Consider the following 72,089-nt stretch of genomic DNA (forward strand, 5'->3'; position numbering starts at 1 on the left):
GACCACAGTGAAGTTGCTGAGAGCCATAGCCAAGTAGTAATGATGCATGGCATTTTTGGTTGAAAGGTGACGCCAGCAAACCATTGAGATGATATGATTATGTTAAGATCTGCATTCAAATGGATATTAGACCCCTGCTGTCCCACTAGGCCTGCTACTTTGGAGCTCTAGCGGGACTCCCGGAGAGTTCCCATTGGTTGGGGAAGTGCGGTAGGAGGGATTTCCGGAGGAGGGATTTGTCTGTTGGTGTAGTGTGGCCCGGGAGAACGCCGAGGGTGTGGTTTGGCATATTTCCCAGGAGGGAGAGTGCGTGGCATTGGCGGGAGTTTCAGAAATAAAGTTTGTTCCTGCTTGAGTGGCTCGTGATTTTGTGCCCAGCCAGACTGCGGCATGAAGTAAAACCTGTGATTTCACCCAAGGTGACCATCATCTGAAATCATAAACCAAAAGGAATCTTTCCTCTTCATAAGTTGATTTTTCTTAAGTAGTTTATCACAGCAACAGAAAACTAGCAAACCCAGGACCCATGTCTGTTTGTTCATCAGAGGACTCAGCACCTGGTGAGGTGTCAGAAACATAAGAAGCCATCCATAATACATAAATAAGACGTGCTTGTAAACAACTGTGGTCGCACATGCATGTGACAGAGAAAGCCCCATCTTCAGATGAAAAAAATACAAAAAAAAAAATAATAATAATATAAGCCCTATTTCATTTGAACATCTAAATAATTTTGTAGAATTTTTAAAGAAAGATTTCAGATAGAATTCAAACTTAACACTCTCTCTCGTTCCTCCAAGAAGTCAGCTATCCTGTGCTTTACCTGGCTCCTTCTTGTTCTTGTCTTTTCGGGGTTTTTGGGGTTTTTTTGGTTCTATTTATTTATGTATGTATTTATTTTTAGTTATAGATGGACACAATACCTTTATTTTATTTATTTATTTTTACGTGGTGCCGAGGACTGAACCCAGTGCCTCACCTGTGGTAGGCAAGTGCTCTACCACTGAGCTACAACCCTGGACCTTATTTGTTTGTTTGTTTGTTTTTATAGTGGGGACTGAACCCAGGGGCACTCTACCACTAAGTTACATCCCAGCCCTTTTTAGTTTTTAGTGTGAGACAAGGTCTCACTAAGTTGCTGAGGCTGGTTTCAAACTTGTGATCCTCCTGTCTCAGGCACTGCGTCACTGGGATTACAGGCCTGCACCATCACACCCAACTCACCCTGTCTTCCTCCATTTATGACAGATACACACATTGAGCAGGTAGGTAGCAGTGTTATTTAGTGGTTTTAAATGTTGTGACTGGCATCATCAATGCCTTTCATAATGTGCTTATTCTTTTCACTTAAAAATCATGGTTTCTCATTGTAGTGAAATACACACAACATGACATTCATCATTGTCTGGGTACAATCTGGTGGCATCATGCACATTCCTGTTACTGTGCAACCATCACCACCATCCATCTCCAGAACATATTTTTAATCTACCTGACACAAAACTCTGAAGTCATCAAACAACTTCCTTAACACTTAACCTTCATACATTACAGTTGCTTTATCTTTCTACTGTTGTATCATATTCCATATTATGAATATGCAAATTTTATTTTTCCTTTCCCTTTTTGATGGAAATTTACTGGCCATTTTTATCTATTTAAAACATCCTCATATGCACCTCTTTGTGAACACATCACTCAAGAGTTGGAGGATGTAGCATCTTCCCTTTACTGGAGATCCTCTGGTTGTAACCAAGAGCTCCGTCCCAGTAGTACCCAATGCCAATCAATGCCAGTTTAATAATGAGGAAAAGGTCTTGAGAAGTTTCCTTTGCTAGCAAAGAAGAAACACAAAGGACTCCTATCCCAAAGGCTCTGACTCTCCCACCAGGAGGGACAGGGGGGTTTTAAAGAAACTCTTCAAGGGTTACATTCCAGGCATGCTCTGGTAGGGGGTCCTTGGGCACCCTGATGGCCAGTTAGGATTCACTTGTTAATTTGGAAGATATCCACTTCGAAGATCCTCGGCAGGCATCCTCCTTCCTGGAGTGGGTGTGTTCAAGGGCCTTTAACTAGGGGAAGAAAAGATAACTCTGTCTCCCTAATCTTATCAGGGAGCAGAGAGGGGAGAACAGAGAAAAAATATATTAAAAAAAATAAATAAATAAGCCTTAGTCAGGCACAGTGGTAGACACCTGTAATCCCAGTGGCTCAGGAGACTGAAACAGGAGAATCAAGTTCAAAGCCAGCCTCAGCAACAGCAAGGCACTAAGCAGCTCAGTGAGTCCCTGTCTCTAAATAAAATACAAAATCCGGATGGGGATGTGGCTCAGTGGTAGAGTGCCCCTGAGTTCAATCCCCGGTACCCTTCAGAAAGTGAGGGGACCACTGTTACAAGGTCGCTCTACAAATGGCTTTACTTGTTTGCACCTTGCCATCAGCATGAAAGAATTCCACATTCCCCCCCATTTTCTTGGCAACCTTGGGGCAGTAGTGGTCAAGGGGTGGATTAAAATGGTATCTCACTTTAATTCACATTCTTCTGATTACTGATGAGGTTGAGCACCTTCTGGGCATTTATTAGCAACGCAGATGACCTCTTTGGTGAACTCTGTGCTCCTAGTGTCATTTTTTTTTCTACTAGATTTTCTTTTCTTTTTTCTTTTTGGGGTTGGTGGGCAAGTTCCAGGGATTGAATCCAGGGGTGCTAAACCACTGAGCCACATCACCAGCCCTTTTGTTGTTGTTGTTCTAATTAGTTATACCTAATAATAGAATGCATTTTGACACATTGTACACAAACGGAGCATAACTTCTCATTCCTCCATCCCTAGCCCTTTCTTATATTTTATTTAGAAATAGGGTCTCGATAAATTGCTAAGGCTGGCTTTGAACTCACAATTCTCCTGCCTAGGCCTACTGAGCCGCTGGGATTATAGGCATGTACCACCTGCCTGGCTCTACTCGATTTTCTTTTCATCCATCTGTAGAAGTTTGTAACATGTTGTGGAGAGTGTTCTCTATTGATTATATGTGGTTCAAATGCCTACTCTGTGACTTGTCTTTATCTGGTTTGAGTATCTTTTTATTGTGTAGGAACTTTGAGTTTTAATATTGTCAAATTTATCAATATTTTCCTTTCTAAAGTTGTGCTTGTTATACCTTGTTTAAGAAATCCCTCTCACTTGGAGGTGAGCCACTTAAATATCAGAACTGCAAAGATAGACTTTCTTTTCATAAAACCCCTAATTATCTTGTTATTAACACAATTATATTGCATTGATTTTTTTTGGGGGGGAGGAATGTGTCTGCCAATAGCATTATATTATTAACTATATATGTTTTAATTATACCACTTTTTAATTTTTGTTTTTGTTGATACATAGTAATCATATATGTGGAGTACAGTGTAATAATTTGATATATGTATACAATGTATGATCATCAAATAGAGGTAATTAGCATTTCTCTGTGATAAGAAATTTCAAACTCCTCTCTTATTATTTATTTAATTTTTATTCATTCAATTTTTTTTCCATTTTCTTTCTTTCTTTTTTTCTTTTTCTTTTGGTACTGGGGATTGAGCCCAGGGGCACTTTACCACTGAGCTCTATCCTGCACTTTTTATTTTTATTTTTTATGTTGAAGCAGGGTCTCACTAAGTTGCTTAAGTCCTTGCTAATTGCTAGGCTGGCCTCAAACTTGCAATCCTCCTTCCCCAGGCTCCCAAGTGTTTGGGATTATAGACATTATTGTTAGAGAGAACTTGACTCAGGCAATGCCATTTTGAAACATATCCTCCACCTTAGAACAACTGTCACCCCACAGTCACTCTGACCCATGACAACAGTCAGCCTGACCTAAACCTCAGACAGCATCCTGTCAGGAGAATTGTTACAAGGGACTGAAATCTTGAGAAACACCCTATTCAACATGGAACCGCACCACCATGAAGAACCATGAGAACCAGTGACCATGAGAACCCTTCCCCTGGCAACCCCTAGCAACATGCAAGCTGCAAAAATTCCCCCGCCCCTTCACTCCGCTATAAAACATCCCTTAAGCAGAGGACAGGACTCAGGCCCACTGGGACCTGCCTCTGCAGCTTTATCAACCTGTGTTACTGCTGAGCCTCCTCATCCCTCTCAATGTCCTTCATTTTGCTCTTTCTTTAGAGCTACAGGCCTGCATCACTGTGCACTGTCTCCTGCTGGTATGGGGCTGCCATCTCCCAATCCCACCTGCACCCTTCTCCTCCTGGCCTCTGTAACCACGCTACTCTACTCGGAGGAGATCAACGTTTTGTTTTGCAGGACTGGGGATGGAATCCAGGATTACCGCAAAGGCTAGGCAAATGCCTTACCCCAGCCCTATGCGAACTTGTTAGCCTCCCTGTATAAGTGAGGGTGTGAGGTACCTGTCTTTCTTTATCTGGCTTATTTCACTTAATGTGTAATGTCCTCTAGTTCCATTCATGCTGCTGAAAATGACAGGATTTTGGATTTCTTCCTTTTTTTTTTTTTTTCTCCTCAGTGCTGGGGAATGGAACCCATGGCCTCATGCACTGAGCTATGTCCCAAGTCGTAGATTTCATTCTTTTTTTATGGCTGAATAGTATTCCATGATGCACCTGAATACTACATTTTTAAAAATGTATTCATACATCCATGAATACACCACGTCTATTTGTAATTTCTGGTATTTCAAATGTTTTACATTAAAGCATAAAAGTTAAAAAAATGGAAGAGGTGCAGGTGAAGGGGACAGACTTGAATGAGAGAGTCTGTGCTCCTGAGCAAAAGAACAGCCCAGCCTTGCTTTGAGTGGCTGGGCAGGAAGCTTCTGGTATTTTTATGCTAATTCCTCTAAGGAGATTCTTTCTTATGGAAGAGACTCTTGACAGCAGCAGGGCCCCTACACCCGGTGTTTTTGGTTGATTTGTTTAAGAAAGGGAGGATAAGAAAAGGCACATTTCATACATTGTAAGAGTGGGGGAGGGGGAAGGGGAATGTGGCTAGCTACATATTATGAATTAAGGTCTGAGAGTTTATCCACCATTTTGTCTTCTGTTTTGGTCTCTGCCTCAAAACTACCTTGGGCATTTCCAGGAATTTCAGAGAGGGAGGCATTGCGAAAGGCAGGACTTGCCCAGCAGCTCAGGAGGCTGAGGCAGGAGGATCTCGAGTATAAAGCCAGCCTCAGCAATGGTGAGGTGCTAAGCAACTCAGTGAGACCCTGACTCTAACTAAAAGATAAAGTAAGGCTGGGGAGGTGGCTCAGTGGTGGAGTGCCCCTGAGTTCAATCCCCAGCACCCCCCCCCCCCCAAAAAAAAAGCGGGACTTTGTTTCTTAACCAGCTAGGATCTTGGAATCTTGACTTGGGCTGTGAATAACAACGGGCCTCCTGTGCACCTCACAGAGGTGCTGGGTTGAGGACGGGACCTTGATTCCCTTGCCCAGGGGCCACCAGGGTGTTAGGCTTGGGTGTGGCATTATGAGAGGCTGGGAAGAGGATGGAAGCAAGAGAGGATCAGGTGGGAGACCACTGCAAATGCAAGTGAGTTGAAGAACTGATGGAGAAGGCCGAAAGTGGAGAGATTTGAGGAAAAACTCAGAAAAGTAGAGCCAAGGAGATCACCACCGAGGAACTGTCAGGGACGCACCTCCCCCACAGGAATCACAGCATCTCCAGGCTGAAAGGATCCTAATGCTCATCCAGGACAACCAGCCATCTGTCACTTGGATCCTCTGCCAAGCGTGGAAATGGAAACACTCTCCCTGGCTCTCTTTGAACACAACAGAGTACTACCAAGGCTCGTGGAGAAGGCCCGCAGAGGAGGATGGGCTCTGCTCATAGAGATTCCAATGAGGGAGCTCAAACTTAAATGACATCCAAGATCAGAATCGGTCGCTATGTCCCAGATGTGAATTGTTCTGAGAGTGTTAAAACAGAACCTGAGTCTGCTCCAGCCACTATTTTTTATCATCCTCACCTTGCATTCTATGTGTACAATTTCAGTGCTGGGGTGTAAGCCAGCTCTAACCCTGAACCATCCTCAGCATGAGGCCTAGCGCACTGCTGGCAGATGGTAAGAGGCACCCGGGGACCACTAACACCAGGGAGGGATGAACTCAGTTTGTCATTCTTTTCCCAAGTGCCCTCAGACCAGAGGAGGAGATATCAAAGAAGATGGTGTATCTTGGGGCAAAGGGTAGAGTCTGTCACAGATTAAACACTGGAAACAGAGATTGTGAATACATCCTTCTCCGTTCCTTGGGGAACAGTGGACTGTTAATTCTGGAGTCCATTTTTATTTAATAATTTCTAGAGCTGTCAATAGACAGCTTGAAACATGTATCTGCACATACAAGTCTTCTTGGCCCCTCTTATCTACATCTTTCTCTCTTTCTCCCTTTTCTTTCCCTCCCCTGACTGCGGGAGGGGGATGTTGGGATGTGATTATCAGCAATTGTCATTCATTCCAATATGACTACCTATGTAGTGTAGATGGTCCTCAACACTAGGAAGCAAAGAAAAGCCACTTACATTTAATTCAGAAAAATGTGAAGGAATACACCTGAACCGGGTCAGTAAAACTACTTGTTGTATTGCACACTCCCCAGAGAAGAGGAGGCTGGAAATGATGGTGGTTGGCTGAGATGGGATATCTGCCTGAGAGTGAAGAGCAACTGTCTGCTATGGTTTGGATGTGATTTGAGTGTCTCCTAAGGGTCCCTGATGATTGGGGGATTGGTCCTCAAGATGGCACTACAGTAGGTGCTATGGGTTTTAAGAATGTTCTTAGGTCAATTGGAGAGTGCCCTCAAAAGTTAGGTGGAACCTGTTTCTCTCTCTGTTCCTGGTTCAAGATGTAATCACTTATTTATTCTAACACATGCTTCCAATATTGCTACCTATACCACAAGGTAATACAGCTAAGGAGCAGCCCTCTTCAAACCTGTGTTATGTAGTTGGATTTTTAGCTTCCAGAACTGTGAGCTAAAGAAACCTTTTTTCTTCAAAAGTATCCCATGTCAGGTATTTTGTCATAGTGACACAAAGCTGACTAATACAGCAGCTTTCCTTAAAACAAGAGGGAATGAAATATTTGAGTGAAGGACTTGGATAGCAGAAGTGGATATATATCAAGTTCTCAGAATTTGTGAGGGTGAAATTAGGCATTTTTTTTTAAATGATGTGCAAAACTTCACTCATTTTAATTAGCAGAGGTGGAGGAGGGGTTTAAAAAGGCAATTAAAAAAAAGAAACCATTTCTTTTCCAATGTTATCTTTCATGAATAAAAAAAACAATGGGAAATATAATTCTGTACTCTCTGGGTACAAAGAAATCCTCATTTTGCAGCATCAAACTAATGGAATTCACTGGACAAACCCTGTGGCAAGTGTGGTGTGGTTTTTCAGCCAGAGTTTTAGAAAGCATCTTATTATCAACCATGTTCAACGGAGAGTAGCTCCTCATCTTATCACACTTGAGGTGTAATGCTGTCCATCTTTATCAACATAGATGACTCTCATATTGATGCTTAGACTGAGTTTGATTCTTGTGTCCTGCTGCCATGATTCGTGGCTTAATGACCTTTCAAATGCCCAAGCACAGAGCCTGACACAGTGCTAAACACTGGGAGTGGGAACAGGGATGCCACCAGAGACCCTGAGGGAGTCCAGGGTGGGGAGGGGGCTTTTAACTATGGTCAACTCCATGGCATGTTCTCCATTTAGAGATCTTTAATTTGATCATTCCAAAATCAAACAACAAAGTGCCAAGATCATAATTTGAATTTCTTGTAACCTTTTTTTTTCCTTGACAAAATGTTATGGTTTATTAACAATCATTAAAGGCCTTTGATGTAAAAGAAAGAACATTATTGAAATCATGGAAGTCTTAATGAATTCACAGAATAGTAATGTACTTCCTAACACTTCAAATTCCTCCCTGAAATTCAAATTCTGTTCTCCCACTACACTAGCCACCAAATGACTCAGTCTTGAAGTCACAGACCCCTCTGAGCAGTAGGCGAAAGCCAGGAACTCTCCTCCCATAAATGCATAGGAGACATAAGATTGCACACCATTTCAGCTGGCCCATAGGTTCCCTACCTCTTTTCCAAACAGCAACAACAACAAACAAACAAGAAAAGGCCTGAGAGCTTAACTTAGCCCTTCACATTCCAGCTGTTCGCTTTCATCAGTTGGGCTGGAAAGTTAGCAAGTACTCAATGGTAGAGTTTATTGTTAACCTGACTTTTCAGGAAAGAGTGGTAGAATGAAAGGAATGATATTTAGAAGTAGGGGAAAATTATGTATGTTATTCTAGGGAAAAACAATTACTGATCTTTCAGCTGTTTCCACTTTTATTGAGATTTCAATCAGAAATTTCATAGCATGAAAAAAACAGGGTTTCTTAAATAGGAATCTGAAACTTTTGCCCTCTGAGGAGTGCAATTGGTCTAGAAAGATGGGAAATTACAAGAATAACTGGAGTCAGGGGCCTAGAGGAAAACAGAGAAGGCCTCTCAATGATCAAGATAAAGCTTAGAATTTGCCTTGACAGTCTAGGGTATTTTTTATAGAATTAAATTAACCCGGTGTTTCCCCCCAATCAGGAAAACACTGGCTTTAAGGATTCACAGTGAAAGCTCTAGGCCTACTTTTGATATAGTCCAGAGCCTGTCATTCTCCCCGCTGAGCCACCAAAGCCCCATCTTTCCTTCCCAGTTTCCATGACCCTAAACCTATTATTTCTGAACCTCCTGATTCTGGATCTGAATTTCTCCCTTCCCTTACACACCCGCCTTCAGTAAGGTTCTGACACTTGGCCCTCAGCCCAGCTTGCAGACAACCCTAGGGTTACAAAGGCAGATGTACAGGGAGAAGGGATGTTGGTAGTGTGGAAGGACCTCTTCAATCCAATCATTCGTTTTCACTCCTCATCTTACTTTACTATAGCGTTTAACTCTTCCTGCCTTCTTAAAGTTCTCTTTGTCCCTAAATTCCAGAATGCCATTCCCCTGCCTTTCTTATCATATTACAGGCAATGAGTGAGGCAGGGAGGTGGGAGTGGGCAAAGAGAGTTAAGAGGTCCACTCTACAGGGGGTGCCCGTGGTTTGTTGCAGAGCATGGAGTAAAGAGACGAGGTATATGGAACGTGATTGTGGATCAGCAGGATGGCTTCCGTGGCGAGGACAGTACCACATGCAGAGGCATGAATTCACAGGCGTGAATTACCTGTCACTGCTATGATTTTTTTCGTTTTTGGTCATACCGGGGACTGAAACCAGGGGCACTCTACCACTAAGCTGTCACATCCTCAGATCCTCAGCCCTTTTTCTTTTTTCTTTGGAGACAGGGTCTTGCTAAGTTGCTCAGACTGGCCTTGAATTTGTAATCCTCCTGCTTCAGCCTCCTAGTTATTTAAAGGCATTTACCATGGCACCTGGCTTACAGTTTGGACCTTAAGTGTTCCCCAGAGGTCTGTGTTAAGGGCTTGGTCCCCAGACTGTGGTGCTACTGGGAGGTGGTGGAACCTGTAAGAGGTGGGGCCTCATGGAGGTCTAGGTCCTTGGGGGCGTGCCTTTAAAAGCAATAGTGGGAACTCAGTCTCTTTTTCTTTGCCTCTCTTCTTCCCTGGCCATGAGGTGAGAAGTTTTGCTCTGCCACATACTGCCCACTATGGTGTGCCCAAAAAGCAAGAAGGTCCACAATTCATGGACTGAAACCTTCAAAACTGTAAGCCAAAATAAAACTTTTCACTTTATAGATTGATTATTTCAGGTATCTATTGTAGTAACATGATACTGACTAATACAGATAGAATATGAGTTTCCTATGGCTGCTGTAACAACCAAAACCCTAGTGGCTTAAAACAACACAAATTGATTATCTTGTGATTCTGAAGGTCAGAAATTCAAAATGGGTTGGCAATTTAGTATTCCTTCTGGAGGCTTCTGGGGAGAATTTATTTCTTATTAGAATATCCTGCCTCCTTTTTCCCATGTGAGGCTCTTTGTAATGACATTGTACTCACCTGGGAATCCAAGATAGTCTTCCCATCTCAAGAAATTTAATTTATTCACATCTGCATAGCACCTTTTACCGCATAAGGTAACATACTCATAAATTCTGGGGATTATGATGAGGATATCTTAAGCAAAGATAAGATGCTTGTACTTAGAATATCCACAGAACTCTTCTGAGAGAAGAATCTTGGAGCCAAATCCTTTTTTCTTTTGGTGACAATCATTGAGAAATATTTAAAAGAAAACATGCTTACAAACATCAAATTACATCCATAAAACTGAAATCCTTTGCTTATTTCCTATAGAAAGGTAGACAACTGAAGATCAGGGAGTCAATTCACCCAGCTCTGATGGAAAGTCACACTCAGAGCCAGAAATGCCAATATTCTGTTGCTGTGCTTGTTTTAGTCAGCTTTTTCCATGCTGTGACCAACACCTGACAAGAACAATTAGAGTAGGAAAAGTTTATTTGGGGGCTCACAGCTTCAGAGATCTTAGCCAATAGATGGCCAACTTCATTCTTTGGAACTCTGAGGTGGGGCTGGAATCATGGTGAAAGGAGTTTGGTGAAGGAAAGTGGCTTAGGACCTGACCACAGGAAGGAGAGAGAGAGAGAGAGAGAGAGAGAGAGAGAGAGAGAGAGAGAGAGAGAGAGAGAGAGAGAGCCTACTGCACTCAGAGGAACAAAATACACACCCCAAGGCTGCTCCCAATGACTCACCTCCACACCCTACCTGCCTTCAGTTGCCACCCAGTTAATTCCTATCAGTGGGTTAATGCACTAACTAGGTTAAGGTTCTTATAACCCAATCATTTCATCTCTAAACCTTCTTGCATTGTCTCATACATGAGCTTCTGGGGGACACCTAATATCTAAACCATAACAGTGCCCTTTGGCTGACTTTCCTCTCTCCACTGCTTTTTAATTCCAAGGGATCTGATCTCCTTAGTCGGGCATCCAGAGAGCAATGCTCTAATTTAGATCACAGGATCTGCAGGGATCCTGACAGTGTCCACATTGAATAAAGTAACAGCTTTAGGCTGGGCACCAAGGACTTTCTCCTTCTTGTTCTTTACTAAACTTGAAGACTTCAGGACCCTAATTGAACTCTTGGCGCTGATATTTACAGGTTTGCTTCTCATTCTTAATTGCCAGAGGGGGTAGGTAGACAAGGAGTGACAACAGAGAAACAGTACCTGCTGGGACACAGAATTAAGAAAGAAAAGGAAGCCCAGAGATCTGGAAGAAGCTGAAGAACAGGCAGAGGGTACCATCTGGAGACTAAATAGGAAGGACAAGCATGGTTGGGTGCAGTGGTGCAGGACTATGATTCTAGCACCTCATGAAGTGGAGGCAGGAGAATTACAAGTTTGAGGCCGACCTCAACAACTTAGTAAGACCCTGTCTCAAAATAAAAAATAAAAGGGATTCCTGATGTGGCTTAGGGATGAAGCACCCTGAGTTCAATCCTTAGTACCATTTTTTTTTTTTAAAGGAAAAGTAGAAGCTAGATCCTGAAGGGATTTTTTTTTGGTGTGTGTGTGTGTTTGTTTTTATAGTACTGGGGATTGAACCTAGGAATGCTCTACCACTGAGCTACAAACCCAGCTCTTTCCTGTTTATTTTGAGATAGGGTCTCATTAAATTGCCCAGAATGACCTGGAACTTGTGATCCTCTGCCTTAGCCTCCTAAGTAACTAGGATTATAGGAGGTGCCACTATACCTGGCTGATTTTTTGGTTTCATCTGGATTTTCATTTTTATCATATGAAGGATTTCAAATATATCCTATAGCTATTAGTTATTGAGCCAGGGCTTCTACTTTAAACTGTGCTGTTTCCTTATACTTTTCTTTCAACCAGATTACTTTTTAATAATTTTTGTTTGCTTGGTTGAGCTTGTTTTTGTTTTGTGCTAGGGATTTGAATCCAGGGCCTTGAGTACTCTACCACTGAGTTACATCCAACATCTAAACTGAATCATTTTCATCCTGAACCTTACTGTCTGTGAAACCACAGATTTTATATATTAGTTACATCTTTTCGATAGACATTATATATGAATATTCAACCATAAAAAGAAAATGTTCTGGGCTGGGGTTATGGCTTAATGCTACACAGTGCTTGCCCAGTACATGTGAGGCACTGGGTTCGATCCTCAGCACCACATAAAAATAAATAAATAAAATTAAGGTTAAAAGAAAGAAAGAAAATGTTCCTTCATGGAACATTGGAACTCATCTACACATATTCACAAATGAGTACCAGACGTTGAGAAATAAAGTCATAAGCAACAGAAGCCTCTTCAAGGTTGTATGCAGGGAAAGAACATGACCCAGTTTGCCTTTGATACATTATTGTTCAACAGCATGAGTCACTGTGGGCTGATAGGAATAAGAGAACAGCAAAAACATGGCTCAATGGGATCCCTGGACAAGAGTGGAGGTAAGAGATGAAGAAATGGCAGGCCGGAATGGCAGAAGTAGAGGGGAGGGTCCAGATGTCAAAACTATCAAGGAGACAGAATTGATGGATAGTAGGGGGCAGACTGGAAAGAGAGGAAAATAATGGCTTAGTGGTATAGCACTTTCCTAGTATGTGCAAGGTCCTGAGTTTGATCCCCAACACACACACACACACACACACACACACACACACACACTCAACATAAAATGTATTGAGACAGTTTCCACCCCTTTTTACTTAAGCCTTCAAAATGCAATGAGTATTTTACACTTATGACACCTTTAATTTGGACACTTGGAATGCCCCTGAGCCACATGTGGGTATGCCTACCACATCGGAGAGCCACTGTTCTAGAAACCACAGGCAAAGTAAATAGTGCTCTGGAAGAAAGTCAAAGACAAACCTGACACACATTACTGCTCCAGGTGTATGAATGGGCATGATGGCTAGTGAAGGAGGGGGCAGCAACATGAGGCAGACGCAGTCAAAGAGCTGGGAGAGTGAAGGAATAGAATAGCAAGGAATAGCTAACCATGGAACCCAGGTCAGTTTTTAAAAAGAAAAGTGTGAATACTGAATGCCTTCAAATGCTGGAGGGAGGCTCTCAGGGCAAGGCTGAGGGCTCCAGACTTAAAACTGCTCAAGTTCAAATCCTGGCCTCACTGCTGACAGCTAGGCACTGTGGTAGACCTGCCCACACCATAGATGCCTGGCTCATCTCTGCCTATCCGAAGCTGCAGGGGACAGTGTGCAGCCCCCTGACAACACCCATCTTGATTGTCTGCCTGGTTCTCCAGGCTGCTCTGTGACTCCAAAGTTCCAAGTCTTTTCCAGTCCAGTGAAGGGGCAGGATGGGAGCTAATGTCCCAGGGCAACCTTAACCAAGGGAGGATGGAAGTGAGCTCATAAATGCTTTAGCCTCTCTGCCTGCCAGCGGCACAAATTTAAGGGAGTGGGTTAGTTTTCTGTTGTTGCTGTGACAAATTAGCACTAAGTCCCTGGCTTGAATTGTTAGCTGACAGTCCTGTAAATCATAGATCTGACATGGATTTCACTGGGCTAAGGTCAGAGTCCCTCCTGGGGACAGGGGAGGAGAATCGGTTCCCTTGCCCTCCACTGCTTCTAAAGGCTACTTGCTTTCCTAGATGCTTAGTCCCTTCTTCCATCTTCACAGCTGGCAATGATGGTCAAGCCTTCTCATGCTGCCATCTCTCAGGTCCTCTCTTTCGATCCCCTCTTCCATTCTTAAGGAGGTGTGGATTACGCTTGGGTTCACCAAGATAATTCAGGATAATTGCCCTCGTTTAAACTCAACTGATTAACACGTTTCATTCCATCTGGGAATGACATAATATATCCGCAGTTCAGGGGACTAGGACATAGACATCCTTGAGTGGGTCTTTATTCCCCCTCCTTGCCCCCTGATATGGGGAGTTGCTCCCTATAGTTTTTCAAGGAGCACAACAGGGCTGAGTCCCAGTTGCTCCCGGTGATAAGAGACACATTAACATTCTTTTTGGTTTTGTTCCTTCCTGGTTTCCTGGGATCACTTCCCAAATTAACTCCCTTCCTCCTAATTCTTATTCAAAGATCTGCCTTGGGGGAACCCAAACTAAGTTAGTGACCTTGGGCAAGTTATACAATCAACTGAGTACTAGTTTCTTCCCCCAGGAAACAAATGTATAATGGAACCTTCTTCCAGGATAATTCTGAGGACACCTGTAAAACCTCTGGAACAGGGAGTACTGAGTAGGTCCTCAAAAAAGGTGAGCAACTGATGGAGAGGTAGAAGCTGGGGTACAGACAGGCGCTGCCCTTGGACAGACAGACAGCTATCCACCTGTTCTTGAAGGCACTGGAATGTGGAACAGGCCTCAGGGAAAATAATGAACTTTGGGAATGACCGTCTTGAGGACTTTTTGTTGTTATTGTTGCTGTTCTGGGGGTTGAATCTAGGGCCTAGTACATGCTAGGCACTCTACCACTGAGCCACATCATCAGCCCTCCAGAAAAAGGGAAAAAGGGAGGGAGTGGCTCCTCTCAGAGGTCCCTATCCCCTCGTTCCCCAGTTATATTGGGGACCCCAGGGAAGTTTCCAGAGTATCACCAGGTCCACCCCCTGACTTGTGACTTGACAGTAGGATTGCATCAGACCCCTGAACTGGGTGTGTAACAATGTAAGATCAGCAAGTGGTGGGAAAGCCCATAGCAAGAGTCATGAATGAATGAAAAAGGCAGACCAATAGAGAAGTCAAATAACCAGAGCTGTTTTGAGGACTCCAGAATACAGGGTTCAAAAGCACAACCATCGTGTAATATGAATAGTAATACATTCTGATGTCATACATATATAAAAATTTAATTAATTAATTAAGAAAGAAAGAACGAAAGAAAGAAACAAACAGCCAGTCTGGGAGTGTTCCTCAGAGCTGCTGGATTTGGGTCCTGGGGCTGCTACAACAAAGTACCACAACTGGGGACCTTAGAGCAATAGACATTTGTTCTCTCATCCTTCTAGAGGCTGGAAACCTGAAGTCAAGGTGTCAGTGGAGCTGCATTCCTTCTGCAGACTCAAGGGAAGAATCCTTCTGTGCCTCTTCCAGCTTCTGGTATTTTCTGGCAATCCTTGAGGTGCCTTGCCTCCTGGCTATACCACTTCATCCTCTGCCAGTGTCTTCACATGCCTTCCTGTGTCAACATCTTCAATTCTCCCTTTTCTTGCCATGCTCTCTTTTTTTTAAAACTGAGGATTCTATAGGTGTTCTACCACTAAGTTATATCCCCAGCTCTTTTTATTTTTTGAGATAGGGTATCACTAAGTTGCGCGTGCCAGCCTGGAATTTGATTCTCCTGCTTCAACCTCTTAAGTACAAAGGATTACAGGTGTGATTGTATTAGGATAGAGTAGATTTAGGATCCACTCTAATTCAGCTTTCATTTCATTTTAACTTGATTACATCTACAAAGACTTCTATTTGTAAATAAGGCCACATTCATAGGCTTGGTGGGTCTTCAACATATCTTTTGAGGGACATAATTCAACTCATTACAGATGCTAGATGTAACTTTTCAAATGCAGCTGGTAAACTGGTATTTCAAATAAGCCTCAGTAGGATAATGCCACCCATGGGAACTAGAGAGCCAGCAGAACCTGAGAACCCAAAGGAGTTGGCTCCCTGAAATAAAGTTCTGGTGAGCCCTCCGGACAGAGAACTCTTTGACAGGTTGGCAGGAGAAAGGCTGACTTCAAGCAAAGCCATACATGTGGGAGGAGCTCCATCTAGTTAGAAAGGAAAAGGGACAAGAAGTCTGCTAGATTATCTGGGCCCCAGATGAATCATGGTTTCTATGACTCAATCAAGAATCTGCAGCCTGGGTTCAAGAGAACCATTTCAGGACCAAGGTGTAGCTCACGGATACAGCGCTTGTCTGGCATATGTGAGGCTCTGGATTTCATCTCCAGAACTATTTGAGAGCTGCTTATGAGTTCCAACCCTGGTGGCTGCAATAAGGGCTGGTTCTAGGGATACTTGCTCTCTCCAGTCTTGGCAAAACTCAGACTCTGGCTTGCCCAGCCATTGTTTCCAAGTTCTGCAGAGCTCAGTCCAGTGTCTTCCTCCTTTTTTTTCCTGAACCCTTCCTCTGGGTTAATCCCACCTCTCCCAGAGGCATCAGACACCATTTACATGGAACTCAAATTTGCTTCTCAAACTGAGAGTCTGTTTTCCAATTACTTTGAATACCCTGTGAGCTTGGAATCTAACATTTCCAAAGCTGAACTCACCCCAAATCTTGCTTGCCCTCTAAGAGTTTCAATATCAGAAACATTGCTACCCATTCTGTCCCAAGCTAGAAACTTGGGGTCTTCTTCCTCTTCTTCGCACACATTAAGTCACATCAGCTCCTTTCCCTATCTGCATCCCCCCTACTTTCAGTTCAAGTACATCTGCAGGCTTAACTAGTACAAAGACCTCTCAACCAGGAACATCGCTCTGGTTTCTCCTCTGGGAGAGGGCATCCTCCAACACTGTTACAGAGCTAAAAACTACTCCTTGGCATGACACACAAATCTTCGCATAGGGTCCTATGTCACTTTCACCTAACCCCTACCCCACCAAATTTTCTCTAATCATGAAATTTTCACTTTCAAAAAAAAAAAAAAAATCACATTGCCAAAAACACAATCAATTTTAAAAAGATGTGGAGGGATAAAACTATTTTTATCCTTTTCCCCTGATTCTGGACTCCGGAAAGTGGTACCTGGTGATTGTGTGCAGGTGTCATCTTTCCAGGAAGTTCCCAGACAAATCCGGGTTTGTCAACCGCGGGAGTCCTATGATCTTACAAAAGTCTAATTGCACGTTAAAGAACCGAAAATTCTACCATGCTCTTCTGAAACCTTACAGGTCAAGGAGAAAAAGACAAAAACAGGAGGAGCTTGCATCCACCCAGTCTTGGAAGTGGCATCACTTCTGCATCCACACCTAGATTAAAACCTTAGGTAGCTCCCAAGCATTTCAAGAAGAAAAAGGACAACTCTGTAATGTGAAAACCTGAAAGCACCCATAAAGCCTTGTTCCATTGCTCCAAAATAATTCGGAAAATGCTGACCGACTCCCAAAACTTTGGTATGGCATTGCTCTACCCTGCAAAGTTTTAAGGGAAGCCCTAAAAGACATTGCACCGACAAATTTTACTTTGTTTACATCCACAATGCATTAGAAAGTCGAAAACCTGAAAAGTTTTTTTCAATTTCATGAGGTGAAGCTGCCTCACTGATGTCACTTCAAGCACATACAGGAGTAGGCTGCCATGTTTCCAGGGACATGTGAATAACAAAATGATGTACCTGGGGAACCTTAAGCTTTCCCCCCAAACTTCCTACCAAGCATATTAAAATGTTCAAGAAACTTTGCAGGGAATTTGCATATTTCACTGAGGCTCCAATGAACTCCGGGGTAAACAATAGGTGGAGGAGATGATGGGAGTCAATGAGACTCAAACGCGCCGTTTATGTTTTCAAATCTTTCACTGGAGCAGAGGCGGCTTTTCCTCGGCTCCTACACTCTGCAAATTGTTTCCATGGTCATTGTCTTCCAGCACACTTCAACCGCAGCGTTTGAGGAGCAGGTATTGCGTCCCGCTGGTGCAGCGCGGTCGAGCCCGGCCAGGTTGAGGAAATCACTCCTGGCTTTTCCAGCGGGTCGGGAAAAGGAGGTGGACACGACGCCCCAGGCTGCTGCCAATGCAACTCGCAACTTTTGAAATCAATCCTTTTTGCATCATGCAACGGATGCCACCGCTCCCCGGGTTTGCAACCCCCCACCCCTCCCCCGAGACCAATCATTGCCGCGCTCGGGCCTGCACAGCGCCCCCGCCCCCTTCCAGGGCCGCACGCAGCCACCGAGCCGCTCCGGCCGCGGCCCGCCGCCTCTTAAAAAGAGGTGGCCGGCCTCAAGGAACCTTTGCGGCCCAGCCGGCGGGAGCGCGGCGGCCCGGTTCCCGCAGGGCCGCGCGCAGTCAGGCCGACCCCCGCGGCGCCCAGGCGCGGGCCGGGCCTCCGCCGCCGGGAGCAGCATTTTTATTCAGGCGACGCTTAAGGGAGCCCGGCGCGCCCGGTGCATTGTGGGAGCGGCCGCGGCCCGTTTTCGGGAGGAGGCGGAGGGCGCAAAGCGAGCCGGTAAGCGGCGGGCCTGGCGAGGGGGGGCGAGACACCAGGCTTAAAGGGGAATATCGGTCCGCAGGCCCGGGGCGGCCGTTGCAAATCCCCCTCCGGGCCGCCCGGGACCGCCGGGGAGCCGTGCACGGCGGGCCCTTCCAGCCCTGCCTGGAGAGGGGCAGAGCCAGGGCTTGGTGGGGCCGCTTTAAAAAAGAAGCACCGCCCGCGCCGCCGCCGCCGCCGCGCGGGGCCGGGGAAGGAGGGAGGGAGGAGGCGGGGAGGAGTGGAGGGGGAGGGCGGCCACGCAGGGGTTAATTTTTTCGCCCGCCGACATTTTTGTGCTGCGGCGGTGGGGACCCGCGCGCGCGCGGCGGGAGAGCCAGCTCGGTGTCCCGGGCGCCGCGCCTCCGGCCCTCCCCGCCCCCACCCGGCCCGCGCCTGCAGGCCCCGCGGGCGCAGCCGGACCTGGGCGCCGGGCCGGGCCTGTGGGCCGCGCGCGCCTCGCGCCCTTTCAGCGCCGTGGGCCGCGCGCTCTTCCCGCCGCCCTCGACGCCGCGGGACTGCCTGAGTGAGCATGGCCCAGTCGGCAGCTCCGCGCAGTCCCCGCCCGGCCGCCAGCCCGCAGCGCGGCGCGGCACAAAGAGCGGGGCCCGGGCCTGCTGTGCCTTTAAAGGCGGCAGCCTGAGACTTAAGGTGTTCCCGAGTGCCGTCCTTAGCGCCCGGGCCGCCTGCGCCACGGGCCTCATGGAGAGCGCCCGGGCCCTGCGCGCACGCCGCGGTGTCCACCCCTCTGCACGTGCGGGGCCTGGGGGTAGGTAGGTACCCGCCGGGCTGCTCGCCCTGCCCACCGCGCTGACCGCGCTCCCCGGCCCTGCATCCCGCGCTCGGGTCAAAAATGAAAACGTGCCCAGGAAGCAAAGGGTTAAACGTTATCTTTAAATATTCATGTCATTGTTTTAAAGGTGTAAACACGTGGCTCCCTGGTTGCGGTCGACTCTCTTATTAGGCAAATTTACCCCCCCTTTCTACTCTTTACTTCACTCGCCGCCCCGCCGTCCCTCCTCTTTTCTCCTCCCCTGCAAAAATATAAGTTTAGCTGTTTTTTAAGGTTGGAATGTGATTGTGGTGGCTTGTATTTCTCATTCCACTTGGAATTTTAAAACTACTGAGCCCCTTCTTGGTGTAAGGTGTTTCTAACTTTTTTCCCCTTCTAAAAGTGTGGGAAAATGGAAATTAAAAAGGAATCCCCAAATTCTCCTCCCCATCTTTCGGAGGTGGGGCCGGGTATAGGGATGGGAGGTAGGAAAATAATTGGATGCTTCGGGGAGTTGGATTTTCTTTTTTTTCCCCCCTGTGGGGATCAGGTGGTGTTAAATGTAAGGCATTTTGCGGAGGGCTAGAACTTTGCAGTTTTTGTTCAAACCCTTCTTAGTCGAAGTGGTATTAAGACTTTTCAAACTCTAAAATGGCTTCAAAATTCCCATCACTGTAACTTGCTTGGCTCGCTTTCTCTTTGGGGGCAGGTTGGTTTCTTGGAATGGTGTTGGAAGGTTTGTCCCGGTACAGTTGTAGCTTTCCCACTAAAGTCATTGCTCATCCCAAACATGTTTTTGTAAGGATGCTTTGGATTACTGCCCAGACTCGGGCTTTGTAAATTTATTTTAAATGAACGATGTGCTTCCCAGGGGATGCAAAACTCTATAAATGGGAATTATGTTCTTAATCATAGATTTTATAGGGGAAACTGACCCTAAAATTTGGGGTGTCTGTAATTCATTCTATGCCCAATAAAGTATCAATCTGGAGGTTTTTAACCTTGGGAGCACAGAAGGCTTCTAACTTAGAAGACTTGTTCCAGAAACTTATGATGGTACTGGGTACTGTAAATGCTAGTGATTAGGTAGGTTTTAATTTATTGTTTTAGTTCTGTAATGAAATGGTAATGAGCAGTAGCATATTTTGTCAATGATGTGTGTTCTAGTTTGTTGGGCGGGATGTTTGCTTTCTAGGAAATAGCACTGCATTAAAACATCAGAGAACTTTCCAAGTGCTCTTGAAGAACACCGACTTTACTGTGTTAAACAGCCATTCAAGTTTTTAAAGTTAAAGTCCATTAGGGAGGCCTCCTGTTAGGGAGGCCTCCTCATTAGTTTTGTATTGTGTTGTATTCTTATGGCTGGGAAGGAAACATGGTTTTCTAAAATTAGAATTTAGTATCTTGAAGAATTTCATCAAATGCATTTGTATAAATGTCCTTTTCCAGTTTCCAGTAGGTGTTTTGTTTTTCTATCAGATACCAAAAGATCAAAAGGTTTTCTAGAAAAGTCACCATAGCGGCTTTCAGGTCTACAAATGAAGTGGCTGGCAGTTTGGTTCCCATACTATTGCACCCTAGAAGAAACTTTTGGGGTTATTGTTCAAGGTGGCTCAGTGACATATGAGCTTGCTGGCCAGACTGCCTTCTTCAGGGAAGATCTTCCTTACTATTTTCAGAGCCAACATTATAACCACACTTCAGATCTTGCATAGATATCTGGGATGGCATGGGTCCTTTTCTTGTTTGTTCTGGAAATTGAACCCAGGGCCTTGCCCTTGCCAAGCATTGACTCTACCACTGAGCTACATCCCTAACCCACATATAGGCTCTTTTTTAAAAAGATGTATTCCAGCTTATGCATTACCATTTTAAAGAAGGTATTGTGGCTGTTTCCTTATGGTCTTAGTGGTTTCAGCCCCTGTCACATATACTGAATTTCCCTAATGTGTTCACTTGATGGTTGGCAAGTACATGTCTGAATTCTTTTAATGATGGTTTTTGTGTTTTGGTGATACCTAGGTGGATCAGAAGTAAAAAACCCAGCCAAACAAGAGAGAGGGAGGGGAGGGGCTAACCTGTGAGGAGTGTGGGCCCCAGAACCATGTCTACGCGGGAGTCCTTTAACCCGGAAAGTTATGAATTGGATAAGAGCTTCCGGTTAACCAGGTTTACTGAACTGAAGGGCACAGGCTGCAAAGTGCCCCAAGATGTCCTGCAGAAGTTACTGGAGTCTTTGCAAGAGAACCACTTCCAAGAAGATGAACAGTTTCTGGGAGCCGTTATGCCAAGACTTGGTATGTAAACCATTGTTCTTCCATACTTTACAGTCCAGTCAATGAGTCCAAAACCAAACTTCTGTCCTCCCATGTTGCCTTTTTAAAAAAAAAATGTCTGTAGAATTCAAAGAGCAATCCAGTGGTGACAGTGTTATGTTATTGTCCCTAGTTTAGAGGAAGTACTTGAAAAGCATCAAGACACAGATCTATAACAGTTATTAAACTATGGAATATGCGATTGACACCTTATAGTACAGTAAAAGCATTTTTTATGTTAAATTAAATTTTTTGGTTAGCCGAGGATTAAGCAGAAATTCATTTATGCTTTTTTCTTAAAATGATCCCTGAAATTCATGCATCCTCTTGACTGCCCTAGGGAAGGTTATACTGTAAGCATAATGTATAATACTTTGAGAGTAATGACTGGGCCTGGGAGGAACTTGGGATCCTATACAGTAGGCAACGATTGAAAAGCTGAGAGTAGGACACAAAGGACTGCTCCAAACTCAGAAGACAGGATGAAATCCTACTTGACCTCAGGGTGCCATCTGGAGTTGAGGGCAGTGGTTTTTTCTTTTCTAAATTCCTGGTGCTTATGGTTTCCTTTTTCCCAAACACAGAGTTCTAGAGACATTTTAGGCTCTGGGAAATTGTTCATTAGAGTTTTTTGTATGGTTCATTAAGTGCATGATGAAAGACTTACCACTTTGCCCTGTGAGTGGATTGTGTTCTGGGGGTGTGGATATTCTGTAGTTAGGGTGACTTGATCTTTCTTACATAAGATTTAATTTCATTTGTTTTTGCTCACTATTTTGTTAGAAAATTCTGTCTTACCATCTTGGTTTTGAGCTTGAGTTACTTCTTTATTCCACAATACATAAAGGAAATAAAAGGGTTGCACTGGGCCTGGTGCTGTACTCCTGTGGAGGATCACAAGTTCAAGGTTAGCCTCAGCAGCCTAGCAAATCCCTGTCTCAAAATAAAAATATAAAGGCCTGGGGATTTGGCTCAGTGGTAGAGCCCTCCTGGGTTCAATCCCCAGTGCTGGGGTGGGTAGGGGAGACAGAATTGCTTTGGTTGGGAGCGAGGAAAAAAGTACTCCTCATCCCCTCCCCCATGGCCTACAGGACTCCCAGAAGCTCAAGTTTGAAAACAGTTTCTTTCCTCTAGCTGTGGAGGAATATCAACATGAATGAGTTGGATTTAATGTTGACTGACTTGTCAAGAAGTGAGAGTACATTGAGGAAGCTCTTGAAAATAGTATCAAAAAATAAGCCACTCAGTGGTCAAAACCAAATGAAATAGGGCTGGAGATGTGGCTCAGGGGTAGAGTGCTTGCTTAGCATGCAAAAGGCCCTGGGTTCAATACCCAGTACTGCAAAAAAAGGAGGGGAAGAAAAAAAAAAAGAAAACTCCTATGGATAAAGTAATGTAGTAGGGCTGGGGTTGTGGTTTAGTGGTAGAGTGCTCGCCCAACATGTGTGAGGAACTGGGTTCGATCCTCAGCACCATGTAAAAAATAAAGATATTGTGTGTCCACCTACAACTAAAAAATAAATATATTTTTTTTTTTAAAAAGTAAAGTAGTAATTGCTATTCATAGCATCATCTTGTTGATCTTGTTTGAGATCTTGGGCCTGCCTTGTCCCAGAATGCTTTGATGGGGCCTGGTCACTGTTCTTCCAGTAGTTTATGAGGCTTGGAAAGGTGTGCCCATTCTGTGGGACAGAGTTGGGTCAGGATCTGAACTCTACCTCTTCCTGTTGCTTGCCTTCTGGTTTCTAAAACCAAATGGGTTGGAAGTAGGGAGAGGATCTGCTTTGGCTTCAGCTTTCATCAGTGACAGAAGGAACCAATGAAAAGACAGGAAAAAGTAGATAGAAGAACACAAAGACCATTTGTCTGGTCACATGGTTTTTGAGAAGCAAATGAAACTGAATTTTCTCAGAAAAAACACTTCCCCTAAATTTGCATTCATGGCAAACCCTGGGGGTATACAGATCCCCAGATGACAAGCAAATGGATGCTGAAAGAAGCAGAGTAGTAAAACCTATAGAAGTGGTGTACCTTCATGCCAGAACTTTTCCTTGGAATCAGAGTCATACTTAACCTGCTAATCTTGTACCAGTTACTAATGTTACCCAGTCTATAATATGAGACAACAATACTTATTGAAATAGTTGTGAATGCCAGAAATTTTCTGTTTCTTTACCTGTGTCAATCCACATGTATAATATGTGTATTAGATGTGTATATGTGTGTATATATACGTACAGATGCGTATTTATATGTGATTATGTTTCTACTTTTAATTGAATATCATAATTCCTAGATTCTAAGGTGGTGTTAATTGAAGAATGAATCAAAACAGCTTAAAGGTGCATACACTTGGGGCTGCGATTTTGGCTCAGTAGTAGAGCGCTTGCCTAGCATGTGTGAGGCCCTGGGTTCGATTCTCAGTACCACATATAAATAAGTAAAATAAAGGTCCGTCAGTAACTTAAAAGAAAAAAAAAAAGGTGCACATGTTTATTAGATGTATCCCAATTAAAGAAATGTTAGCCTAAGTGTGTGTTAGAAGCTGGTACATACTTAACACTATTGGTGGTATATGATGAGTTGGATTTTTATTTATTTTGACGGAGAGTTTTAATCTGAGAATTCCCTATCACCTGCTAATAATTCAACATAAGCTTCCCAGTCTAGTGTTTAAGTTTTTTCTTACTTCATGGCATTTTCCTTTGTTCATTTCCCTTTTCCTCTCTTTAAATTTGAAACGTTAGTTTTTCAAAGCCTATGGTCTGTCTCAGGCTTATGCCTTTCCCTTCCTTAAAATTTTGGAGGTGATTTACCCCAGTATATAAAAAAATTTATTTTGAATGCATATAAAACATTACTAATGAGTTTTTTAAAAATTATTTTACACTTATGTCACATCTCAATTTGGACTAGCCATGTTTCAAGTGCTTAACAACCTCAAGTGGCTAGTGGCTACCACATGGGACAGCACTGGTCCTTATTGCAGTAGTGTCACAGTTGTGAAAGGGAAAATGTGGATAATGGCAGTTTCTTTTTAGCCCAGTAACATGCTCCGAGTCATTAACTACTCTGTTGAAAGAACTGGCTAAGTATAGAAATAAAGTGCTTTACAAATCAAATGTATTTAGTTCATTTTGGGATGTGGAGTACTCTATAATCTGAGCTGCATCCATAGCCCTTCTTATTTTTTATTTAGAGACAGGATCTCACTTAGTAGCTGAGGCTGGCCTTGAACTTGTGATCTTCTGCCTCAGCGAGTCACCAGGGTTATAGTCATTGTCCACCATTCCCAGTTTATTTAATGCAAATTTAAGACTGAATCATTCTCAGCAATTTAACAAGGACTGAAGCAACTTAGACCCTATACAAACTTAGAAAAAAGGGCTGGGGATGTAGCTCAGTGGTACAGTGCCCCTTGTTTCAATCCTCAAGTGTGTATGTAACATTCAACAACTATTTAGTATCTCTTTCAGTAGTCTTGTAGTTTAAATAGAAACCCAGAGGAAACTATCTCACTATTTTCTAAAGTGAATAATAGTACACTCAGAACAGCCTGTTGTTAGAATTGTTATTTAGGGAGATAGTTGCAGTTCTTGCTGAGTGCACTTACCTGCGAAAGAGCACTGTTAGGTGAAATTTGTGTCTGTGCATGTGTGCCATTGAGGTGAATTTTCATACTTTCTTACCCAGTTGATAAAAACTGAGCACAAGTCAGGTGTACTATTGTCTCCAGTTTGTGAGACTTGACATTCTGAAATTATATTCTCCATTCCTTACTAATCTCTTTAAAAATTTCTACTTTGCCATCAAGTATAGTAAAATATAGTAAAAAGCCTGTTTTCACAGTCTGGCCTTTTTTTAAAGGTAAATTTTATTTTTGCTTTAGTTATAGTGGACCAACTCTAGAAAAGAGAAAGGGCAGCAGCAATCATCTGTTATTGGATCTGTTGCTGTCATGATATGAGATGTTTAAAACAGTTTTGCTGCTGCAAAATATGAAAAGTCCTTTCAATGTGATTGAGATATGATTTTATTTCATTTGGAATTCCATATTTATAGGATAGACTCTATTTTCTTATTTTTGTACTTCATCCTGATTTTTTTTCCTGACTTTGGCTATTGGACTGCCAAAGTGAAATATTTCCTAAGAGCGTGGAAGGGCGTCCTTTTGAGAGGGGGGTATAGGAAAACACTCTGTATTCAGCTTATTTGAGAATGCCAGTCCGAATTTGTAAAATGTCATTACAGGTAATTTTCAAAGAAATGTAGACTACTGTAGTGGCATCAAAACTGTTTTCAGGGCTGGGGATGTGGCTCAAGTGGTAGCGCGCTTGCCTGGCATGCGTGCAGCCCGGGTTCGATCCTCAGCACCACATACAAACAAAACTGTTTTCAGAAAAAGAGAATTCTTTTTAATTAGCCCATAGGTGGTCCCTACTACCTTTTAAATTTTGAGGAATAATTTTTAATAACCTGAAGTATTGCTCATACCCATATTGAGTAATTTGGGTGGGGGGCAATGCTGGAGATTGAACCCAGAGCCCAAGTACTCTACCACTGAGCTAAGCCTCCCATGTAGCTGGAATTATAGGCTTAAGTCACAGTGCCCCACTGAGAAATTTTCTTTACAGTGGACAGAAAGTTTATATTGTAAGCTAGTAAATGTGATGATTTTAAGTTTTTCAGTAAGGGACTAAAATGGAATTTTAAGATCTTTTAAAAATTTCTTTGGGGAACCTATAAAATGAATTACAGAAGTGTTAGTAGAAAATTTTGAATTTTTATTCTGGCTTTGTTCTTTCTCATTTTCATTTTTCATTAAAATAAAAAAGTAATGGTAGCATTTTCTGTATGTGAAATACATAAATACCCCACCAGAAAAATAGAATAATATCTAAAAATATACTCAAAGTATTTATAGATAAAAAAATACAAATTCATATGTACTATTTTCATCTTTAAAGAATTCCTGAATGGTACCCATAATATGATATAGTAATGCAATAAAAATACAGTAATAAAAAGAATTTTTATTCAAACATTAAGGATTAAAAATCATCCCATATTGAAATTGGGTTTTGATGACTTTTTTTTTCATATTTTCTTTCTTAATGTAGTTAAGTTTCATGTAATGGTTCTTGATAGGAAACACATGGCCTCATTTGCAATGCAGAATTTCCATAAATGTTTTATACAGAAATCTTCCTGTTCATAATGTTGATCATATGAAATAAAATGACTTTCCCCTTTTATTTTTGGATGCTGATGACTTCCATCTTCCCAGGCATTGGAATGGATACTTGCGTCATTCCTTTGAGGCATGGTGGTCTTTCCTTGGTTCAAACCACAGATTACATTTATCCTATTGTAGATGACCCTTACATGATGGTAAGTTTAACCTAATGTGTTTTTATCACTGGAATTACATATGCATTTGGTTTGTGGTTGTAGCTGTAGTTTTGTCTGTCTGTGATTTGGGGGTTTTTGTTCTTGCTATATCCAGAGTACACTACTCATCCCTGCTGTGACTCCTATAGTCACAGCAGTTGGGCCCATTCTGTGCTCATGCTTGGCACTGTCATAAAGTAAGTAGAGCAGGGAAGTCCCTCTCTTGCTTTTGTACCTGAGTGTATGTTTGTGCATAAGAACACCTATTGTTTTAGTCGTTTGTAGGACTGATATAGTTTTTTGTTTTCTTTCCTTATATTCTGTTTCTTTGACATTTATAAACTTCACCATTCTATGTTACTGAACTCTAATAGGACTAATCTCAAAGGTTTCCTTCCAGAAATAAAGGAGCTTAGCGTCTCATTGTAATTTGACTTCTTGAACATTTATTCTGATAAACGTCAGCATTGGTTACTTCCCATCAGTCATCTGCGTACCTACCCACTACAGTGTTTATGACACTGTGTATGATATATATCTGATCATTGAATTGAGGTTCCTAGCTACTGGTCGTGTATCACACAGATATATTTTCCATTTTTCTATTGCATGCTTATGACCACATTGACCTACCCAGCCTTTAACCCTACTTCCCTACCAACCAAGAGAGGCCAATGAAGAGATGGGGATATCCCACTTATTATAAAATGCCAGATGTCCTTCCTATATGGTGAGGACACTGGGATTAATCTGCATAAAAGGAATTTAGACTGTGAGGTAGCAAAATAATGGGTATTCACTGCTAGGATTCCTGTAACAAGTAAACAGGTTATTAGGAACCAGTGTTCTTTCTGCACCTCCACCTGTTCCCTCCTCTAGACCAATACTCCTGAGAGGCTGGGCAGGTGAGCCACACCTATGTGTCCCACCTGAGCAGGTGGCAGAGAGGTTAAAGCCAGAATTTGTTCTCTTTATACCTAATCTCTTAAAAGCATTTGTGAGGGGCTGGGGTTGTGGCTCAGTGGTAGAGCTCACCTAGCACATGTGAGGCACTGGGTTCAATCCTCAGCACCACATAAAAGTAAATAAATAAATAAAATAAAGGTATTGTGTCCAACTACAACTAAAAAATATTTTTAAAAAAGCATTTGTGAGCTCCCAGTAAGTCACTACCACTCGGACCAGTGATTGGTGTCTCCAAGTTGTATACTACCTGTTGGCCTGATGTTAGTGGATCTGCAGAAGTTTGTTAATCTATCAGAAATTTATAAGAAAATATAAAACAATTAAACAGCCATTGAAACTGATAATACTACCTTAGAGTTTGATTATCCTTTTATCAGAGGAAAAACTTCATTTTCTCGTTACTGTCTGAAAAAAGAGTAATTTATATAGTAGCAGCTTACATTTAAAAAATCCCCAATGGCAGTAAAAAAAAAAAAAAAAAAAAAAAAAAAAACTTTATTGTTACATTCCTATTAAACAATTTCAAGTTCCTAATAAAACAGTATAGTTTACTGGGAAATACTTCTTTTTCTTTAGAAAAAAGTCTTGCTTTAGGCCTGTATATTTCTTATTTCTTCTATGTTTTTTTGTTTGTTTCTCAAACAAGATGGTTTTCCTGTTTATTTCTTATAGTCTTGAGGCTACAAAAATTTTTCAATCCAAGTACATTAAACCATCTTCTTTTCTTTTTATAACCAGTAATGTCAACATTTTTGTAGAATCTATTTAATTAAGATAAGTGGATGTTTCCAAGTTTGCCTTAGTGTCATTGTTTTCAGACTCTTTTACTCCCTAGACTATTGGTTCTAATCTTATTTGTCTTCCTGACATTCCCCCACACCCTCCTTTATCTAGATAAATCAGGCTTCTGATTTTCAGGATGATGATATTGGGGGGAAAAACAAAAAAAGAACATGTAAATCTTTGTTCTACACAGAAGGGGAATGTGTTATTAGGAATGTCTGAGAAAGACATACCAAAAGAAAGGTAACTAGTTTACAAATCTAGAAGTTGAGGACCACATCCTGGTAATTGCTCTTCCTGGAGAGTCTCTTGAGTTCTCCTTGGAGGCCAAACCATAGGCTAGGTCTTCATTTCTGCAGTTGGAAACTCCCTGTTTGTGCTTCTCACATCTCCCCTCTCTTCCCAGGGCAGGATAGCATGTGCCAATGTCCTCAGTGACCTCTATGCAATGGGGGTCACAGAATGTGACAATATGCTGATGCTCCTTGGAGTCAGTAATAAAATGACTGACAGGGTAAGTAGGAGGTCCCTCTGTGTCTGCTTGCTGGTCTTTGTGGTCTTAGTTGTGAGACTTTTCTGACTTGTTTCCCATCTGGAAAGTGAGGAGGCCATGTGGCTTCCAATAGGCCTTCCAGCTCTCTAATTTGGGGTGGTTAGCAATAAATTAAAATGAGAGCATCTGGTTTATTTATCTTTTTATTTCTACCACCCTGCTATCTCCTTCTCTTCCAGGTAGATTGAAACTTACAAGTTTTATGTATGTGTGTTTTAATAAAGTATAGCCATAGTAATAGTACCTAAGTGCCAGACCAGTGGGATCAGGCACTGACTTATATATAGGTCCAGGACTCTTGACACTTTGAGGGCCAGTAACCTTGTGTTGGTGGCAAGGTGTCACTGAAGTAGACCGTGATACAGGTTGGGGACATCACGTGTTCATGCAGTCACACTTCTGTGTCATTTCCTGGAGATACTTTGTCTTTGGTACTTGTTCCTTGAACCAGAAATGAATTCCTCTTGGTTACTTTCGACAGATACTTGGTTTTATTGACTCTCCACCCCTGTGTTCCCCCCAAATCAGCTTGCCTTACTTTACGGAAATCTTGCGTTTTTAGTAGGCCCTCTCTTCTGCCCTAGCAATGTGTGCTTTGATCAGTTATACCTAGTGGGGTCAGCAAGGGCCTTGTGGGTGTGCATTCCCATCTTGGCCCTCACCAGGCTTCACACTCTTTGGTTAATGTAAGCCTCCCCAAAGGTAAGGTGGATATGCAGAGGGAGCTAGGTTGGTTTTGTTTTGTTTTGCAGTGTTGGGGATTGAACCCAATCACTCTGCCACTGAGCTACATCCCCAGGCCTTTAATTTTTTATTTTGAGAGAGGGTCTGATGGTCATCAGACTTGGATCTCAGTCTGTGGACCAGTCCCATACATCTCTCCTCCTCTCTTGACTGAGTTCCCTTAGCATTGTAGCCCATAACAACTTCCAGCATTTGATAAAAATGGTTACAATGTGAAATACTCCCTATTTTTGTTACACCCTGCCTTATTGTTAGCTTTCAGGATTTAGGATCCTGTGATCCTTTTTATAAGTATAGAAGCTCTTTTCTGAGTTGAAGAGAATTGACTTTTCCTTTTTGTCCTTTTAAACCCTAGGAAAGGGATAAAGTGATGCCCCTAATTATACAGGGTTTTAAAGATGCAGCTGAGGAAGCAGGAACGTCTGTAACTGGTGGCCAAACAGTATTAAACCCCTGGATTGTTCTGGGAGGAGTTGCTACAACTGTCTGCCAGCCCAATGAATTTATCATGTAAGTTGATTTTTGTTTCATGTCACCTGATCTGTTTCACTTTTATATAAATCATTCACATATCATACAGTTCACCCCAAAAGTATACAATTAGGTGGGTTTGTGTCTATTGATAAAGTACAGCCATCACCAGTCAATTGTAGAAAATTTTTATCATCCCAACAAGAAGCCCCTTGGTTGTCAATCCCCATTCCTATCCCTTCTTGGCTTATTTCACTTCATATAATTAACATTTTAAGGTCTATCCATTTTGTAGCATGTAGTACTTCTTTGATCCTGTTTTTGAACATTTTCTATATTTAAATTGAATTATAATTCACCTAACAAAATGTCACATGATTCATCATTCTAATGTATAGATTTTTGTGAGGATGGGCTTATATAATCATCATTACTATCCAATTCCAGAAGCAACTCTATACATATTAGCAATCCCTTCCAGTTCCCTCCTCCCCACCATCCTCTGGCAAACACTCTACTTTTTGTCTATAATGATTTAAGTGTTTTGAACATTTTATATAAATGGAATCATGCAATGTATGACATTTTGTATCTGGCTTCATTCACTCATTGTAATGTTTCCAAGTTGTAGCATAGGGGTGGAGATATAGCTCAGTTGGTAGCATGCTTGCCTCCCATGCACAAAGCCCTGGATTCGATTCCCCAGCACACCAAAAAAAAAAAAAAAAAAAAAAAGTTGTAGCATAAATCCTTACTACCTACTTTTTTATGGCTGACTAACCCATCATTTGGACACACATGTTTTATTACCCATTTTTTTGTTTGGTGGACCTTTGGGTTGTTATCTGTTATGAATGATGCTATAAATACTCATGCAGGTTTTTTGGTTGGACATAAGTCTCTCCACATCCCTTCCAAAATCTGTTTATTGTATCTTTTTGATTATAGCCATCCTACTGTGTGTGAAGTAGTAGCCTATTGTGCTTTTAATTTGCATATCTTAATCAAAGTATCTTTTCATATGTTTTTTTGGTCCTTTCTCTATATTATTTGGAAATGTAACTCAACACAGGTTGTCACTTTCTGTATTTAATGTCTTGTTAAGAAAAGCCACTCTGCCCTGTTTTTGAAGGCATTGTAAACTCCATTTCTTTCTTTCTTGAATAGGTACTGATAGGTACTATGTTGAGCAGGTTCAGAATTCAAAAGGTATGAAAAAGAATCCACAGTGCAAATGGTTTCACCTATGGCTGGATCACCAGATTGATTCCTGCCTGCAAGGCATCCTTTTTATTAGTCTTGTATATTGGGTTTTTGGTTTTTTTTTTTAAGATTTTTTTTTTTTTTTTTTGAGAGACGGAATTTTTTCATATTTATTTTAGTTATTGGCAGACACAACATCTTTTGTTTGTATGTGGTGCTGAGGATTGAACCCGGGCCACACACATGCAGGCGAGCGTGCTACCGCTTGAGCCACATCCCCAGCCCAGTCTTGTATATTGTTAAACCAATCTGTTGTTGACACTTAGATGATATTCAGTCATTTTGACATTACAAATAATACTCTAGTGAGGGACCTTAGAGGTAACAGATCATTTTACTCAGGGGAATCTACTGACAGGGGAATCTACTGAAATAAATTTCTCAGTAGAATCACTAGAGCAGGTGACATGTGCTGATGATTCTGATATCTCCATTTAGCTTGCCCTTCATAGTTGATCTACTAGTTTATGCTCCATAGCAATGAATTTAGTGGATCAGTTTCCCCACATTCTGAAAACTCAGTGAGGTTAACAAACTTGGTCTTCACTGATCTGCTTGGTGGTTTTTTTTTTTTTTTTAAATATTTATTTATTTATTTAGTTTTCTGCGGACACAACATCTTTATTTGTATGTAGTGCTGAGGATTGAACCCAGCGCCACGCGCATGCCAGGCGAGCACACTACTGCTTGAGCCACATCCCCAGCCCAATCTGCTTGGTGATTTTAATCTTTTTTTTTTTTTTTTGATACTGGGGATTTAACACAAGAGTGCTTTACTACTATATCCCCGGACCTTTTGATTTTTTATTCTTTGAGACAGGGTCTAAGTTGCTTAGAACCTCCCGAAATTGCTGAGACTGGACTTGAACTTGCGATCCTCCTGTCTCAGCTTCCTGAGTCACTGGGAATACAGACATGCGCCACTATACCCAGTTAACCTTATTCTTATAAGTAGGGGTGAACATTTTTCACAATCAGATCTTTTGTCCATTTTTTTTAATTGATGGAAGCTCCTTGTTATTTTTACTATCAGATAGCTTCTGCATTAAGGATTGTGCATTTTACATACCACCAATGCTTCATTTTCCCAACATATAGCATATGTTAGTAGTTTTCAGGCTTTCCACTTAGATACTAAAGGATCTTTGTCTCACTCATTTCAGCTTTTTAGTAAAGAATTGAATGGGGAGGAAAATTACGGAATATTTTGCCAGTAGCATGTATATTTACTTTTTTAAAAAAGCTAAAAGAACTTATACATATGATTACATTCTGTCATATTGCCCATAAACTTGAAAGTAACACCATAGTTTGTCACACTTGATATAAATTTGTTGCTTGCACATAACTGTTAAAGTGGAATAATTTACTAGCCTCAGGTGTGAGTGGACCAGAATTGAAGGATACTTTTATCTGAAGGTCTAGTTTTTGGGAAATGAGATTCCTGTACATTTCCAAGTTTTATATTGCTCAAAGTTGACAATGAATACAAATCTTATAGGTTGATTTAGGGAGTGTGATATGCGTTCTGAAGTCTTTTGCTCTGATTTGCTTTTATATCATCTTAGTAGCCCAGTGATGGGCTAGAAGGGTTATGTGGACAGGTCCTTGAGCTGAGACAAGAAAGGGCTGAGTGATGGATGCACATCCTGGTAGTGAGGATACAAATATAATAGTTGTTTTCTTTGGAGGATCAAACTTTTCCTTTTCAGGGCTGCCCTTTTAGAATTTGCTTTCTTTCTTTAAAGCAGGGTCTACCCTGACCCTTGAGTGCCAGATAGGAAACTTATTATTGGTCACTGAGTTTGGGAACCTGGTTGCAGAAATCACCAAAACACCAGACTCAAATTCCAGCCAAATCCCATAACCTAAAAAATCCTACCTGAGTCTCTACCATATAAGTGATCACGAACAAGCCATCTTTGAGAAGTCTTGTTGCCTCAAATGATTTGGAACTCTGGTACATCTGTGAATTACACCCACTCATATATGGCTAAGGGAAACGGCCTGATGGAAACTTGGAAGACTAAATGATCTGGTTCTTTGCATACTGTGTGTGTATGTTACTGGGATCAAACCCAGGGGTGTTCCACCTCTGAACTGTATTCCTAGCCCTTTTTGTTTTAATATTATTTTGAGACAGGGTCTTAACTAAGTTACCCAGATTGGCCTCAAACTTCCAATCCTTCTGCCTTAGCCTCTCAGCCACTGGGATTACAGGTGCGTGGCACTGTGCCTGTTATATTTTTTTAAAAAAATCTATAGATAATTGACCGATATGTTTAAGTCTATGGATGTTTTCATTTTCCTGTTAATATTTTGTTGCAGTAATAGCTTCAGTAGAAGGTTGTAAGGCTATATCACCTAGTACATGGTAACAGTTGGCTTAAATTTAAGTAAGTGCAAAAGCAAGTACTTTTTTTTTTTTTAAACAGAATTTTCCTTCTCCTGTTTTAATGAATTGATCTCCTTGGTTAGTTTTACAAGAATGTGCTATTTTTCTTTTCTTCAGGCCAGATAATGCAGTGCCAGGGGATGTGCTTGTGTTGACAAAACCTCTGGGGACACAAGTTGCTGTTGCTGTGCACCAGTGGCTGGATATTGTGAGTAAACTGCTGCTTGTGCGTGACGGGGGCGGGAGCACAATAATTAGTTTTCAGAGTTGTAGTGATTTTTGTTGGAGGGTTTAGAAAATGAAACCTTTAGTTTTTAGTACCATAGAATTTAATTTAATCAATCAGGTCCTTAAAAGATATCCTCAGAATTGCTCATATTCTTGTATCAAATGAAAGTTTCAAGTAACTTTTGAAGTAAGTAACCCCAGCTTAGGGCTTCAGAGGTTTTCTATAAAGAATTTGGGAGGCCAGGGATTAGCATCATGTATTTTTGGTGCTGAGATAGCTTTGATTTTCACATCTTAAACATCACTAAAAAGTAATACGGGGCTGGGGGTGTAGTTCAGTGGTAGTTTTCTTGTTGGCATGCGTGAGGCATTGGGCTTAGTCCCAGCATAACAAAATGATTATGATGATGATAGTAATAACACTGTGGGGAGAATTTGTGGAAAGTGGTATTTGGGGTATAAATAAGGCCAATTAGGGACAAATTTTTAGTCTTGGGGGTTGAGTTTTTGTTTGGTAGTTGTCTTTTAAATTGATTAGTAATTAAGAACATTTTTTAAAAATATTTTTTTAGTTGTGGGTAGACACAATACCTTTATTTTATTTTATTTATTTTTATGTGGTGCTGAGGATCAAACCCAGTGCCTCACACATGCTAATAAGCAAGCACTCTACCACTGAGCCACAACCCCAGCCCTAGTAATTATGAACATTTTGATGTGTAATTCTCATGGAGAATGCATCTAGAATAGAAAGGAATTTCTCCTATAATCATACCTGACTTTGTTTTTTCTCTTCCATAACAACTCAGAAATTAATAAGATTGTGGTATATTCTCTCATTCATCAACCTTGGGTATATATCTTAGTTGTAGCAGATGTAGCAGAGTAAGAGATTCTCTAAGTTTGCACCTTCTCAGTTATTTTTCCCTCCTCACCCAGGGATGTAAACTAGATAGGAAGGGCATTGCAGGGGTACTTTACAGATGCTGGCCAGGACAACCTCCCAGGACTACACAGTTGAGCAAGGGAGCTGGAAGCAGGCAAGGCAAGGGGGTTGGTGTCTCCACCTCAGGTCAGCATTACCTTTGCTTTTTTTTAAATCAGTTTTTTTAAATGCTCAGAATTGAAGAAAGCAAGTACCAAAGGACACATCAACAGCACAATATGCTTTTTTTTTTTTTTTTTAATGTTATTGTATTTTTTTATACCTTCATTTTATTTATTTATTTTTATGTGGTACTGAGGATCAAACTTAGTGCTTCACATGTGCTTGGCAAGTGTTCTACCTCTATCATTGAGTCACAATCACAGCCCTACTATATGCTTTTTATAAAGAAAGAAGCAACCAAAGAGTGCTATTTAGGCATTATGAGAAAACTATTTTTTGAATGTTGGGAAAGTACAAAATCCAGGATAATTGCTACTTCTTGGGAGAGAGGTAGCAATGGAGTGAGGGTAAGTAGAAGATATTGCTGATGTTTAGTTATTACACTGGGTGGTAGGTTACTGGGTTTTCTTTATTCTGTAATAAAACAAATAAGTAGATGCATAAATGGGGGTAGTTAATGGGCCATATGACAGTATGTCATGAACCCAGCATCATAGTGCTGGATTCTTCGAAAATCAGGCTGAGGGGAATAAAGGCAGACCTCTTTGTCCTCATTATGATGTCCTTTAATTACCCACGACTGACCTCAGTGTGCATGCACTTAATGTTGTTTCCAGTTCTTCTCTTTATTAAGATAGCTTTACTCCTCTCACTCCTAGGCAGAGGCATGTGTCCATAATCCCAGGATGCTAAGGGGGCAGGATTGCAAACTCAAGGCCAGTTGGGCAACATAGTGAGACCCAGTCTCCAAAAGAAAAGCTTCACTCCAGGCTTCAATTAAAATCAATAAAAATATAATATGAAAAATGAAAGCTGTGGGCATAATAGGAGAGATGAGAGGAGAACCAGAGGACATTCAAAGCTATTGATAATGTGATTTTCACCCTCCTAAAGAGGAGCAAGCTTCAGCCTGTGCTCACACACCTGTTGCCATCTCAGTGTAGCTGTATTGCCAGGTTTACATAGCCAATAAGATGCAATATTGATTACAGAAATGTAGAATGAGAACAGAAAAGAAATCATGACGATGGGACTGATGGACACTTAAATATTTGGTACAAAGTTAGATAAATAAAACTCAGAAGATGACTAAGCAAAAAGGTGTTCTTTGTGTCAGTGGTAAGAAGTAAAGATTAATCATATTTTCCCCCTCTTTTCTCCTTGACTTATGTTTCCATTGTTAGCCTGAAAAATGGAATAAAATTAAGCTAGTAGTCACCCAAGAAGACGTAGAGTTGGCATACCAAGAAGCAATGATGAATATGGCACGGCTCAACAGGACAGGTATGAGCAGGGAAGGGTTCTATGGTAAGGGTTGGCAGACATTCTGAAAAGGCCAAGGTAGTAGATATTTTAGACTTTGAAGGCCACATAGAGTCTCAGTTGCTCATTGATTTCCCCTATCATACATACATGCACACAGCTTTTTAACACAAAAGAAAACCACTTGTGGCTGGCCAGATGTGACTGTTGACTATAGGCCATCTTCTCTTGGTACCTGATTTGGCTTATGTGAATTTACTCATGGAAATCCAAACACACGTCCCCTACTAATGGTTCCACTTAAAATTTTTCATCTTTACAATGGTGTTAGAGTGAGAAATATTCAGTAGAAACCACAATTTGAATTTTGAATAATTGGTCTTTTCTGGTGCTGGAGATAGGCAATATGATTGAAATGCTGCATGGCAGCCTTGGCTCCTAATCAGCTGTTTATCACAAAGGTAAACAGCCAATATACTATAGTCTACTGTATTGCCAACCTATGATGTTTGGTAGATTGTGTGTATTAAATGCTTTTTCAACTTAAGATGTTTTCTGGGTACAATGGATTATTGCACAACCCCATCAGCAGTCAAGGAGCATTCTGTACATTGGATGGGTTGTCTGATTTCTTGGTATTTTCCCTTTTATTTTTAAACTTTCCCAAAATGATATTGATCCAAATATATGTAATACATAAGTCATGAATTCTTTGGGTTTTTTTTTTTTGTTTGTTTGTTTTTGTTCTTGTTTGAATGAAATGTTGGGGATTAAACCCAGGGGTACTTTATCACTGAGCTACATCCCCACCCCTTTTTATTTTTTATTTTGAGAAGGGGTCTTGCTAAGTTGCTTAGGGGCTCAGCTTCCTGAGTTGCTGAAGTTGATAGGTATGCACCACTTTGCCCAGCAAAAAATTCTGTGTGTGGTACTGGGGGTTGAACCCAGGGCCTTGCTCATGCTAGGCAAGCACTTTACTACTGAGCTACATCCTCCAGCCTGACCAGAATTTTTTTTTTCTTAATTTTTATGGTTGGACACAATACCTTTATTTTATTTATTTTTATGTGGTGCTGAGGATTGAACCCAGGGCCTTCAACATGCTAGGCTAGCACTCTATTGCTGAGCCACAATCCCAGCCCCATGACCAGAATATTTTTAAAAATTTCTTTTTTTTTTTAACTGTATTTCTCTTCAATATTTTTTAATTTTAAAAAAGTTTTTTTTATCATTTTAGTTATATATAATATTGGCTTCCATTTTGACAAAATTAAACAGACACAGAGTACAATTTGTTCCAATTTGGTCCCTATTTCCATTTGTGTCTCATCCTCCTACCCTTAGTCCCTTTTTTCTAGTCTGTTTATCTTTCTTCTGTTTACTTATAGGGTTTTTTTTTTTTTTTTGGTCTTGTTTTTTATTAATCTATTGTGGGTATACATAAAGGTGAAATATACTGTGGCATATTCATATATGTACACAGGAAAGTTTGGTCAGACTCATTCCATTGTTCCTTCTTTTCTTGTCCCCAGGAGATCTTAAGAGATCGCATCTGATACTCTTGATTTTGAAGTTAATTAAAAGGATTTACTTTAGCATCTGCCTTTCTACTTACTTTAAACATTCCACTGCATGCTTCCTTATTTGATCTGCTGTCAGTGGACCTGGGCATTACTGCTAGAACTTCTTTGGTCTCAGCTTTCCTAGATAGTGCCAAATTGTTTTCCAAAGTATTGTGTATCAGTTTTCAGTGGTGTACTATATGTAACTTTTTTCTTTTCAATGTCTCTCTCTCCCCGTTTATCCTACTATAGAAGAATTACATGTTTATTTTAGAAAAAGTATTAGAAGATGGAAAACAGTAGAAAAGAAAATTATCTGTAGTTCCACCACCCCAGAATAGCTCATTAGTATTTTTTACGTATTCTTGCAGAACTTTTTTTGGTTTCCTGCTGTTTTTTAAACTAGTATGTATCATAAATTATGTATCTGGAGTCTGCTTAACATTTTAAGATTGTTTTTCCCATATTATATATCCTCATATACATAGTTTTTTTTTTTCTTTTTAGATATACATGACAGTAGAGTGTATTTTGACATACCATGCATACATATATAGAGTATAACTCATTCTAATTAGGATCCCATTCTTGTGGTTGTACCTGATATAAAGTTTCACTGATTGTGTATTCACATATGAACATAGGAAAGTTATGTCTGATTCATTCTACTGTCTTCCCTATTCCCATCCCCCCTTCCCTTCATTGCCCTGTGTCTAATCCAACGAACTTTTATCCCCTCTCCCTTTATTGTGTGTTAGCATCCACACATCAGAGAGAACATCAATCTTTGGTTTTTGGGATTTGGCTTATTTCACTGAGCATGATAGTCCCAGGTTTCATCTGTTTACTGGCAAATGCCATAATTTCATTCTTCTTTATGGCTGAGTGATATTCCATTGTGTACATGTACCATATTTTCTTATCTATTCATCTGTTGAAGGGTACCTAGGTTGGTTCCATAAATAGTTGAGCTGTTGTGAATTGAGCTGCTATAAACATTGATGTGGCTGTGTAACTATGGTATTGCTGATTTTAAGTCCTTTGGGTATATACTGAGGTATGGGATAACTGAGTCAAATGATGGTTCCATTCCAAGTTTTTTGAGGAATTTCCATACTGCTTTCCAGAGTGCTTGTACCAAATAAAAAAATTTGCAATCCCACCAACAACATTTGAGTATACCTTTTTTTCCCCAAATCCTTGTCAACATTTATTGTTACTTAGTATAAGTAGTTTTTAATGGCCAAATAATATTCTACCAGATAGGGATTACATTTTGCCTTTTTTTGGGGGGGGGGGGAGTGGTACTGGGTGCTCTACAACTAAGCTTACATCCCTAATCCTTTTTATTTTGTATTTTGAGATAATGCTTTGCTAAGTTGCTCAGGTTGGCCTTGAACTTAGAATCCTCTTGCCTTAGCCTCCCACGTCACTGGGATTACAGGGATATGACACTGCACTTAGCAACCTTTTACCTATTTGTGAACAATTTATTTTGAAATATAAATTTTTCATACTTTCCCCCCTTTACTTGTAAGAAACAAGTTATAGATCCTTAGAGAGAAATAGAAAAATAGATTGACACAGCCATAGTCATACTACTGACCTCTGTCAGAGACACAAAGGCAATTCATTAGGAAAAATGTTTTTCAACAAATGGTTCCAGAACAAGTGGACATTCACATGCAGAACATAAATCTAGACATAGACTTTACATGCTTCATAAAAGTTAAACTTCAAATGGATGTAGACCTAAATAATAAAACAAAACTGTAAAACTCCAGGAAGATAAATAGAAAATTTAGTTGGCATTGAATTTGGAGTTGACTTTTTAGATAAAACACAAAAATATTTTCTGTGAAAGAAAAATTGGGTAAGTTGGACTTCATTAGTATAAAAATCTACTGTTCTGTGAGAAAGACTATTAAGAAGATGATAAACCTCAGATTGGGAGAAAAATCTGCAAAATGTATCTGATAAACGTCTGGTGGCCAGAATAAATGAAGAACTCTTACAAGTCAATCATCCAGTTTTTTTTCTTAAAGAAAAACAGTTCAGTTAAAAAAAAAAAAAAAAAAGGGCCAAACCCCATAACATACACATCACCAAAGAAGATACATAGATAGCATATAAACATAAAAAGCTACACAGCCTTACATTTTGTTAGGGAATTGCAAAGTAAAAACTAAGAGTTACTACTATACACCTATTAGAACGGCTAAAATCCAGTAGGCTGACAACAACAAATGCTGACAAAGATGGAACAATGGCATTATTACCATGTGATCCAACAATTGTGCTTTTGTGAGTTTACCCTCCTGAAGACTTAAATTGACACAATAACCTGCATGTAAATGTTTACAGCGGCTTTATTCATGATTTCATAATTGCCAAAACTTAGAATCAGTATGTCCCTCAGTAGATCAACAGATAAACAACTGGCATATCCAGATGATAGAATATCATTGATATTAAAAAGAAAGGTGCTGTTGTGGAAGAAGCCACTCTGAAAAGCTTCTACAGTAAGATGCATCTATAGCACCTTCTAGAAAAGGAAAAACTGTAAAGACAGTAAAATGATCATTGACTGCCAGGGGTTTGGGGGAGAGAGGGTTACTAGGCACAGCACAAGATTTTTAGAGCATGATACTCTAATGTTGGATGGCTGTTGTTATACATTTGTTAATGTGTAGAATTAGCACACTCAACCCTCATGTGAGTTATGGATTTTCGTTCATAGTTAAGTACTAATTTGACTCATTGTGCTGTAGATGCAGAATGTTCATTTGGCAAAACTGGGGAAGGGGCATGTGGGAACTCCCTAAACTTACCCCCAAATTCCAAAATATAGTCTATTGATATTCTTTTTTTATTAATATTTTTTAGTTGTCGATGAACCTTTATTTATTTGTATGTGGTGCTGAGAATTGAACCCAGTGCATCACACATGCTAGACAAGCACACTACCATGGAGCCACAACCCCAGCCCCTATTGATACTCTTTTCAATTGAAAAGTAAAAGAACAATTAGAGATAATTGATCTCTAGCAAGAGTACTTTGATTGATTTTAAGTCAAATAGTCTTTGAAAGTCCTCTTTGTATTTAGGAGGAGATCTAAATTACCTGCTGTTGAATAATTCCTCTGTATAGTTTTTTGTCAGCATATTGGAAATAGCTCTTGATTGAAACTGCTGACAGGTTCCAGGCAGTTTAGATTGAAATAGATCAGGGCTGGGGGTATAGCTCTGTGGTAGAGTATTTGACTGGCTTGTGTGAGGCCCTGGATTCCATCCCCAGCACCATAAAAAGAGGAAGGAAAGGAAGAAGGAAAATCAGAATTTCATTGATTTTGCTAATTTTGTAATACTATCTTTTTTCATTATTTCTGTATGCCATCTCCCTGACAAATGAGTTTTCACTAGTTTGTGATTTTGAGTTCTTCAACTAAGGTATTTTTTTCCTCTGGCTCTCTTAGCTGCAGGACTTATGCACACGTTCAATGCCCACGCAGCCACTGACATCACAGGCTTTGGGATCTTGGGCCATGCTCAGAACCTGGCCAAGCAACAGAGGAATGAAGTGTCGTTTGTGATTCACAACCTCCCTGTGCTGGCCAAGATGGCTGCTGTGAGCAAGGCCTGTGGGAACATGTTTGGTCTCATGCATGGAACCTGCCCGGAGACATCAGGTATGGGATCCTGGATCCAAGTCTGAGGGTTGGACTTAAGCCAACAGAATGCTCCATGAGAAAGCAGTGGCCTAGTGTGTGAGTGTATCTCCACTTTGTGAGGGCAGTCCTAATTATTTCTGGCCACCTCTGTGTGGGTTTCCAGTACCTACCATGTGTGACCAAGAGCCATATTTTGAGTGTTCCTTTCTTCTCCTTTTGGATATAGGAATATAGCAGTGGTATGGGAGTGGGAGAATGTGGGAAAGATAAGTCATTACCCAAATGTCATTGGAAGCTTAGTATTTGAAATAAACTAATACCTATAGAAGACATTGAACTGACTATAATTTTTTCTTGAAAAAATGTCTAAAATTGTTCTTTTAAGAGTGAAATAGAGCTAGGCTTAGTGGTGCATGCCTGTAATCCCAGAGGCTCAGAAGGCTGAGACAGGAGAATCTCGAGTTCAAAGCCAGCCTCAGCAATGGTGAGGTGCTGAGCAACTCAGTGAGACCCTGTCTCTAAAATAAAATACAAAATAGAGCTGGGTATGTGGCTAAGTGGTCGAATCCCTGAGTTCAATCTCTGGTACCAAAAGAAGATAAAAGAAAACATAGAGCCAGGTGTCATGGCTGTATTATTACATTCCTGTAATCTCAGCAGCTTGAGAGGATCACAGGTTTGAAGCCAGCCTCAACAACTTAGTGAGGCTGTAAGCAACCTTTTAATTATAAGACCCTGTCTCAAAATAAAAAGGGCTGAGTATGTGGCTCAGTGATTAAGTGACTTTGGGTTCAATCCCTGGAAAACCCCCCCTCCCCAAAAAAAGTAGTGTATTGTTTTCAAAGTTCTCTCCTCCATTTCTCCCTTTGTGCTTTATCTTGACTCTTATAAGATTCTCTCTTATTTCTCTTTCCTTTTCTGTATAACTCTAGTTTTCTATCCTGGGAATTTAAAAATGGTCAGTTGTCTAGACCTGACCCCCAGAATACCTGATGTCAGCTGGAGTGGTCCTAGTACTCTTGAAGATTCTGGTATAGGCAAAGGTGGAGACCACAAAGCCCTGCCCACTGCAGCCCCTTTGAAGTGGCTTGGAATTTCAGGACTTCATCAGGCCCCCTACAGATTTTGATAAGGACCCTTCAGCTTCCTGCTTGAAAGAAAGAAGTTTTGTCTCAAAGCAGGCAGAGATTTCCCCCTGTTGGTTATCTGGTTGGAACAGTCTGCCACCTAGTGGGCACTGAGGGAATATTGAATGAGTTAGTGAATAATACCAATTACTTAAATTTATTTCTTTTATTCAGAATGAGTTTTTACTTTTTAAGTAAAAGTACACTATACAAATTGTTCCTGTGTTAATTTTTACTTAGAAGCAATTTTTTTTTCTTGCCTAGTTACTAGAAATAGTGAAGATTTATTTTAATGTGTTATTACTATTTCTGTTTTGAAGACAATGAGTTGGAACTAGAACCTAGATTCTTTGAGGCATAAACTCTTTCATGAGTCTTAAAATACAAACGAGTGGTTTTGGTGAGATGAGGAATCCAAATTGAAAATGAGCATTTCTATTCATTTGTAAATATTTCTTTCAATGTAGTGTTAAAAAAAAAAAAAATAGCTACCACATGTTTCTGAGGCCCCAGCATCTTACTACACACAGCATTAAATGGTTCAATGATTGGTCATCGTCACAGTTTAAAGTTTATTGTTGTCTAGGTGTATACCAGGGAATTGTTTAGTCTATGGGATAGGGCAAAGCCTTTTGGTTTAATGGAAAGAGCAAGTTGGTTAAGTTGTTGGCTGAATTTAGATCTTGTGTAGAAGTTTTTAGTAGAGGCAGAGAAACTGCTTCAGCTTCTAATATCACAGTAATGATAATTCTTTTCTTTTCCTTTGCCAGGAGGCCTTCTAATATGTTTACCACGTGAGCAGGCTGCTCGGTTCTGTGCAGAGATAAAGTCCCCCAAGTATGGCGAAGGTCACCAAGCATGGATTATTGGGATTGTAGAGAAGGGCAACCGTACCGCCAGAATAATAGACAAGCCCCGGATTATCGAAGTTGCACCACAAGTGGCCACTCAAAATGTGAATCCCACACCTGGTGCCACCTCCTAATGTAGACAGAAATAGCTATTTGGTTTTGTTTTTAAATAGATCTATTTCCTTTATCATCACTTCAATTAAAGACTATAAGCAACAACAAAAATCTCATTGTGTCTACACATCTGGTGACCTTAGGTCGATTGTGAGTGGATACAATTAATAAAATGAAATCCATGGCCTTCTTTTCCTGTTACATTAACTGAAGATGCACCTAATCTTGAGGCAGCTTCTGAGTTGAGAATTATATTGTTATCCAATACTGTTGATTCATTTTGAATCTTTAGACACGTATCTCTTGCCGCATAGGCTCTTTCTAAAGGTGCTTTCACACAGCACAGACATTACCAAGAGTAGTGTCACATAGCAGTTGTGTCTTTTCATTATATGTGTATTTATCATATCAGTCTGGTCTTTTTTTGTATCTTGGATGGTATTCTGGAAGGTTAGATTTGGTAAGTGACAAGATGGTCTCCTGGTAGTAAGAAGGTTGCATGATTCCTTTGCATCTTTGATTTGTAAAGCTGAGACTAATAATTCAAGAGCATCTCTTTGACCCAGGACATTCTCCAATAGTGCATTCAGTTTCACAAGGCAAGTGCTTCAGTTTGCATGGAAAGCACTTTGAAGACAAAAAAGAAATGTTATTTCTTTTTGTAGCCTTCCTGATATTTACAGTAATATCATTAACTTTTCTTTACAGATATAGCAAAAAAGAATACTTTTTGCAATGTAATTAGATGTTCTATAGTGCAACAAGGAATTGCCTTCCAATAGGGAGTTCATGTATAATACTCATTTACAATTCAATATATAATTACGCAAATAATTTTTAAATATAATCAATAATAAAGGCTGTTGTGTGGATGGTAGTGTTTAATACATTTTATATTTTGTATAGTGATTTCAGGCCTTTTGTTTCCTTAAAATCAGCAACTCTAGCCTAATTCCTAGCATTGTTTTGTCCTTTGCGCTAGTACTTTTTTGTGCACGCTTTTTGTGATCTGTTAAAAATCTGCATTGCCAACATTGCAGCTCGAACTTAAAACTTGTTATTCAAATAAATATTTAATTTTTTAAATTGCTCTTGTATAATCAGATGCCCCTTTTAGTATTATTTTAGAAGCGTTGGGAGGGTTTTGCCTAAAGTACAATTTATCGGGGAAAACTAGATTTTAGTTTTATAAAACTTTTAAGTCTTTCATGGGACCTATATTTTCTTGAATTAAATTTTGTAGTTCTAGAACATCTAAAGAGGTGTTATCTGTGTTACTTAAAGCAGAGGCTTCCTTATATTTTAACCTACTAAGCAGTCGGGAGGGTTCCAGTCGTTAAGCACAAGGGCGCTGCATCTTCCTGAGTCTTCGACAGAGGAGAACCATCAAGGGTGCCAGTCCTCCGCAAGGCTTTGAAGGCTTCCTGCTCGCCAGCACTGCAGCCGCACTCCAAACCTGTCGATCCTCGCCAAAGGAACTCTCCACGCAAAGCTACCTGGAAGCCAGGGTCTGCAGGCCCCCCTCATGTGTGCACCTGAGACTGAGGCCCTTGGTGGCAGGCAGTGCAGAGGAGGCTGCCACAGACTGGCAATACTGGACGTTTTATAGGAATTTATATAGATGTCGGTCCTCAAGCTGCACGCCAGTGGTCTGCAAAATAAAATGTGTTGGAAACCTCTGAGTACAAAAAACACTGTTGAGCTTTTTTTTTTTTTTTTTTTTATACAGGTGATGTAAATCTGATCTACCTTTGGTATAGATAGATTAGGACTCAATGCTGATGCTGTCCTTGGTGGCAGGCCCAAGAAGAGGAAGTAAGCTGAACTAGATTATGCCCTTCAGCTCTTTAAAGATTCATATTCATAAAGAGAAAATGCCTGAGATGTCTATGTGATTCATAGATCCCAGGAGCAAGAACTTAAGTGGTATTTTTCAGAGAGTGACCCAGATACTCCTGAATTTTAGGGGGTTATTTGTCAAAAAGGACATTCCTGCCCTTTCCCCCAGATTCACAGAATAAGAATTTCTGTCTTAAAAGAAGTACCCAGAACTGTTGATCTAAAAGGAATATTGCAGAGGGAAGGAAAGAAGGAAGAGGGTGAGCTTGGATTTACCATATGCTTTTCCAGGAATTTTTTTTTTTTTTTTATTCCAGTGTCTGAGCTATGGCCCAGCAAGGCGGAATGAATGACAGTCACCTTGAGTCACATGATTGTCACTGAGTATTTGAATTTTCGGCAAAGTCAGTGTAGAACATTTCAAAATCCAGTGAGCAATTAAGTTGTTCAACCTCCTGGTAGCACTTTAAAACTTTGAATTGTGTTTGTCTCGGTGTACTAATTTATTTTCTGTAAATCCTATGATGTAGTAGCAACCCCAAAATACAACTGTCAGAATGCACAGGATTAGTGAATATATCCCAAAGCAGCTGGAACCTGGTGCAGTCAATTCCTTCTGGGCATCAGGAGTTGTTTGCAAAAGAATCAATTATAGTGGATTGTTTGTACAAGCTGTGTCGAAACATTTATTGTGCTTCTAAGAAAATTTTAGTAGTATACTTTTTGGCTTAGAAGTTTAAAATAACGGTGTATGGTAGTCTTCCAAGTTCTGCATGCCTTGCGCTGTATAAATGTATGTCCTAAGTGGTTCTAATTATAGATGTATGAACCAGCCAATTTCAGTCTGAATTTAGCATTGCCTTTGAAGAATTTTGAGTCCTAAGTCTTAGTTTTATATTGTAGACATCAGAATAATTGGACAAATATGAAACTAGATGCTTGGGATACTTAACTGGGTTGTGTACGCACAAATACACACCTTGAGCTACTTTTCCACATCTGGCCCACCTTTGCATCCAGGCAGTTGCATTGACAACTTTCAGCAGTCATTTCTACCTTTTCTCTTTAAGGATCCATGTATGAATCGGCAACTGTTAAACATGCCAAGGATCACAAAATACGCCAAGTTCTGGTAAAATGGAATTCAGTAATATCATTTTGCCTTTGTATAAACTTTTTTTTTTTTTTTTTTTTTTGGTACCAGGAATTGAACTCAGGGACACTTGACCACTGAGCCACACCCCCAGCCCTATTTTGTATTTTATTTAGAGACAGGGCCTCACTGAGTTGCTTAGCTCCTCACTGTTGCTGAGGCTGGCTTTGAGCTCCCAATCTTCCTGCCTCAGCCTCCCAAACTGCTGGGATTACAGGCATGCACCACTGTGCCCAGCCCCATGATAGTTCTTATAGGCTTTATTTTCGTTTTGCCATACTTGGGAGTGAACTCCCTTTTTAAAATTTTACTTTTGAGATAGGGTCTTAATAAGTTGCCCAGCTGGCCTTGAACTTGAGATCCATCTGCTTCAGCCTCCTGAGCAGCTGGAATCACAGGTGTGCGCTGCTGCTCCCTTATAGCTTTAAGGGAAGAATAAAATCATTTTCAGAATGTTAAAAAAAAGTTGAGGTGAGCAAACTAAAATAAGTACCAAATGAGGGCTAGAGCTCTTTAGAAATTGCCATAGAGGCTGGAGGTGTGCCTCAGTGGCAGTGTGTGCAAATGTGAGGGCTTGCTTGGGTTTGATCCCCAGCACTGCGAAAAAACACCCCCAATGTACTATATGTACTGCTGTGTAATTTGTTTCCTTTCACTTATGTCCTGGAGATAATTGCCTATCATATTTAATGAAAGGAATGTCCTCATTTATTTTAACCCTATCCTGACATTCTACTGTATGGGGTAGGATATTCAGTCATGAAAATATAGATTTTTGAAGAAGTATCCAATTGCTTCTAGTTCTCTCATCCGATGTTTTGTCAAATGCTAATCACTGAAATGTTGAAAATCTAAATGTTGCATTTCCATACCCTACTGAAAAGTAATTCTTCATTTGTCCTTTCCATGGCAGTATGCCAGAACGGATTTCTGTTCAATGCCAAGTTCATGGAGCATAGCTTCCTGCCAGGTTATGAGATAGAAATGTGAGTTATGAAAAAAAAAAAAAAAAGAAACGTTTTTAAAAAGCCAGAAAATTGCCAGGGATGGTGGTACAGGCCTCTAATCCCAGTGGTTTGGGAGGCTGAGGCAGGGGGATTGCAAGTTCAAAGCCAGCCTTAGCAACTTAGCAAGGCCCTAAGCAATTTATCAAGATCCTATTTCAAAATAAAAATGGCTGGGGATGTGACTCAGTGGTTTAAGTGCCCCTGGGTTCACTCCCCAGTATTAAAAAAAAAAAAAAAAAAAAGAAAACTTGAGTAACAAAGCTATTGAATTGTCACTAAATCCTCCCATTCTCTAGTCTTGGAAGTTCTTCAAAGTTATTCAAGAACAGGCAAAGTGATTGAAATGTGAAACAAATACACCCCTGTGTTAGTCAGCTTTTTCTCTCTGGGACAAAATACCTGAGAAAAACAGTTTAGAGGAGTGGAGACCTTGTGGTTCAATTTGAGATTTCAGTCCAAGGTCTGCCAGTCCTGTTGCTTTGGGCCTGAGGCAAGGCAGAACATCTTGGTCAAAGGGTGTGGTGGAGGAAAGCGGCTCACCTCATGGGAACTGGGAAGCAGAGGGGGAGAGAAGTGGTCAGGAAAAATATATACTTTTCTACAGCATGCCCCAGGTTAGGTACTTCCTCAAACTAGGTCTCACCTCCTACAGTTTCCACCAACTCCCAATAATGCCATTAAATTACAAATTCATCAATGGATTAATCCGTTGATGAGGTCTGAGCCCTTATGATCCAAACACTCTCCTAAAGGCTCCACCTCTGAACATTGCTGCTTTGGGGACCAAACCAAATATGAGCCTTTGGGGAATATTCTAGATCCAAACCATAAGTATACATCCATATATCCTATAACCACTACTGCTCTGAAAGTAAGGGGTATTTAATACATAGGTAGGTGGGTGAGAATAGAGGCCTGTATTCATGTTTTATTGATGCTATTGAAATAGGACAAAAACTTGGTAAATTAAAACCACGTATTCAGGGGCTGGGGTTGTATCAGCGGTACAGCACTCATCTAGCATATGCGAGGCACTGGTTCGATCCTCAGCACCACATAAAAATAAATAAATAAAATAAAAGCATTGTGTCCAACTACAACCCCCCCCCCCAATAAATAAATAAATAAATCACATATTCCTTTATGTTACAGTTCTGTATCTGAGCAGTCTTACTTGACTAAAATCAAGGCTTGGCAGGGCTGTGTTCCTCTTGTAGGCTTGAGGAGAATCCATTTCTTTTCCAGTTTTTTTTTTTTTTTTTTTTTTTTTTTGTACAGGGGATTGAACCCAGGGTTGCTTAACCACTGAGCCACATCCCCAGCCCTTTAAAAAATATTTTGGAAATAAGTTTTCACTGAGTTGCTTAAGGCCTCACTAAATTGCTGAGGCTGGCTTTGAACTCTCAATCCTCTTGCTTTAGGGGCCACTGGAATTCAGGAGTGCACCAGTGTGCCCGGCTCCTTTTCCAGATCCTGTTCAGACTACTTTTCTCCTGGCTTTGGTCCACCATCCTCACAGCCAAGAGTTTTATTCTCTCTCTGAATCTGTTTACACATCTATCTCTTTGCCCACAACTGGGAGAGGCTTTCCAAAGGATAGATGATGACGTTGGGCTCACCCAGATAATCCCAGATAATCTCCTCATATCAAGGTCCTTAATCTTTTTTTTTTTTTTTAGAGAGAATTTTTTTTTTAATATTTATTTTTTGGTTTTTGGCGGACACAACATCTTTATTTGTAATATAATAATTACAAATAAATACATACATCAATTAATAAAGACACAACATCTTTATTTGTATGTGGTGCTGAGGATCGAACCCAGGGCCGCACGCATGCCAGGCGAGCACGCTACCACTTGAGCCACATCCCCAGCCCTCGAGGTCCTTAATCTTAATCACATTTGTAAAAGCTCTTTGCCATGTAAAGTAAAGAGCTACAGATTCCAGGGATTGGGACATGGACACCTTTGGGGAGGACCATTATTCTATGTACTACAGATTCCCATACCTATAGTGGAGCTTCACCAAGGCAGAGATTTTTGCAGCCATGAAGTAAAGCTGTTGGCTCTCAGGGCTTTTCAAATCTATTAACAAGAACTGCTTATTTAGCAATGTCAAGTGGGAACCAGCAGAGAGGATGATCTATCTGGCACTAGCTGCCAGACATGTGCAAAAAAAAGCAAACCTGGGCCAATGGGCAGGTTGTGGCAGAATCTATTTTTCTATTGTGTAAGGATAAATTGGCTATTGGTGACTAATAATTCAGAACACCCTATCCTAAATACTTGTGTTGTAAAATAGCAGGGAAATTTTGTACATGATATACCATCTAAGGGTCTTTCAATCCACCAGTTCATAGTATTTGTCTCTGATTCTCCAATTTCCAGAATCTCATTTTTTTTTTTTTTTTTACTCTTTAACTTGATTCTCATTTTTTTTAGAGGTGGGGGCGTTTGCTTTAGTCTCAGTTCTGTCAAGGGCCTCCTATACTCTCATTTTTGTTTCACTGCTGCCCTCAGAGGCTGCAGGTTTAAGGTGGTAGTGTCACAAAATGAACTCTTGGATGCCTGAATCACTGTTTAAAAGAGTAGTTGAGAAGTAAACCTTTATTTCATTGAGTGATTAAGATTTCAGGCAGGATTCTCCTGTTATTACAGCATTGCTTAACCTACCCTAATGCAGAAATCAATAGGCAATTCACTGGTACACAAATGATGAATTTATAGTTAAAAACATTCAATCTCATTAAACAAGCAAATTATAATAACATAGAGGTCTTTTTATTTTGTGCCTACCTAATTGGCAAAGATCTTAAAATGAATAAGGCCCAGGGTTTTCTTATCAGTGCTCATTTATAAGAACATGTGGAGGATAGTTGACCAATTCAGATGTTTAACAGCCTTTGACTAGCAATTCTACATCAAAGAATTTATCCTAAGGAAATAGTAAAGAGGGTATCTAACAGTCCATGTACTCATCGAGTTGTGATTTAAAATTGTTAATATAATAATAGAAGACAGACTCAATGAGTTTTGGTAAATCCACATGATAAAATTCTGTGAAGCCATGAAACTAGGTATTTATGACTTTTAATAACAGGAAAATATTTACAATATAGTACTGAGTTAGAAAAACAGGTTTTATATGCAGTATAATCCCAATTTTATAATTAAAAAATGTACATGATATATACAGAAAGAGAATAGAAGGAAAATTCTCAGATATCCTTGGGTAGTCAAACTATGAATGACTTTGTTTTTATTTTTCTAGATAACATACATTATTAGGGACAACATATTCTTACTGTCAATTGAAAATTACAATAAAAGTCTTTAAAATTATCTATAATTATATCTCAGGAAATCATGATTTTTAAAGAGTATGTGTTGATGATAAAATGCTTATGCTATAATGTAATGTGAAAAAAAGACATGAAATGTAGTGCATTCAGCATGATAACAGTTTTATAATATATAGATAATATTCCAACTAAATATGAATGAAAAAAACACTGAATTTTAACAATGGTTTTCTTCACAGGGCAAATAAATAAGTAAATTTTAGATTTAAAAAAATTCCTTCTAGCTGGGTGCGGTGACACACACCTGTTATCCCAACGGCTCAGAAGGCTGAGGCAGAATCATCACAAGTTCAAAGCCAGCCTCAGCAACTCAGGGAGGTCCCAAAACAACTTAGATCTGGTCTCTAAGTGAAATATAAAAAAAGAGCTGGGGATGTTGGGTTAAGAGCCCCTGGGTTCAATCTTTGGTATCACACACACGAAAAGTCCTTCTAGTCCTTCTGTACTTCTTCAATTTCTCTACAGTACATATGCATTTGTGTGTGTGTGAGTGTGTGTGTGTGTGTGTGTGTGTTAGTTACCGAAGATTGTACCTAGGGGCATTCTACCACTTAGCTACATCTCTACATCTCTATCCCTTTTTATTTTTTATTTTGAGATAGGATCTTGCTAATTTATTGAGGCTGGCCTGGAATTTGTAATTCTCCTGCCTCAGCCTCCAGAGTCACTGGATTATAAGCATGCACCACTGTACCCAGCTATAAATATGCAAGGCAAATAATATGTATACATACATTTGTATCATTTATATGAATAAATAATGTAAATTAATATGGCTGATGCCAAGATGAAAATATACATGAAATATCATGAAAGTACAAAATTTCCCAGTGACAATTATAGGTTTGTTCCTCGTTTTTCCAAGCTGTTCCTCTAATTCTAGCCTCTAGCCCTCTTGTAACCCTTATTCCCTCCCTTCCTTTACTGTTTTTGTTTTTTTAGTTTTTGGTACTGGGGATTGAACCCAGGGGCGTTTTACCACTGAGCCACATGCCCAGCCCTTTAAATTTGTATATATTAATATATATTATATTATTATATATTACTTAATATATTATATATTAATATATGTTAAATGTATACATTAATATATATAATGTATACATTAATATATATATTAAATATATACATCAATATATATTAATTTTTTAAAAAAATTTTTTATTGTTGGTTGTTCAAAACATTACATAGTTCTTGATATATCATATTTCACACTTTGATTCAAGTGGGTTATGAACTCCCATTTTTGCCCCATATACAGATTGCAGAATCACATCAGTTACACATCCATTGATTTACATATTGCCATACTAGTGTCTGTTGTGTTCTGCTGCCTTTCCTATCCTCTACTATCCCCCCTCCCCTCCCCTCCCCTCCCCTCCCCTCTTCTCTCTCTACCCCCTCTACTGTCATTCATTTCTCCCCCTTGTATTATTTTTCCCTTTCCCCTCACTTCCTCTTGTATGTACTTTTGTATAACCCTGAGGGTCTCCTTCCATTTCCATGCAATTTCCCTTCTCTCTCCCTTTCCATCCCACCTCTCATCCCTGTTTAATGTTAATCTTCTTCTCATGCTCTTCGTCCCTACTCTGTTCCTAGTTACTCTCCTTATATCAAAGAAGACATTTGGCATTTGTTTTTTAGGGATTGGCTAGCTTCACTTAGCATAATCTGCTCTAATGCCATCCATTTCCCTGCAAATTCTATGATTTTGTCATTTTTTAATGCAGAGTAATACTCCATTGTGTATAAATGCCACATTTTTTTTATCCATTCGTCTATTGAAGGGCATCTAGGTTGGTTCCACAGTCTTGCTATTGTGAATTGTGCTGCTTTGAACATCGATGTAGCAGTGTCCCTGTAGCATGCTCTTTTTAGGTCTTTAGGGAATAGACCAAGAAGGGGAATAGCTGGGTCAAATGGTGGCTCCATTCCCAGCTTTCCAAGAAATCTCCATACTGCTTTCCAAATTGGCTGCACCAATTTGCAGTCCCACCAGCAATGTACAAGTGTACCCTTTTCCCCACATCCTCGCCAGCACTTGTTGTTTGACTTCATAATGGCTGCCAATCTTACTGGAGTGAGATGGTATCTTAGGGTGGTTTTGATTTGCATTTCTCTGACTGCTAGAGATGGTGAGCATTTTTTCATGTACTTGTTGATTGATTGTATGTCCTCCTCTGAGAAGTGTCTGTTCAGGTCCTTGGCCCATTTGTTGATTGGGTTGTTTGTTCTCTTATTGTCTAATTTTTTGAGTTCTTTGTATACTCTGGATATTAGGGCTCTATCTGAAGTGTGAGGAGTAAAGATTTGTTCCCAGGATGTAGGCTCCCTATTTACCTCTCTTATTGTTTCTATTGCTGAGAAAAAACTTTTTAGTTTGAGTAAGTCCCATTTGTTGATTCTAGTTATTAACTTTTGTGCTATGGGTGTCCTATTGAGGAATTTGGAGCCTGACCCCACAGTATGTAGATCATAGCCAACTTTTTCTTCTATCAGACGGCGTGTCTCTGACTTGATATCAAGCTCCTTGATCCATTTTGAATTAACTTTTGTGCATGGCGAGAGAAAGGGATTCAGTTTCATTTTGTTGCATATGGATTTCCAGTTTTCCCAGCACCATTTGTTGAAGATGCTATCCTTCCTCTATTGCATGCTTTTAGCCCCTTTATCAAATATAAGATAGTTGTAGTTTTGTGGATTGGTTTCTGTGTCCTCTATTCTGTACCATTGGTCCACCTGCCTGTTTTGGTACCAGTACCATGCTGTTTTTGTTACTATTGCTCTGTAGTATAGTTTGAAGTCTGGTATCGCTATACCGCCTGATTCACACTTCCTGCTTAGCATTGTTTTTGCTATTCTGGGTCTTTTATTTTTCCATATGAATTTCATGATTGCTTTCTCTATTTCTACAAGAAATGCCATTGGGATTTTGATTGGCATTGCATTAAACCTATAGAGAACTTTTGGTAATATCGCCATTTTGATGATGTTAGTTCTGCCTATCCATGAACAGGGTATATTTTTCCATCTTCTAAGATCTTCTTCTATTTCTCTCTTTAGGGTTCTGTAGTTTTCATTGTATAAGTTTTCATTGTATAGTTTTCATTGTATATGAGACAGGGTCTTGCTAAATTATCTAGGGCCTTGCTAAGTTGCTGAGGCTGGCTTGAATTTGCGATTGTCCTGCCTCAACATCCTAAATCACTGGGATTACAGCTGTGCTCCACCATGCCCAGTCATTTTTTAAATTTTTATTTTGAGACAGGGTCTTACTAAATTGCCCAGGCTGGTATCAAACTTGAAATCTTCCTACCTCAGCCTCCCGAGTAGCTGGAGTTATAGGCATGAGCTGCCCAGCCTGTCGGCTCTCTATCTTCTTCCACATGCTTCTCAGTTCAGAGATTCCTCTAGCTCATGTCATTAGGTCCTGTCATGCACTGTTTTTTTATCCAACTACTTTGTGAACCTGTTGCTAACATAGATCATTGCTTGTACCTCTTTCTGTTTTTCCTTGTACTTTGAAGACAGCTCTACACAAATTATGTACTCAATAATTGTGAAAAGATTTGTCAGTTGATTTATCTTCATTTCATGCTAGGTAATTTACCCTGGTCCTCTTGATATTTCTCAATCCAAATAATTTCATAAATGATAAGTTTATTCTCTTACCTTTTCCCAGATTTATACATACATGTTTTTAGTCTTCTAGTTCATGCTGGAAGATTCAATCTCTTTGTATCACATATCATCTCATTCTTTAGACTTATTTACATAATGGCTTACATCAGAAAGAGGCTTGGAGAAAATAAGCTTGTATCTCTTTGTTGGAAAATGATTTATAGGAAGCCTGTGTTATAGACACAACATACAGTTTAATTATATTTGTGCCCTCAGAAATACCTCTCTTACTTTTCTTAAATTATTTTTATAAGAAAAGATCATGATATTTATGGGACAGATTCTGAAATTACAATTCCAAATCTAAAGGAACGGAAGTGAATGAAAAGTGTGAGTGTGTCTATGGTTTCTTTCCCTTTATTTCCTTCTTTCCTTCCTTCTTTCACTACTACATACCAAAGATCAGTGGTTCTTTGCAGGATGAGAGTGGGACAAGGAGCATGTCACAGTCACTCGGAAAGATTTTTCATTAGGTTTTGAGCCTGTCTAGTGACCTAACACTGATGGGCCCAGGCTAAGCCCATCTGGAATCCTGAACTTAGTCGCCTCTGCAAAACCGCCTTTTCCAAGTAGGTGGACCTGGGCTGGGAAGTAGGATGTGGACACATCTTTTGGCTGGGGCGCAGGGAGGGGAGCAGGGTCCAAGGAATTCCACTTTGAGGTGTCTGCAGACATCTAGTGATAAGGTGAAGAAAGCCCTGGGACAGAGTCGGGAGTTAAGCAGAGTCCAGGCTAGGGATACAAATTTGGGAATCATCAGTATATACAAGAAGCCTAAAGTCATGAAACTGGAGGAGATGACTAAGAAAAGTGGTGTTTATAGAAAAAAAAAAAGATGTGAAAGGATTGACTTCAGAGCTGAGGGGAGTGAGGGAGAAGCCAGATGGGCAGGTGACCGGGAGCAGGGTGTGTTTCTGTCTTCACCACCGCTTATAGTTCAGGAAGCTGTGGAATGAGGTTTGAACACTGGATGCTCACAAGGTGGTCCCTGGTAAAGTTGACAGGGACAGTTCCCACAAAGTGATGAGGGTAGGAGATTGGCTGGGTTGCCAAGAAAATGAAGGGAGAGAAATTGGAGACTTTGAATGTATACAATTCTTCCTAGATTTGTTGCTGAAGGATAGATAATTTTCTATCGATTTTGTGAGTGATAACTGGACATTGATGAAAGGGATCTTTATAAGGGAGTGGGTGTAATATACAGCATGACTATGTTGTGGGGAAGAGAAGGTCCAAACAAGATGAAGGATTGCTGCAAGAAGGTTCTAGAACAGGCAAGACAGGGCACCAGAGTGAACACACAAAGGGACAGCTGGCTTTCTCTAGGAGCATCCAACAGCCCTTCAGGTATGGAAGAGACGATCGAGTATAGACAGAGATGCAAGCAGTTGGTAAGAGAGCTTGCTTCTATTGGTGAAAGAATGAAATAAATGAATTTTAAAACTTGTGACCAGAGCTGAGATCATAGTGCAGTGGTAGAGTGCTTGCCTAGCATGTGTAAGGCACTGGATTTGATTCTCAGCACTGCACATAAATAAATAAAATAAAAACTCATTGACAACTAAAACATACATACATACACACACACACACACACACACACACACACAGAAAACCTTGTGACCAAATTATCTGGGCTCTAGTCATATCTGTTCTCAGAATTTTTAAATCTAGAGCTGATCACAGGCAATTTCTTATTCATATAAGAAAAATTTCTTTTTCTTTTTTTTTTTCATACCAGGGATTGAACTCAGGGGCACTTAACCACTAAGCCACATCTTCACCTTTGTGTGTGTGTGTGTGTGTGTGTGTGTGTGTGTTTTAGAGACAAGGTCTCACTAAGTTGCTCAGAGCCTCACTAAATTGCTGAGGCTGGCTTTGAACTTGCAGTCCCCCCTGCCTCAGTGCCCAAGCCACTGAGATTACAGTTGTGCACCACCACGCCCAGCAGGAAATGTTTTTAACTTTGCACAGCATTTGAACAATTTAATCCAAGATTTAAAAATTTGTACTATTTTATCTTAACTAGTCAAAAATGGATGTTATCTATTTAAAATTTATCCTTAGATATTTGTGAGAAACTATTTATTAGATAATTTTGAAAACAGTGTTTCAAAACTTGTCTTCCCAGGTTACTTTCAGTATTTAGGTAAGTCAAACACATTGCTTAAAGAGGAAATAAAAAGCTAGTTGTGAAGTAATCTTCAAAATCCTAACTTTAATAAGAAAAAAATAAATATTAAATTCTAAAGGGGAAAGAAATGGTTATTCTCTTTTAAGACACATTTTTTAATTAATCGATTAATCTATTTGTTCTAATTAATCTATTTGTTCTAATGCAGAATGCATTTCGATTCATAGTACACAAATGGAGCACGATTTTTCATTTCTCTGGTTGTACACAAGTAGAGTCACACCATTCATGTCTACATGTACCTAGGGTAATGATGTCCATCTCATTCCACTATCTTTCCTACCCTATACCCCATTCCTTTCCCTCTCTCCCATTTACCCTATCCAAAGTTCCTCCCATGCTTCTCCTACACATATACCCATTAGGGATCAACATCTACATATCAGAGAAAATATTTCACCTTTGTTTTTTTGGGATTGGCTTACTTCACTTAGCATGATATTCTCTAAGTCCATCCATTTACCTGCAAATGCCATGATTTTATTCTCTTTTAATGCTGAGTAATATTCTATTGTGTATATATACCAGAGTTTCTTTATCCCATTCATCTATTGCAGGGCACCTAGGTTGCTTCCACAATTTAGCTATTGTGAATAGTGCTGCTATAAACATTGATGTGGCGGCATCACTGTAGTATGCTGATTTTAAGTCCTTTGTGTAAAACCGAGGAGTGGGATAGCTGGATTGAATGGTGGTTCCATTCCAAGTTTTCTAAGGAATCTCCATACTGCTTTCCAGAGTGGTTGCACCAATTTACAGTCCAACCAGCAATTTAAGAATGTGCCTTTCCCCCAATCCTCGCCAACACTTATTGTTGCTTGTATTCTTAATAACTGCCATTCTGACTGATGTGAGATGAAATCTTAGTTTTGAATTGTATTTCTCTAATTACTAGAGATGTTGAACATTTTTTCATATATTTGTTGGTCAAATGTATATCTTCTTTTGAGAAATATCTGTTCAGTTCCTTAGCCCATTTATTGATTGGGTTTTTTTTTTTTTGTTAAGTTTTTTGAGCTCTTTATATGTCCTGGAGATTAGTGCTCCATCTGATGTGTGTGTGGTAAAAATTTGCTCCCATTCTGTAGGCTCTCTATTCACCTCACTGATTGTTTCTTTTGCTGAGAAGAAGCTTTTTAGTTTGAATCCATCCCATTTATTGATTCTTGATTTTATTTCTTGTGCTTTAGGAGTCTTATAAAGGAAGTTGGGGCCTAATTGGACACAATGAAGATTTGGGCCTACTTTTTCTTCTATTAGGCACAGGGTCTCTGGTCTAATTCCTAGGTCCTTGATCCACTTTGAGTTGAGTTTTGTGCATGGTGAGAGATAGGGGCTTAACTTCATTTTGCTGCATATGGACTTCCAGTCTTCCCAGCACCATTTGTTGAAGAGGCTATCTTTTCTCCAATGTGTGTTTTTGGCACTTTTGTCTAGTATGAGGTAACTGTATTTATGTGGGTTTGTCTCTGTGTCTTCTATTCTGTACAAGTCTATTTTGGTGCCAATACCATGCTATTTTTGTTACTCTAGCTTTGTAGTATCGTTTAAGACCCGGTATTGTGATGCCTCCTACTTCACTCTTCTTGCTAAGGATTGCTTTGGCTATTCTGAGTCTCTTATTTTTCCAAATGAATTTCATGATTGCTTTTTCTATTTCCATAAGGAGTGATGTTGGGATTTTAATTGGAATTGCACTGAATCTGTATAGGGCTTTGGGTAGTGTGGCCATCTGCCTATCCAAGAGCATGGGAGATCGCTCCATCTTCTAGGTTCTTCTTCAATTTCTTTCTTTAGTGTTCTGTAGTTTTCATTGTAGATGTCTTTCACCTCTTTTGTTGATTCCCAAGTATTTTTCTTATTTATTTATTTTGAGGCTATTGTGAATGAATTGACTTCTTAACCTAAAGAGAAATTATTGTTTTAATTTCCCATGGGATTTTTCTTTTTTCTGATGCTGGGACAGGGCCTTTAACATGTAACCTCTGCACTACCCATTGAGCTGCACGCACTCGCACCATACACCCCTATTCCTTTCCTCCCCATGGGAGTATGATAATGATGATTTTTGGTACTGGGATTGAACCAAAGTGAAGTCTACCATCGAGCCATGTCACCAGCCCTTTTATTTTTTATTTTGAGACCAGGTCTTGCTATATTGCTGAGATTGGCCTCTAACTTGGCAATCCTCCTGCTTTAGCCTACTGAGTGGCTGGGATTTCAGATGTGCACCACAATGGATGGCTTCTCTATGTGATCTTGAATGAGAAATTTAAAACCCAGTATCCCTCTAATTTTAAAAAGGCAGATGACAACTGGAAGCATTCAGGGATTGCCTTCCTTTATGATTACTATCGATAATTTAAACAAATCCTTTGTAGAGATGCCTTATGGCAGAGAAGGCAGGAATTTTTACATAGTATTAAATTCTGGACATTTTAAAGGATCATTAAAAATGCAGGTGTATACTGGTGGCTCATGCCTGTTATCTCTGCTACTCAGGAGGCTGAGGCAGGGGAATTACCATGTTGGAGACCAACCTTAGCAGTTTGGTGAGCCCTGACTCAAATTATAAAAGAGCTGGGGCTCAGAGGTAGAGCACTTGCATGAGACTCTGAGTTTGATCTCCAATCATGTCAAGAAAAAAGACCCCAGCTTCCCCTGCAGGTATAGGGAGCTTCATTCCCATACCACATGTCCCTGGGGATTGCGTCCAGAGGCTCACACATGCACCCCAACACTGAGTTACATTACTAGCAAGTAGCATCACCCCATTAACATTTCTCCATTGATTAGAAAAGCCCATTACTCTCAGAGTAAAGGTCTTATAGCTCTAATTCAGGTAGAGGGGAACTGAATTCACATTTTTGTTTTATTTTCTCCTTCCAGCAGTCCCCACTTTTTACCAGGTGAGGGCAGTAGGGGGATGAGTGGCCCAGTGGGATAAGTGCTTTCCTTGGAGCAAAAAGGTGCACACTCCTGAGTCCCCCAGAGGACAGAGACTTCAGTTTAAATGGTGACACACATAAGCCTGTCTCCTGAGAAACCTCTGTGACCTTGGTTGACTAGTTCAGAGTCAGGTTCCTTTGGTGTTACAGATCTGGAGCCTTCCAGGAAACTGAGGCAATGTGAAGACCCCCCTTCAAATCCTGATTCCTGTCATCAAGTGAGAAAGGTTTCAGGCATATTGCTCAGGAATTCTTTTATTGAAGGGATAGGAAAGGGCAAAATCATAAGGGAGAGAGTGGGTCCTCTCCTGCACTTCAGTATTATTGGGGATCCCACAGAAGTTTCCAGAAAGTCCTCCTCCAGGAGGTCCTCTTTACTGACAGCAAGATGACATTAGACTTTCAAGTACCCATTGTCATGACAACTCTATGTCACTTTGGCCCATGCTGGTGGGTTCTATTGGGTTTTTCCATATATTCTTATGTATTTTATGGTTATGAGGAACTATCCTTATCTCCCAGAGTTTTAGGACATGGTCATGAACATCTCCCCCTTCAGGGCAACTTAGGCTCCTCTTACCTCTTAACATTATTTTGGGCCCAAATTTCTCTTGCAGTTAACAGGTAGTTTGCTGAGGAATGGGACATATCCTGTCCACTTTAGCCAAGCAGGGTTGCAAGTTAATTATTTCTTGGAAAAGAGAGCATGTGGGGGTCAGCAAAGTGAGCTCATTTTATAGAATTATTCTCTTAATCTCATGTTCCCACCATCCTAATCTGTCTGTCTCTTAATATCCAGGATATCAGCTCAGGCAGATGAGATTGACTCTAGTAGGGGAAACTGCAGATCCAAGTGCCAGGTAGTAGTTAGTAATGAGCAGAGACATGTGAGCCAGTAACACAGTGGGTCACTGGGTTTCTCTGAATTGCCTTTCAGGAGCAATCAGGTAACTTGTAGAACCATAGGTGTACAAATCCTGAGAATAAGCAAATGGAAACAAAGTGAGTCTAGTAAGAAATACCGTCAAGAAGGAGATCAACTGGGCTAACTCCTGGAAGGGTCTACTGAAGTCATTGTAAAGTTAGTATTTGTGGCCATAGGTTTCTCAATGTATTTCTAAGGGAAATTTCATTAATAGCACAGATGCACTAAGATGATGTCTGCCCTCACTGACCCCAGCACCTGCATTAAGATAGGATTGACTTGTGGATGCAGCCCCCCTGAATAGGATGGTCACCATGACAGTTCCAGAGAGGACCCACTAGGGTCAAAAACTCCTCCAGCAGGTGGGAAGGGGCAGACCAGCATCTGATTGGTAAAGACTGTAGGAGGAGAACCCACTTCTCCTGGTAAACAGCAAAGAGCATTCAAGTTGGGAGCAGCACTGGTTCCTTTGCTCTTCTCTGCTGGAGTCCACCCACTCTCTCTCTCAGCTCTCTGCAGAGCCCTACTGTGCTCTCACTCCTACAAGAAAATTCTCTTGCTTGACTTTTCCTGTCTGACTTTAGATTATCCTCTATGAGGACACCAGACCTGAGGTTTGGAGCTTGAGCTCCCTACTCTCCTGTGACACTGGGTCCTTCTGTGAGCAGGACTCTGGATTCTGGGACAACAGGTAAAGAATGTCATGGGAAAGGCATAAAGAAACCAAAGGTGAAGGCCAAAAGTGCAGACCATGATCTAGTGACTGATGTTCCCTCTGGGAAAATAGAAAGTAGCTGTTGGTCTGAGGGCCTGTCTCCTGCACTATGGCACTCTCCAAATTTTACAAAGACTCTGTTTGAGTCGGTACTGGACACTATAATGCTAAATGACTCAGAAAGTCAAAGGTGGAATGTTTTATGAAATACCTAAAAGGTAGTCTCAAATGAAAGAGAGGGGGAGAGATAAAGGGGATGGGGAAGAAGGGGAAAATTCCATCAAAATAAAAGAAAATATTACAGAGAATCTCACCTTTCTGTATAACCACAAGACTTAAATTTTACCAAAAAAAAAAAAAAAAAAAAAAAAAACCAAAAGGTAAATAAATAGAAAAATTAGTAGAGGAATGGAAAGGAAACAGGGGGAGGGAGGAGAGGAAGGGTAAAGGTAAGTACTGGGGACTTAATTAAAGCAGATTATTTTATGCATTTATAATTATGTCAAGATGAATCTGAATGTATGTATAACTATTATGAGCAAAAAAACCCCACACCATTTACGAACTGATAACATTATTATAAGAAGCAACATTCTGGAAGTAACTCCTTGCTTAAGAAATAATGAAAAAATGAGGGGAGAAAAGAAAGCAGATTAAATGTTGATCATCTATAGATCTTACAAGAGGTATTACAAAGAGATCTTACAAAAATAACTTTTAGTTCTATAAGAATTTTTTTTCTGGGGGTGCGGGTGCTGGGGATTGAACTCAGGGGCACTCAACCATTGAACAACATCCTCAGCCCTATTTTGTATTTTATTTAGAGACAGGGTTTTACTGAGTTGTTTATGGCCTCACTTTTGTTGAGGCTGGATTTGAACTCCTGTCTCAGCCCCCCAGTTGCTGGGATACAGGTGTGAGCCACTGAGCCCAGCTTAGTTCTGTAAGAAATTTTAAATTATCCTAGACTTCATTAGACTTTTCATAGTCAATTTTTTCATACACTTAAAAAAACATAGAGCAGTCAAAATGTAATATTTTGTGCTGGACTCACTAAAACTCTTTTGAACAGCACAAACAACCTTTATGGATAAACATTTGAATTTTACTGGCTTAGTAGTGGAAAGAATAGACACTGGGTGGCTATTAATAGATTGAGGCTATGAAGTTAAGCATGTGGCTCAGGTCCAGGCTCAACCTTTGGTCACAGAGTGTCCCAGCCAAGTCCCTGATCCCAGGATCCTGGGTGTGGCAGGGAAGGTCCTTGGGATTAGTAACAGGCAGTATGAGAAAAATGCGCCCCTTTTCTAGTTCTATGAAGAATGTAATTGGAATTTTAATAGGAATTGCATTAAATCTGTATAAGAGTTTTGATAGTATTTTGACAATATTAATTCTGCCTATCCAAGAGCATAGGAGATCTTTTTATATTCTATGGTCTCCTTCAATTACCTTCTTTAGTATTCTGTAGTTTTCATTGTGGAGGTCTTTCACCTCTTTTGTTAAGTTGATTCCCAAGTATTTTATATTTTTGAGGCTATTTTGAATGGGGTAGTTTTCTTAATTTCTCTTTCAGTGGATTAATCACTTCGGTATAGAAATGCATTTGATTTATTGGTATTGATTTTATATCCTGCTACTTTGCTGAATTCATTTATTAGTTCTAGAAGTTTTCTGGTGGAATTTTCTGAATCTTCTAAATATAGAATTATGTCGTCAACAAACAGTGATAATTTGAGTTCTTCTTTTCCTAAGCATATCCCTTTAATTTCTTTCTTTTTTAAATGTTTATTTCTTTAGTTTTAGGTGGACACAATATCTTTATTTCACATTTATGTGGTGCTGAGAATCGAACCCAGTGCCTGACGCACGTTAAGTGAGTGCGCTACCACTTGAGCCACATCCCCAGCCTTCCCTTTAATTTCTTTTGTTTGATTGCTCTGGCTTGAATTTCAAGAACTATGTTAATAGAAGTGGTAAAAGGGGGCATCCTATCTTGTTCCGGTTTTTAGAGGGAAGGTTTCCAATTTTTCTCCATTTAGAATGATGTTGGCCTTAAGCTTAGCATAGTTAACTAAGTGTTGAGGTATGATCCTGCTATTCCCAGTTTTTCTAATGTTTTGAACATGAAGAATTGCTGTATTTTATCTAATGCTTTTTCAGCACCTATTGAGATAATCATATGATTTTTGACTTTAAATCTAGTGATGTGATGCATTATATTTCTTACTTTCCATATGTTGAACCAAACTTGCATCCCTGGGATGAACCCCACTTGATCGTGGTGCACTATCTTTTTGATAGATTTTTGTATGTGATTGGCCAAGATTTTAATGAGAATTTTGCGTCTATGTTCATCAGGGATATTGGTCTGAAGTTTTCTTTCCTTGATGTGTCTTTTTCTGGTTGGTATCAGGGTGATGCTAGCCTCATAGAATGAGTTTGCAAGGGTTCCCTCCTTTTCTATTTCATGGATTAAATTGAGGAGTATAGGTATTAGTTCTTCTTTGAAGGTGTTGTAGAACTCAGCTGAGAATCCATCTGGTCCTGGGCTTTTCTTGGTTGGTAGGCTTTTGATGGTGTCTTCTATTTCTTTGCTTGAAATTGATCTGTTTAAATTGTGTATGTCCTCCTGATTCAGTTTGGATAGATCATATGTTTCTAGAAATTTGTTGGTATCATCGACATTTTCTGTTTGGAGTATAAATTTTCAAAATAGTTTCTAATTATCTTCTGTATTTCAATAGTGTCCATCCTGATATTTCCTTTTTCATCATGAATTTTAGTAATTGGAGTTTTTTTCTTTCTCTTCATTAGCATGGCTAAGGGTTTATCAATTTTATTTATTTTTTTTAAAGAGTCAAGTTTTCATTTTGTCAATTTTTTGAATTGTTTATTTTGTTTTAATTTCATTGATTTCAGCTCTGATTTTAATTATTTCCTGTTTCTACTACTTTTAGTGTTGGTTTATTCTTTTTTTTGAGGGCTTTGGGATGTAATGTTAGGTCATTTATTTGTTAATTTTTTATTCTTTTAATGAATGAGCTCAATGCAATGAACTTTCCTCTTAGCACTGCCTTCATAGTGTCCCAGATATTTTGATAGGTTGTATCAGTGTTCTCATTTACCTCTGAGAATTTTTCTTATCTTCTCTCTGATGTCTTCTGCTACCATTGTTCACTCAATATCATATTATTTAGTCTCCAGGTGTTGCAGTAGCTTCTACTTTGTATTTTATCATTGATTTCTAGTTTATTCCATTATGATATGATAGAATACAGGGTAGTATCTCTATTTTTTTATGTTGCTGAGAGTTGCTTTGTGGCATAATATATGATCTATTTTAGAGAAGGATCCCTGTGCTGCTGAGAAGAAAGTGTGTTTGCTCAATGATGGATGAAATATTCTATATATGTCTGTTAAGTCTAAATCATTAATTGTATTATTGAGTTCTATAGTTTCTTTGTTTATTTTTTGTTTGGAAGATATATCCAGTGGTGAGAGTGTGAATTAAAGTCACTCAGTATTATTGTTTTGTGATCTCTTTGCTTCTTGAAATTGAGAAGGGTTTGTTTGATATACATAGATGCTCCATTGTTTGGGGCATAGATATTTATGATTGTTATGTCTTGTTGATGCATGGTTCCCTAAAGCACTATGAAATGTCCTTCTTTATCTCTTCTGACTAACTTTGGTTTGAAGTCCCCTTTATCTGATGTTAAGATGGAAACCCCTTCTTGTTTACATGGCCCAGGTGAGTGAGTGATATGTTTTTTTCCCCATCCTTTCACCTTCAGTCTGTGGATGTCTTTTTCTATGTGATGAATCTCTTGAAGGCAGCATATTGTTGGATCTCTTTTTAAAATCCAATCTGACAGTCTATGTCTTCTTCTTTTTTTTAGAGAGAGAGAGAGAGAGAGAATTTTTTAATATTTATTTTTTTAGTTTTTGGTGGGCACAACATCTTTTTTATTTTTAAAATAAAGCATTGTAGTGCGCTCGCCTGGCATGCGCGGGGCGCTGGGTTCGATCCTAGCACCACATAAAAATATCAGTTGTTCACTCTGCACAGACAATCCCCTGCCATTTCTCCAATGCCAATTGACATGAATGGCACCAGTTAAGAAAATATTGAAGAAGAAATTATAGAAAGAGCTGATTAAATTCTCTAGTGCTGAAAGTAGCATAGACTTGAAGGTACACTTGCATGAGATAACCAAGCAAAAATTTCTGAAATTTTTGTCTTCACATGCTTAATTAATTCCTGATTTAATTTGAAATGAAGGACAGGGATCCTTTTGAAGGCACAGGGGCAAATATGAAGGTCTGAGACTTCAACAGGCCTCTTTTCTTGATAAAGAATATTTCCATTAGGCAATTCAGTCAGACTCCAGAGAGCAATTCTGGAGCCAGAGATGCTTTTGGTAAATTTGCATCTGGAGTTTTATGGGAGGCATAGTGTGCAAGGGGCACAGATGAAAGGCCAGTAATGCTTATTGTTTTTATTTTTTATTTTTAGTTGTAGATGGACACAATACCTTTATTTTATTTATTTGTTTTTATGAGGTGCTGAGGATCAAACCCAGGGCCTCACATGTGCTAGACCAATGCTCTACTGTTGAGCCACAACTCCAGGCCAGTAATGCTTATTAATGAGGGGCTTTAGCCAATGTTTCATGTGCTTTCCTAATTGATACACATCTGTTATAAAGTATGTATATATTTATTTATTTTGGATACTAAGGACTGAACTCAGGGGCACTTGGCCACTGAGCCACACTCTCAACCCTATTTTGTATTTTATTTGGAGACAGGATCTCACTGAGTTGCTCAGCACCTCACTTTTGCTGAGGCTGGCTTTGAACCCCTGATCCTCCTGCCTCAGCCTCCGGAGAAGCGGAGAAGCCGCTGGGGTTACAGGCTTGCACCACTGTGCCCAGCTGAGTATTTGTTTTTCAGTAGTGGACTCCGGGCCCGGGAGGTTGATGAGCCATAGACAAATTATCAATCAAGGCAATTCTTCATTTTGTAGAATACACACATTTTATCCTCTGATCCAAGAAGCTATTCTTATTTTATTTGCTTGAGACAATGATAGTACAGGAATGCCCCTTCCCCCAAGAGACTGAGTTTGATAACTTTGGACCATCCAGGATGCTGTAGGTCACCACACAGAATTTGCATGCCACTGTCCCTTTGGGAACCATCTGAACACCCTCTGGATAGACAGGAAGTATCTGATGGGCTGATGGTCATAGTGCACAAAGGCACTGTACCAAATTATATAAAGATTCCATTAAAGAAATGATAACAAGTTTACAAAGAACAACATTCTGGGGCTGGGGATAGAGCTCAGTTGGTAGAGGGCTTGCCTCCATGCACAAGGCCCTGGGTTCAATCTCCAGCCCCACAAAAACAAACAAACAAACAAACAGAAAACAGGAACAAACAAACAAACAGAAAACAGGAACAACATTCTTTAAATAACTCCATGGTAAAGAAACAATGAAAAAAATGTGGAGAACAAAGAGGGCAGATGCAATGTCAATCATCTGCAGATCTTACAACAAGACATGACAAAGAGATCTTACAGAGAGATTCTACTTTAAAAGATCTTATTTTTAATCCTGTAAGAAAATTTAAATCTGCTAGACAGTATCAGACTTTTCTGGGAGTCGTAAAAAGGACCAGCCAAACTAGCTGGACTTGCACTAAATTAAGTCTCTTTTGAACAGCACTAACGATTTTTTAGGGATAAACATTTGAATTTTACTGGTTTAGCAGTGGCAAGAACAATCACGAGGCTGGCGGTAGATAGACTGAAGCTCTGAAGTTAAGAGTTGCTCAGGTGAAGCAGGGAGGGTCCCCGCGGATCAGAAACAGGCCGCGTGAGAAGAAGGTGCGCTGGTGGCAGGGTCCTCATCCCGCCCCGCGCTGAACAGGTGGCTTGGGCGTCTCGGTCGTCCCCAGGGTCCCCTCACCCAACCCCGCCCCGAGCTGAACAGGTGACCTAGGGCGACTTGGTCATCCCCAGGGCCCCGCCCCCCTACCCTGCCCCACGCTGAACAGGTGGCCTAGGGCGTCTTGGTCATCCCCAGCTGTCCGGGCCCGGGAGGCGGAGCTCTGGGGGGCGCGGTGGGGGGGGGGGGGCGCCACCTTGTTCCTTTATCTCCGGGAGGAGGGGCGGCCTGGGAATGAAGTGTGACAGTAGCCCTACTCGCAGCCGCCATGGAGCAGCCGCGCGCTGCTGCTCGCCTGCGGAGGATTCTGGGGCACCTTGGCGGTTCCTCGGTTCGGGCCGTGGTATCCTTTGGGGTGAGGTGGATTCGCGCCACCCAGTTGGGGCACAGCAGCCTCGGACTTGGAGATTGACGCGGGCTCCTGTGGTGGCCTCCCGGTCTCAGGACTGCCCCTTCTCTTGCCCTGAGCGCCCCTCCGCGCTACTATCCCCCGAAAAGTTACATCTCAAAAGGAGACCTGGGAGCGGGGTTGGATCTCTAGGCGCTGGTAGCCCCCCACGACCCCAAAGGCATCTTTCCCGGGTATTGGGTACGTGACTGTCCTGGTCTCAGTGGCTGCTATCGCGCTTGGCTCCACCTTTCTGGTACTTCTTAGGGCCTACTGTTTGTTGCTTCGTGAAGAGGGGAGGTTGGGTGGCCTTGCCATAGTCATCTGCCTTGTTATTTTTTTTGTACGGTGTGCAAGACCTCTAGGAATGCTTGGAGACCAAGAAATGCCCGAGGGCAGTCACATTAAACAGGAGCACAGAGCTGCTTGGGAGTGGCCTAGGGGCCAGGCATCTGTCCTCCTCTCAGGTGGGGATGCCAGTCCTCTGAAGGGGTGGACACAGCAGCGCGGAGGTGGATCCTTGTCCCAGCCTCTGCTTGGGAGCTTCCTAGGGGAGCTCTGTGCTCCGTAGCAGCCTCTGGTGGCTTGGGGATCCTGACAGAGTCCTAAGCTGATATGTAGGAAAAGGATTTAGACAAGGATTTACTCCTTGTCTTCAGAAGTGAATCCCAAAAGGAATGTGTGTGCCAGGCTTGTAGGGGAGGAGCAGACCCAGAAATAGGGTACTATGAATAGACCTGCCCATCAAATCGGCTTCTTGAACAGCTTTTGCCTGCCCATTCAGGGCGCACTTTTGGAAGCTCTGTAGGAACTGCATGGAGTTTTTCCTTAGGCCAGTATCCTCTCTTCTGCTTTATGTTAACATCCTGACATCTCTCCTAAGGTTGATTATCACAGCTGTTTCTTGGACTTTCGGTGTTGCTCTTCCCACTGGGTTTCCAAGCAGCCATGTGGGAGAACATTGAAATGCTTAAACTTTGTCCATAGAATGATAAAGAGACCCCAGGTGAGGATGTCAGCTCATTTTACAAGTGAGTAACAGAGTCTAGGAGAGATTAAAAATCTGGACCAAGATCATTTAACTAAACCAGTGTTTGTCATAGTGTGGTCCATGGAACAGTGTCATCTGCATCCCCTGGGAACTTGTCAGAAGAAGTGGTTAGAAAAGGACTTCTTCTGGGCAGGTTAGGTCAGTTTGTTTAGCTTAGTGGCAGAGGGCTTGCCTAGTACTGCAGGGCCCTGGGTTTCATCCCAGGAGGGTGGGGAATGCAAATTCTATGGCTCAACTCAACTCCAAAGTTGCTGAGTCAGAATCTAGAATGACACACTTAGGTGTCGTTTATCTTGACATTTGTGATGTAGCCTAGATTTCGAGAGTCACCAATACACTGGGATATTTAGAAGTTTAATTAGGGTTTCTTTGTTCAGTTTCTCAATGCTTTGTTTTCCCTCCCTGAATTTAGAGATTCCTTTTTCATGGCTGTTTTCTATAGGAGCACTGTTTAACATGGCTTTCTGCAATGATGGAATATTCTATGACTGGACATGTAGCTATTGAGCCATTGAAATGGGACCAGCGCAATTCAGGGACAGCATTTGACATTGAATTAATTTCACCTTAAATAGGCAGAGGAGCCTGATGGCTATAATCTTGGATAGCACTGGCTAAGATTTGCAGTGAATTTCCTTTCGTCTTAGACTTCTGGAAGTTTTGTGACAGTTTTTCTCCAGCCTTCATTGTTTCTTAGGAAGGTAAATTTTGGAATAAAAGTTTGATGTATAAAATGTCATATTTATTTTTTAAAGAAGATATGTAGAAAGGGGGAAATTAGAGACATATAACTCATTATTCTACCAGTGACAATTCATTGGTAAACTTTTTAGTGTTTTCCATCATTTGCATATGTATTACAAAACCAGGAACATACTGTATGAGGTTTTTGCATCCATTGTTTTCACCTAACTTTAGATTATAAACATTTCCACTTTATTAAAATTTCCCCAAGAACAATAATAACAAAACAACATGCTGGAGGAATAGTGGAGAGGCACCAAGAACATTGGCTAGAGTCTGAAAACTGAATATCTTGGCAATGACAAATTGCTGAGGGTGGTTGTCCCCGGGCGTTAATCCTTCTGCCTCTGATAGAACAGACAGGAACTCATAATTCTGACTCTTGGCTTGCATCCCTCCTGGACTACGATACTGTCTCTACATTCCTTAGAGACTTCATTTAAGAAATGATAACCTGTTTATGAAAAGTGACACTTTGAAAGGAATTGTTTTAGCTAAAGAAACAATGAGAAAATAATAGAAACCATGAGATGCTGTGTCAATAATCCGTAGTTATAGAATGGAAAAATGATCTTATAAAAAATAATTTATAAAAAATAATTTTACAGATATTTTAAAATTATACTATGGGGTTCATACTCAAATTGGAGTCATTGTTTATTTTATGGACTCCCATCTCCCCATTGAATGACCACCCAAACTTTCTAATATTTTGAACTGAAGCCCAACTCAATTAAATACTTTTTGTGAATAACCATGTTCTGTCTTTACTTCCAGGTTTGAACCTTTGGGTTTGTATTTGTTTAGTGGTTAGGTGAAGCAAATCACATGGATTAAGACAGACTGAAGCCTTGAAGCAGAGTGTGAGTTCTGTCCTGGCTCAGCCATTCCCCTCTGGGTGACCTTGGCCAGTTACTGAGCTCTCCAAGCCCAGGTTTCCTAGTGCAACAGCAGGAATGACTATAAAACCTCTGATATATCTGCCACCTCAGATTATTGTGACAATGAGACAAAGTGATATAAATGAAAGGACTTAAAGCAGCAGTGTGTACCTGTCAGGGTGATGTGGGAAACCTGAGCACCTGGTGCCTGTTTAGGGTACTCCTTTCTTGTGAGAACCTCCCCAGAGAAAATGGTTGTTTCTAGACAAGTTTGACTCCCAAATTTTACTTTTTTTTTTTTTGCCTTAATTCACACCCTAGGTAGCTCACCGCACATCAGGGAAGATTACCCCTGCAAATTTCCATCCTCAGCAATTCCAGTAAGTAGAAATATTTTTAACTGGTAACTCTACTATATGTATCCAGTGGTAACTTGGATACAATATACAATATAACATGTTGCCTGATTAAAATTTATTATACACATTCTCTATTTCCAGGATTTGTTCTAATTAGTAGAATTGTGGATACTTTTGAAGACTTTGACTCTAATTTTCAATATTTATTCTTAAATTTAGAAAGAAGGAAAAATACCAGAAAATGTATAATCTGAGTTTTGAAAATGCAACCATAAGTTATCACAACTAAATTAGTTTGTAGTTTGATTAAACTGAAATATTAGCTAATTTTTTGGTATATATATATATATATATATATATATATATATATATATATTACATTTTCTCTTTTTTTCTTCTGCTTCTTCCTCTTATTTTCCTTTATTATTTATTTATTTATTTATTTTTTTGAGTTTTGGATCTTGCTATGTTGCCTAGGTTGTTTTGCACTCCAGATTTCAGGCAATCTTCCTGCCTCAGCTTCTTGACTAGCTGGAATTATAAGTATGTACTGCCACACCTGCGAGGTTTATTATTATTATTATTGTTGTTGTTGTTGTTATAACACTGTAGATTAAACCCTAGTGGTTTAGTACTGAGCTATATCCCTAGTCCTTTTTATTTTTTATTTTGGGACAGGGTCTGTGTAAGACGCTTAGAGCCTCGCCAGCGCTAAGTTGCTGCGGCTGGTTTAGAAATTGTCATCCTCCTCCCTCAGTCTCCTGAATCACTGAGCTAACAGGCCTGAACCACTGTGTCTGTCCAGGTTCATCATCTTAAATCACCTTTAAGGGGAAGACCTTGACTTTTATAAAATATTGTTATAGCCAAATTTCATCTTAAGAGATGAGTGATTTGCTTTTGCTTGTTTGTTGTACCCTCATTTGGTTTGTGTTACTTTAATGACTTCTTGATTAAATTGAAAACATAAAATTTATTGAATTAGTTCCCCAACTGAAAAATCATATACATTCTAGGAAAAATTCAAAATTAGAGAAATAGAGGGAATTTTTAAACAATCATTTATAATTCCATTATTGAAATGCAATTACTGGCAAA

At 40.3% G+C, this 72,089-nt stretch overlaps 2 protein-coding genes across 6 annotated transcripts in view; both read left to right on the top strand.

Moving 5' to 3' along the window:
- The first annotated feature begins 18,031 nt into the window (after window positions 1–18,031).
- Window positions 18,032–45,475, top strand: Sephs1 (selenophosphate synthetase 1). 3 transcript variants are annotated; one of them, XM_027928614.2, is made up of 9 exons: window positions 18,032–18,185; window positions 21,001–21,275; window positions 26,581–26,684; window positions 28,840–28,947; window positions 30,086–30,240; window positions 33,977–34,067; window positions 36,380–36,479; window positions 41,497–41,709; window positions 43,589–45,475. In XM_027928614.2, exons 2-9 carry the CDS (start codon window positions 21,083–21,085, stop codon window positions 43,801–43,803), a joined length of 1,179 nt encoding a protein of 392 aa, XP_027784415.1. In that variant the 5' UTR covers window positions 18,032–18,185; window positions 21,001–21,082; the 3' UTR covers window positions 43,804–45,475. The 3 variants fall into 3 exon arrangements, with proteins under 3 accessions (XP_027784415.1, XP_071456062.1, XP_027784416.1); XM_027928615.2 differs by lacking the exon at window positions 18,032–18,185 and adding an exon at window positions 18,690–18,979; XM_071599961.1 differs by lacking the exons at window positions 18,032–18,185; window positions 28,840–28,947 and adding an exon at window positions 18,687–18,979.
- Window positions 45,476–67,836: 22,361 nt separating this feature from the next.
- LOC114087202 (phytanoyl-CoA dioxygenase, peroxisomal-like) overlaps window positions 67,837–72,089 on the top strand; it is a 16,072-nt gene continuing 11,819 nt past the window's right edge. For all 3 annotated transcript variants that reach the window (XM_027928664.2, XM_027928663.2, XM_027928665.2), the window contains exons 1-2: window positions 67,837–67,911; window positions 70,954–71,012. In XM_027928664.2, the coding sequence (XP_027784465.2) occupies window positions 67,837–67,911; window positions 70,954–71,012 (134 nt within the window). The remainder of the gene's footprint in view (window positions 67,912–70,953; window positions 71,013–72,089) is intronic.

Source organism: Marmota flaviventris, chromosome 12 (assembly GCF_047511675.1).
Source record: "Marmota flaviventris isolate mMarFla1 chromosome 12, mMarFla1.hap1, whole genome shotgun sequence".
Lineage (NCBI taxonomy): Eukaryota > Metazoa > Chordata > Mammalia > Rodentia > Sciuridae > Marmota > Marmota flaviventris.

Coding starts and splice junctions, on each gene's coding strand:
- Sephs1 (XM_027928614.2), top strand. CDS start 21,083: ATGTCTACGCGGGAGTCCTTTAACCCGGAAAGTTATGAATTGGATAAG. Junction 28,948..30,085: donor GTAATAAAATGACTGACAGG/GTAAGTAGGAGG, acceptor TTTAAACCCTAG/GAAAGGGATAAAGTGATGCC. Junction 30,241..33,976: donor CAGCCCAATGAATTTATCAT/GTAAGTTGATTT, acceptor TCTTTTCTTCAG/GCCAGATAATGCAGTGCCAG.